The sequence below is a fragment of the Sinohyriopsis cumingii genome, chromosome 14 (genome assembly GCF_028554795.1).
Source record: "Sinohyriopsis cumingii isolate HCF-2022 chromosome 14, ASM2855479v2, whole genome shotgun sequence".
NCBI lineage: Eukaryota > Metazoa > Mollusca > Bivalvia > Unionida > Unionidae > Sinohyriopsis > Sinohyriopsis cumingii.
The window spans coordinates 104,477,971-104,550,059 of NC_142974.1; the positions used below are offsets into that span (position 1 = coordinate 104,477,971).

General features: G+C 34.3%; 1 protein-coding gene and 1 pseudogene across 3 annotated transcripts in view; one reads left to right on the forward strand and one right to left on the reverse strand.

Annotated features, from left to right (window-relative positions):
- Positions 1 to 39,720: 39,720 nt before the first annotated feature.
- Positions 39,721 to 55,422, reverse strand: LOC149784537 (uncharacterized). 2 transcript variants are annotated; one of them, XM_089932623.1, is made up of 8 exons: positions 55,153 to 55,422; positions 53,970 to 54,042; positions 50,851 to 51,248; positions 49,942 to 50,078; positions 48,571 to 48,766; positions 45,066 to 46,339; positions 44,349 to 44,573; positions 39,721 to 42,775 (listed from the first exon to the last, which is right to left on the reverse strand). In XM_089932623.1, exon 8 carries the CDS (start codon positions 42,461 to 42,463, stop codon positions 41,504 to 41,506), a length of 960 nt encoding a protein of 319 aa, XP_089788749.1. In that variant the 5' UTR covers positions 42,464 to 42,775; positions 44,349 to 44,573; positions 45,066 to 46,339; positions 48,571 to 48,766; positions 49,942 to 50,078; positions 50,851 to 51,248; positions 53,970 to 54,042; positions 55,153 to 55,422; the 3' UTR covers positions 39,721 to 41,503. Both variants share the same exon structure in this region, with proteins under 2 accessions (XP_089788749.1, XP_089788750.1).
- A 6,689-nt stretch (positions 55,423 to 62,111) lies between these two features.
- Positions 62,112 to 72,089, forward strand: part of LOC149784538 (glycolipid beta-1,4-mannosyltransferase egh pseudogene) — a 17,569-nt pseudogene continuing 7,591 nt past the window's right edge. The window contains exon 1 of the transcript XR_016414155.1: positions 62,112 to 62,165. The product of XR_016414155.1 is annotated as a glycolipid beta-1,4-mannosyltransferase egh pseudogene (transcript). The remainder of the gene's footprint in view (positions 62,166 to 72,089) is intronic.

Genomic DNA, 72,089 nt, shown 5'->3' on the forward strand with positions numbered 1-72,089 from the left:
AAATATGGAAGTACAAGATCATACATTTTCCATGTGGCAAATTTTATTTTCACTGTTAAAGTCATGGTATACCGTTACTGATATCCGACCAAAAGTATGTTTTCGAAGTTGCAAAATGCAATTGGTGCTATACAGACCACAAAGATAACTGGAATTATCGTTTCAGTAGTTCACGCAAATATGGAAGTACGAGTGACGTGAATTGTCAAAGTGGCAAATTTTATTTTCCCTGCGGTATTCCTGGTAAACCTTTACCAATATCGGTCCACAAGTGTGACACTTCAAGGCGCAAGATAGAAATGGTGCAATACAAACAACAAAGATAACTTGAATTAGGGTTGCAGTGGGACATTACTTATCCAAGTGGCAAATTTTCTTTTCACTGTGGTAGTCCTTGTATACCGTTACTAATATCCGACCCAACGTGTGATTTTCAAGGCGCAAGATATAAATGGTGTTATACAGACAACAAAGATAACTGGTATTATGGTTGTGGTAGTTCACGCAAATCTGGAAGTACAAGGGACGTGAATTATCCAAGTTGCAAATATTATTTTTACTGTGGTAATCCTTGTATACTTTTATTAATATCCGACCACAAGTGTCACTTTCAAGGTGCAAGATACAAGTCGTACTATAGAGACAGTAAACAAAATATTATGTCACCATGTTTCCAAATAGCATCAATGATAATACAGGTGGCAATCTGTATATACGAGCTGTCATAGGAAAACCTTGTCTTTCTTCACATCCACGTGACCTTTTGCATGGGAATGGCATTGTATAACTGTACTATTGATCCTGGTCGATAATGCAGCTGGGATTACTGTTGACAGCCAGAGTGCAAATACACTAATAGAGGAGATAGCTACAATTGGTTCGGTAAAGGTGTTGTGTGATATCCGGAATCATCAGATTATTGGGCACATCGAACACCTAAATAAAAGAAGATAAGTATTCAGCAATGAATTAATACCTCCTCGATGTAAATCTCATAAAATCTTTATTTAATTACACACACACACACACGCGCGTATATATATATATATATATATATATATATATATATATATATATATATATATATATATATATATATATATAAACGTTCGTTGTTGACCTCAGTCATAAACTGTCAGTGTTTCAGTTTAAAATTTTGCCCTTTCCAGCCGTTGTTGATACTTTTAACGAATTAAGTATTGGACCCACTTTGTCACTGTGCAAGAAATATAATATTTACGCTGCAGATAATATCGGAGTATGTTACAATATCGAGGAATCATTTTAAGCAATGAATCAAAATATTTCGATTTCTTTTTAGCAGGTTCTGGGCACGTATTTATAAAACCACACAAATTCCTATCAAAATTAAGTTAGTTCAATTTTACACTCTATTACCTTTTTCTTCAAAATACAATGCATCTCGTATTACAGTGAATTGTCTGAACGAATTTAAAATATATTTGTTTAAAATAAATGAATTCAAAACAAATTTATATTGTGTTTTACTGTACTTTATGACAAATGCATGACAAATTTATACTTCTCCTGCCGTACATAATGAAACTAAACTTAATAATTATCAATTATCACTCGTATTACAGATTAGTGAGAAGGAGAAATGAAAATGGTGAAAATATGTTAAAATATTCGTATGTATGTATGTATGTATGTATGTAAGGTCTGTATGCCGGCAGGCAGACAGGCATGTATCCATGCATGTATGTAAGTAGGTAGGTAAGTATGTGTGCATGCATGCATGCAGGCCGCCCAATATGTATGTATGTATGTATGTAAGGTCTGTATGCAGGCAGGGAGGCAGGCATGAATCCATGCATGTATGTAAGTAGGTAGGTACGTATCTGTGCAGGCATGCATGCATGCCGCCCAGTATGTATGCATGTATGTATGTATGTATGTACGTATATATGTATGTATGTATGCATGTTTGTTTTGTGGATTGACGGCTCTTAGACACAATATCTCCAAAATGTACCAAATAAAGTCATATTTTAAACATTTAAAAGCAACAAATATGCTTAAATGTGACAAATGGATTTTGCTTATAACTGAAACTTGAAAAATGTAATAATGGCCTCCGTTTTTTATCCCTCTCGTTCATAATCTTTTGGGAAATCAGATATACACTGAATTATGTGAAACATTAGTAATTATCTTTTAATATTTATTATGCATTTTGAGACTATATTCCTATACTCAATAGCCCATGTTGTTAAAAGGTATAATTCTATTTAAATATATTATTGTAGCGATAATAACTGTATCGTTTTGTTCAAGGAAAATTATGTTTAAAATGTATCATTAGAGATATCTTCTGAGATATAAAAGTAAAATTAAATTGGGAACAACCAATAGCACATCATCCATAAAACTTACAGCGCTTTATCCACCAGAATATATAGTTGTATACGTTTTCCAGGCAAGTTATTCGAAAAATTGGGGGATTTAAGTACTTTTTTAAACTGTATCAGAAAAGAAAGAGCTTTTTGGAAACAGTTTTCTTATCATGTTTTAAAAGTCAAAGAAGTGTCTTACATTTGTGTAATGGATACTGTGGAAAGTATTATTTCAATAGTGACTTTATTTTTATTGTCCATATGTGCACTATACCTTGGTGACGGTGACTTTGCGATCTTACATCCTGAAATTGGTTAACTGAAGGATATTATGATAGTAAGTGTGCATTTGATTTTATCATTATTTATAACAATTTGGAACAATGTCCAATCCTGGTTAGTGAAGCAGATGGGCCACTACAACTTCTTTCAAGTCTAATGTAACCAGAGTACACCTTATTAACCACAAATGAGTTGCCTCTATACTTTGATTGTTCCATCACGTCATTTTAAGAAACAGTGTATATGGTTGTGCCAGTCATCCCCCATTTGTGAAAGTATTGAACAGTTCTGTTTCGATATTTCTGTTAAGAGGACCATTGATAATTTAATTGAATGTATGTGTGTTCTTGCGCCTTCAAAATTCTCTGGTGAGAAGAGATTGGAACAATGGCTCAGATATTGCAATGAGATAGGAACCTGAAAATATCATGGCGGAAATGTGAACAAAATGAAACGTCACAAGCCTCAAAATGCTTGAGAGCAAGCTAAATATTGGTTTTGAGGCCATTTCCATCAGCAAATAATTTTATTTATTTGTTTGGACGTAAATCTTTACTCGGGCCTCACTAAATGAGATTTATTTTACATGAAATAATTCGATGAGAACTCGTGCAAGGTGATGTTTAGCATTCAGTGTTATTGTTTGGAAGAGTTATTGCCCTTTATCAACCATCTCAAAACTTCGATTTCTACAGCATCCACAGTAATACAGTAATATGTTTCAGCAGAAATGTAACTTTATCAACCATCTCACATACTTCAATTTCTACATCATAACTGTGCCACAAAATTCACCGCAACACAACACAATGCTGCTTTCCATGTGACAATTACAGGAATACCTCGTGATTACATTTTCAACGGAACTGTCGTTCTACTAATGTTTCTCTCGTTATATATTTCTGGAATTATGGAACATCTTTTAGCAATGTATCTACTGAATCTGTCAAAACTGGTCTTTGTTAACTCGATCAATAGTAGTGTTTAACTGTGCTTTAAGTCTAGTGTTTTGTGCACTCTGGCATTAATTTGTGAGAATATAGCCTGTATTCTAAGCTTTGTAAAGTGGTACCTATTCAGTAGGATAATTTGCTTTGCAGCATTAAATCGCTCAAAAAATTGTTCATTTAAGTATATAAACATTGTCTTTGGTATTGTGTTTGTTTATCTTTAACTAATGGATTACGTGAACTTTATCAGCTATTTTTCTATACTCTACTAGAATTGTGTGTACTATGATAGAGAATGAGAGCTGCATGTTAATACAAGATGTGATATTGTCTTAGTCGGGTACGACAAGTCCAAATGGGTTAAGCATTTTTCAGGCACATAGCTTGCAGCGTAGTAACGGCATGTGTGAGGAAATATCGACTGATATTTATAGTGGAATTATTATATTTCACATAACAATTTTCGTATCAGATTTATGATCTGCGAGAAATGAGGAAAAGATTTAAGCAACTATATAGCCTACGGAAGATTGTACACCGGCATCCGGGTAATGAACTTCATGTTTACGTGGTGATTGAGATGTTGCTTCATGCCAAACTTGTTAAACATTTCTAATGAAAGAAGATCAAGTATCATCAAACTGTTTTTTTCTGTGTTGTCCAAACTGCAAGTTTCTTCATTTTCTCATTTTCTCCGATATATTTACGAAACACCATAAATTAAGTAAATTAATATCGAATACTTACTTTCTTATTTTTTCAAGATCAGGACTGATGTCGCAGGTCGTTTTCCGCATCAATCCCTTCTGGAACGATGAGTGTTGATTGGTCCACACGAGTGTAGTCGAGTGACTGGGTTAGGTGTACACCTCTTTGATCCTTAACTTTGATCTTTAATTAGGAGTGAGCATATATCGTCTTCTCTATGCTGGTCGGCACTGTTTATATTCTAGAAACATTGTATTCGTCAGATTAACTCTCACACTCGGGGGTATTATTAAAAAAGTCCCTCTACTGATTTCGTCCGCTCTTAAATGTGTTAGAAAGTTCATGGCAATTACCTTCCCTGTTTCTGACCGACATGGTTAGTCAGAGATTTCTCGATTTTCATATAACAGTATTGGTGGATGGATTACTAGCTCCAGGGCATTCGCTGACCTGCTATACAGCGTGTCCATTGATGAGCGGATCGTATGATGTGTGAACACTCACTTCTATTCAATGATGTGACATCTGTAATACCATACGAAAGAGGTTTTACAAAATCTTGATTTAATCTGGTAAAATGCACAGGCAATTTCGTTTATTAAACCGAGTATTATTTTTTATTCTTCCTCCTTCTGTGGAAGAATATAGGATACGTAAAACAAAGTAATGAAGGAGAGTACCTCTTCAAATATATATATTTCCTAAAGTCCACAACCACATCGAAAATTATTTAGTCATCGATCTATCTTTGTATGTACTATATATGTGACCCTCGAAGGAACCATAGACTAATCGGATAAATATTAGAGTCTTTATGGACACTGGCTATATTAATACACTGCAGTCTTTGGACTAATTCTAGTCGTTATTCAACCCCTTTTTGAATGTCACTAGTCAGCGGTTACATTTTAATGTAACTCTTATTCCACGAATGTCTGTCAAAGTAGATATTTCTGATACTAAGTATTTTTTCAAACATATACAATGGAGAGTAAAATAGGCATGTGTGAGAAATGTCCATTTAAATTTATAGTGGAAATATTCAATTTCACATAACAATTTCCATATCTGATTTATGAGCTGCGACAGAAGTGGAAGAGATAGAAGTCGGATCATGCACTTGACGATTGAGGGATGATTGAGATTTGTCTTCCTGCCAAACCTGTAAGAAATCTCTCAGGTAGCCAGGTCAAATTTCATCAAATGATTACGTTTGAGTTGTCCTATATGCAAGTTTCTTTATTTTGTCATTTTCTCCGATATATTTACGAAACACCATAAATTAGGACATATCGTACACTTACTTTATCATTACTTGAAGTTCAGGATTGCCGTATCAGTCCTTTCTGGAATGATGACTGTTGATTGGTCTACATGAATATCGTCGAGTGAAAATTATTTCTCGAGACTTTTGACTGCATTGTCAAGAACTTTGTATTCTTATGGTCCCTTCATAACGCATGCAGATTTAGGCTTCCTTTAAATTTTATTTTGATATTTTTACGACTTTTACAGGTTGGTTGAAGTTATGTATGTCTGGATTAGGTTTTCGCCTCTTTGATCCTCCAACATTGGTCTCTGAATCCTCCTTGAATTGTTCTCTTATATGATCGTTAGCCTTACGACCTCTTTGTGCCAAAGATCAATCGTTCAATTGGTACTAGAATGCGTATTTTGCCTGGAGCGAACATATCTCCTCCTCTCTATTCTGGTCGGCACTATTTTAAATTGATAAAAATTGACATTTTTTTGTCAAATTACCCGTGAAACTCGGTCTTAAAATGAAAACTTCGGTTTGGATAATAACTCTACTGGTTTCGTCCGCTCTTGAATATGTTAGAAAGTTCATTGGATTTCTCTTCACTGTTTCTGACCGACTTGCATTTGGTTAGGCTGAGATTAGTCGGCTTTTATATAGCAGTACCAGTGGACAGGTTACTAACTCAAGGGGCATTCGCTGACCTTTATACAGATTGTCCATTGGCGGGTGGATCGTATGACGTATGAACTGTATCTTACGACAGACGATATCCTGTATCGTATGATCCGACATCTGTTACGCCTCTGTGAGAGTTTGCACAAAATCCTAGATTTAATCTGGAAAATACATAGGCAAGTTCATTTTATGCACCGATATTTAGAGTCGAATATTACTATTTATTGTTTTTTCTGTTTCGAATCTTTGTTTTATAAAAGGGCGTCTGTACAGAAGGGTCGTTTATTCACGTTCCTACACCCCGAAAAATAACATATTTAAAATGACATATTTTTGAGGGTCTCATGAAAATCTTTGAGAGTAAAAGTTGTAAGTATTAAGGTCAGAACGTTCGAAATAATAAATGCATATAGTTTGAACTTAATTCAGTTTGTTTCTTTATAAGATTAGTATGTAACTGTTCCCTTTCCAAACCCTTTGATTTTTGTGAAATAAATTACATGCAATAGTGTTTATGTGCATGCGATAACAAAACTTCAAAAGAAAGCGCCATTAATAAATGCCTAAAGCCAAGTTCCAAACAAGAAAAGTAGTCGTCAAGTATTAAGATTTTAATAATTAGTTTTTCACATGAATAACACAAAAGGTAAGTGACATAACGTAAACATCATATTCTGGGTTACTCATACAGTATGATCACTCAAATATCAAAGGAACCCTCTAACACAAAATGCACATCTTATGAGATAATGCAATTCCTGGTATGTGATTTTAACTCTCGTCACATTCATAATCATATTTGAAAATGACAGAGACATTGGGCTTTGGTGCCTTCGTTTGCAAACCGAAATTCGAGTGAAACGTGTGTTGTCGAAATGGACTGCAAGGTAAAAAAAATGTCACGTTTTAATTCTTAAATAAACGAAATCTTAAAACAAATTAGAAACAGAACCCAATGTCCTACAAGAAACCTAGCAATCATGAAAATAACAACAATCTCACTCAAAACAGAGCGCCTTCCAAAACATATGGACAACCTACCAGTAATATCTCTTGCAATGGCCGTGACATCACCTGATTTGCAGCCTCATTGACAGTTTGAAATAGTTTAGGCGTAATCTCAGACATCATCTCGGTCTGCCACTGTATATCACATACAAAGTCAAATAGTCAACAATTCAAGCTTTGACAACCATTCGTCATCACATGTTCCGTATGCACAAAGTAACTTTTTTTGTTGCGGTGGGGTTTAACGCATTTTTCAGCACACGATATGCTATACATGGCGGCCAGTATTAATGGTGGAGAAAGGACCCGGGAAAACCCCGGAAAGAACCACCGACCCACGAGAAGCTACTGGAAAGCTTTCTCACATACCCACATTGGCCGAATCCTAGACTCAAACCCACGGAGACAGAGGTGATATGGAAGTAACGGAGAGCGCTTTAGACCACTCGGCCACTCGGGGCCCCCACAAAGTAACACTAATTGGCACTGAGTAATAGTGAATATAATACACATTCATTTTAAATGTGCAAATATGATTTCCCTAATACTTTCAATTTAATTGCTTTGAAGATGGGCAAAGACTATATGATAACCAATAAAAAAACATCTAGTTTCAAATCAGATGACAATTATCTTCTTCTAATGTCGATGAATATTATTTTTATTCAACTGAGTGAGATAATGATTGTTATCTCAGCGCGAGCTTTGTTTTGGAAGATCTTTTATTAATATGACAACTTCATAATGTGTCCACACAGTCTATCGAAAAATTTCAAATTATTTACAAATACGTGATACTGGACATGAACACAAAATAATCTTGGAAAATATTTTTTAAAATTATTTCGTTTGGTCAGAACACGTTTATCTTGGCACGAAATCCGCAATCATCTCCACGCAATTTAACAATGTTAGTAATGTACCACAAGAGATTCAACATCAATGTCATCACCATCAGGCCAGATCCAGGTCAAATTTCAGGAACGATGTACTTTCGTCTCGTCTGTCAGCGGATTAAAGACATGACGGGTGCTATGATCGCAATTTCTGAGAAATTAAATCATATTCCTATCGATTTCATGCAGATATATTTTGGTGAAAGGTCGTTCAAGTTTGCTTTGCCGGCTAGTGAGTGATTACCCAATGAAGACACCAAATGGTGTCGGTGAATTCCAACGTTTCGATAGGTTGGGTCGGCATGACGTCACATATTTAGCGACCTACTTTGCACCATATTGCGGAGGTGAAAACAATTGCTTAATATCAGTACGGTAGCGTTAGTTATGTTCGATATTGCAACCCGTTTTAGTTTACCTATGACATCTGTTGACAGGTGCTGCAATGTCTACCGTACAAGCAGGATAAAAAACCACGAATGTGTGTCTGTCGAATATAGTCACGTACTGTGTACACGACCATATACGCTAATTGGTGTCAACGCTGTTTGAAGTCTGTGTTTGTTATATAGGTTGTATATTGTACACTTTTCATTTATAAAATGACGAATATTAATGAAAGGGTATTAAGATTTGTTGACCATTCATGCAATGTCTTATGTTTACAAAGAGACGATGGATAGCGATGCTAATGCACGATATTTACAGAAACAAGAGTTGTAGAAATTAATGAGTGTCCTTATAAATTTCCAGTGAATAATCTTACAAACACAATTGGTGAGTTTGTTTTTTAACAAAATATTTTGTTGAAGTAATTGAACAACTTTTCCTCAAACCTATTTTTCTTTAGTCAAACTATAACAAAATCTGGAGTTTTCAGTCGGTATTACCAGTGATCCTAATTATTTTATAAAGTTCTCATTAATTTATATTTTTCCATTATTATTATTCTTTAATTGTCCTATAAAACCTTGATAAATAAGCACTAAAAGTTGTGTATTTTTCAAACTATCTACATTTATCCACACATTCGTTTATAATAATAATAATTGCAAATCTTAGGCATATCTTAAGATGGTGTATAAATGTCACCCCCAGGTTACTGAAGTCACTAGAACAATGGCAGTCGTTAACTATGCATTGAAAATGCCCGGATGTGAAAAAGTGCCCGGATTCGTGACCCAACCTATAGGAAATGAACTCTGACCCTACACCCGAACATAATGTCTAAATATAAAAAATCGGGTGGCAAGGGTCAGAGATACCACGAACTATATGAATGGAAACCTGAAGACGCATCTTAGAAGCCATAGTGGAAATAAACTGTACAAATGCCAAATATGTGGTATGATGTTCAGTCAGCTATAATGAAGACGAAGAGATATTTATGTATCCGTAGCAGATAAAGACCTTACAAATGTAAAATATGTGGTGAAATAGTCAGAATCAGATCATGAATACACACATGATTAATACATAGTGGAGAAAAACCTTACAAATGTGATGTTTGTGGTAGAATGTTTCCTCAAATTCAGATCCTGAACACATTTAAAAATTCTTCAAATGTGCAGCATGTGGCCAACTGCTTAGTTTCGTAGGAAACCTGAAGACACATTTAACAATCCACATTTTGAAAGACTTTACATATGTACATATGTGTAGAATGTGGCAAAATGTTTAGAGGAACTCGGGGCCTTAAAGCACACTTGAGAATATACAGAGGTGAAAACCGTTCAAATGTGAAATATGTGGTAAAGTATTTAGACAGACAGAAAACCTGAAGATGCATTTAAGAGTCCACAGTGGAGACCAATCTTACAAATTTGATGTGTGTGGTACCATGTTTACGCAGATAGGGATCATGGAGTGACATTTTAGAATCCACACTGCGGAAAAAAACTTTAAAATGTCAAAATGGAAGGCAGTTTCCAAACAGTTTCATAACCTAAGTAGTTTTATGATTTTAAGTTATTTCTCTGTTGCTGCAGAAATCAAGATTTGTCAGTAAATTGGTTTACAAGCAGTTACATGTAATATCTTCTATAAATTGGTCGTAGTGAAAGATTTTGATATTTTGTCAATGGTTCTTGCTTTGTAACCCACGTTTGCTTTCTCATAATTATATTTACTTTATGAGTATGTATGCAGCAAAGCTGTATTATGCTCCATTGTTATGCAAAAATAATATAAAAAAACAGTTACTAGTTGAGAAAGTTGTAAAAAACGTTTGAAAATTGTTGTTTTTACCATTTTTGCCTATTTTCAGGTATTGTTTCTGTTCTAAACCTACTTTCTCACTAATGTTGAGAAACTTTGTATATTGCATGACTTCTTCGTATAAAATCCTGCATTTTGGTACAAGAATTATTAAAATATGTTAATAAATAAAAACAAAAGTCATGAGCTTTTGCAAATTGTCGTTTTTACATTTGTTTTCCCGACATTTCAACTTTATCCCTTTCTCCCAATTTCTATGATCTGCTACAGCTAAAGTTTCATACCCAACGGCCCATACAAAATTGGGCTTAGTTTTCAGAAGGTTTTCTCAGAGAAACATAACTTAATTTTTTGCATTTAAATGTCATAGTCTTATTTTAGCAAGGTTTCAAAGACATGGAAACGCTAAATTTCAGGCTTTTCGTCTGTAGATGGATTGTTTTAGATTAAACCTCATAAAGGTTTATTTTTGTTGTGTGTAATTGTAGTGCTTGTATTTCTTGAATAACAAAGAATCCTATCTAGTTTTGCAGTAAATGTCTCTGTTGTATAACTTACAATTTGTTTTCTTCTACTCATCTGAAGCTGATGGCAATTTCATTTTCGATGGTGAACTCAAATTTCCTGTGTCCCTCACAAACTTTGAAAAGTCATATCTTGAAAGGTATTTGACCGATTTACATGATTTTTTTCAACCTTTTATTTTCATATTAAGGTCTTAAGGATGGAAACAGCAACCTAGTACTTATAAGTGCATTTGCTGATATACTAAAAATGCTTGGAAAGTCTACTAAGAAGATTAGTATTGATTGAAGTGCAGATTCATTCAGCTTCAGATTGAACATGTTGCTTTTTTACCCATGTCTCACTGTAACTTGTAGTGTCTTTTGCATTGTTGCTGAAAAAGGAGTCATACTGTGTAAAAGATGAAGGTAAAGCTACAGCAATCCTGGCCATGGAACTGGTCTCCCATCATCTTTATTTAAACCATTTTACGGACTGTTAGCCTTTATTGATGCAGCACAACACAAAGCTAATATACCGAGAGAGTGAGTTAGGTTTTATGGCTGACTAACACCTCAGTTTCTATATCTGGACAAAGGACACATGATCTAACCAGTAGTTTGATTGTTCATCATGCAGCCAACTGAGCAAGTGAACAGAACATAGCATACATAAAATTCTATTAAAGTTCAATACATTTTAAGAAATAATAAGTAATATCTAGTAGGTATTATGACATTGATAAAGTTTGTTTATATCTGTGTACATGCACAATACAATATTTTTATAGTTGATCAGTGAGACTAGACATAAGGACAGTAAATATAATGCTGTGAATGAAAAACTGAATGTGTAACATTCTTCCAGTTCTTTAACATGTCAGTCTATCATTGCAACAGAGTCCCTGCACTCTGATGCCTATTTAGAGGTTGCCATTATAATCAGTACCTTTTTCAAATGTCAATGTAAGCTCATAATCACCTTGCAAAATTTACTAGTTAATGCGATGTTGGGGTAGGTCTCCGATGCCGTCTGGATGGGAAGTTGTTCAACCTAAGGAGGCTTCAAGCCAAAGCCAAAGTCCAAGTTGAGAACATTCACGACCTGCTGTTTGCAGGCGGCTGTGCCCTGAACTACAGCACGGAGGCAGGCATGCAACAGAGCATGGACCTTTTCTCCACAGCGTGCTCCAACTTCGGATTCACCATCTCTACCAGCAAGACCGAGGTGCTGCATCAGCCAGCTCCTGGAGAAGGACAATATTACCTGGAACATTTCATCACTGTCAATTGCCATAAGCTCAAAAATCTAGACAGGTTCACATATCTCGGCAGCACCTCTCACAAACAGTCCATATAGACGATGAGGTCAACACCAGGATTGCCAAAGCCAGCATATCAATTGGCAGACTCCCCTCAAATGTCTGGAATAGGCGAGGCATCAAGCGTGCCACCAAACTCAAAGTCTACGCAGCGGTTGTTCGCTATGCTTGCGAGACATGGACTGTGTATAGCCGCCATTTTAAAAATTAAACACTTTCATATGAGCTCCCTGAGAAAACTACTGCAAATCAGATGGCAGGACAAGGTACCAAACACAGAGGTGCCCACTAAGGCCGGCATGACAAGCATCCAAACCATGCTGTGCAAGGCACAACTCCGATAGGCTGGCCATGTTGTCCGCATGCTGGTAGAACTCCTACCTAAGAAGGTCTTCTATGGAGAGCTACACCAAGGCAAAAACTCTCACGGTGGTCAAAACAAGAGGTACAAGGACACCCTCAAGGCTTCGCTGAAGAACCTAGGCATTGATCCTGACAGCTGGGAGAGTGTCGCTGCTAACCGATCTGCTTGGCGCAGTCAAGTCAACGCTGATGCGGAAGCCTTTGAGCAGAAAAGACTAATGGACGCAGCTGAAAAACGTGATCTACACAAATCCAGGAACAGCAGTTCCGCAACTCCCGGTCAGTAACCTGAACATCCATGTCCCCACTGCAACAGACTCTTCCGGGCCCGGATCGGACTGATCAGACATCTCCGGACCCACCTCCAGTGAATCGATGACATTAAATGGTCCTCATCGACACCGATGGACGAACATCATCATCAGTACATGCATATCTGAAACAGGAAAATAAATGTATTTAACAATATCTAAAGTCTAATGCATAGCTGTCAGACACAGTGGAAAACTAAAAATAACACCAAAATGCAACTACAGTATATTAATTATAAAGTAATGGTACGTTTTTATAAAACCCAAACCAGTCGTCTGTAATAGCTGACAGGGAAATAGATTCAGGATGGACAGGACAAATAATGCTGAATGGACCATGACAACATTCAGAACTTAAAAGCAACAAATGTACTAAAAATCAGCATGTTAATCTCTGGCATCAGCAACACAACCTCCCCACATACACATATGATAATTGTAACATTCATCTCAGTCATAAATTCCTATTGCAGACGTATCTGTCAGTCACACTCAAAATATTGGCAATACCCACTCATCTTCCATAATTGATTGAAAACCGGGATTTTTTTGTGAACAAAGGTTTCCTTTATTGATAAAGGAAACAAATGCCAGTGTGATCTTAACCCATTAATGAAAGCATTCAAAATCTTTAATATTTCTTCTTGCAACACAGAATGATACAATTTAAAAGTGAAATTCATTTACACAAATGTATCATCTCACAATCGCTCAGATGTTTTGGCACATGAATACTTCTTGCAAAAGTCGGTTCAACGTGCTAAGATAGAAAGGTGATGCAGTTGAAACTGATGCAAGAAAATAGTGTTGCGTTTTCAATTTAACCGGATGCTGATTGATGCACAGATTTTGGAACAGTATTTGACATGAGAATTTCTGAGATAGAAACGGATGTTGCAGCTAAAGATTTGCAGAGTGTAGAGTATGCTATGATTGATCAAAACACTTTAGTATAGTGATTGTTAGTACTTTAATTGATACTGTACTGGAAATATTTAGCAAATTTTAAAAACAATTTTGAAAATGCAGAAGGATTTTACTGCAGATTCAGTTGCCATTTACAGTGCACTGTACATGTACATTGCATTGTTGATGATGGTGTCAATCTACCAATATGAAAATTCGAAGGTTGCAGATATTATGTTGTTCTAATAAGCAAGAGAAGTAGTAGTTTCATAATAGACCTGTAGCAAATGAACTACTGAATGTTGTCATCGATATTATTTAATCTATATTTTGAAGAACACTTAAACACGTCGAATTAATTTGCTATTCATAAAATAAGTGTTATATAAAAAGCAACAATTTAAAAAATAATTATAACTAAATCTTACTGAGAAGAATTGTCTAGAAAGTTTTATTGTTGCTGTAATTACTACAATAGTTCTTAACAAAGTAATGCTGATACCAAGGTTGATCTCCCCGAATGTTCTCATATTTTGATAAATCCATTGATAATTAATAAATTAATCTGGAGTAGATTGAATTGCTGCAATTTGTGATAACTGGGAGTGTATAAATCAAGGCGAAACTTAACTGTCACCAATGCTCTAGATATCCGTTCACCACCAAAACACTAGACAATGCATAATACTGTACCATTTACTTCCTGCAAAGTAAATACCAATAAGCACAAAAACCACCCTTTATAATTAAGCATCAAGATTCTACATTTGCATACATAATTGAGTATGCATTAAAAAAAAACTGTTTCAGTGGTATACTTTGCATGGAATTTTCTTCTGCTTTTTGCAGGACAGATCTTCAGTGAACTCATAATAGAGAAAAGAATCAAGAAAAAGAACGTGGAAGGAAATTCTAGTGCCATAAATAAACCTTAAACTTAGATCAGTTTGAAATGGAAAATATAAGCTTAAATGAAAATACGGTAAAATGTATAACAAACTGAAAATCAATTATATTCAAATTGAATAAATGCCCAATTTTTCTAAACTGAACTATTGTGTCTTGCTGATATATTTTTGGATGAAATTTCAGTGAAATTCCAATCGGAAAACCTCACTGCAATTCTTAGATAATTTGGCACAAACTTGGTAGACAGAGAACAGTTCAGTCGTTTTGTCACTTGGTATAAATGCCACAGTGTAGGACTACATCAAATGGCCAATAAAATGATGTTCATAAAATAAGTGTTATATAAAAAGCAACAATTTAAAAAATAAATAATTGTACCTAAAATGTTGTTAGTATAAATCTTACTAAGAAGAATTGCCGAGAAAGTTGTATTGTTGCTGTAATTACTAAAATAGTTCTTAACAAAGTAATGCTGATACCAAGGTTGATCTCCCCAAATGTTCTCATATTTTGTTAAATCCATTGATAATTAATAAATTAATCTGGAGCAGATGGAATTGCTGCAATTTGCGATAACTGGGAGTGTATAAATCAAGGCGAAACTTAACTGTCACCAATGCTCTAGACAATGCATAATACTGTACCATTTACTTCCTGCAAAGTAAATACCAATAAGCACAAAACCACCCTTTACAATTAAGCATCAAGATTCTACATTTGCATACATAATTGAGTATGCATTAAAAAAGGCTGTTTCAGTGGTATACTTTGCCAGGACGTTTCTTCATTTTTTTTTCTAGGCCAGATCTTCATTGAATTCATAACAGAAAAAGTATCTGGAAAAAGAACATGGAAGGCAATTCTAGTGCCAGATATAAATATTAAACTTAGATCAGTTTGAAATGGAAAATATAAGCTTGAATGAAAATAAGGTAAAATGTATAAGAAACTAAAAAGAAATTATATCCAAATTGAATAAATGCCCAATTTTTGTCAACTGAACTATTTGTTCTTGTTGATAATTTTGGATGAAATTTCAGAGAAATTCCAATCGGAAAACCACACTGCAATTCTTAGATAATTTTGCACACACTCGGTAGAAGGAGGATATTTCAGTCGTATTGTTACTTGAGATGGGTGTAAAAATGTTGGACTACATCAAATGACCAATTAGATTATGCAAAGAAATTCCTTTTAAAGTCCGTGGAGAAATTATCAAGCCTGTATGTAGCAAGACATCGGACAATGAACATGCATCATATTTGTCTCTTGGAGTATATGGAAGTACACTTCAGTAATTTGGGATATCCACTATATGGCTTAAATACAAAAGCCTTGTAAAATAGAATACAAGCATAGTCAAGTTCCTTAAATCGAATCAAGAAATTACAATTGGATGCAAGTATTTTTTTAAAATAAAGTTTGAAGATCAAATGCATTTGTTGCAAAAAACTGGCTCAATTTATCATTTTAAACGCAGACAATATTTAACTCATCAGTCCTTCTCTATTATTCAACCACATTAATCAAAAAGAGCTTAAAGGCCAGCGGGGCCTGCCCAATATAAATCAACAGGCCCAACAGAAAATAAAGGCACCCCCATACAAATAATTTTTTAACTTGTTTCATTGTAGTATTCTCAAAATATTTTTGACAAAACAGTGAAACATGATGGGTAATGGAAAATATTGCCAGGTCAACTTAACAATTTAATAGAATTTATTTAGAAATAACTTTCTGCCTTTGTAAGAAATTTCTGGTTGGAACACTGAATGGGCTTTTAGATTCAAAACTCTTGGTGAATTTATCTTTTGTTTCAGATATAAATTAATGCACACAGTGCTGCAAATGATTGTAGTCCATTCTATATTTGTTTGGAAATTCTGTTATAAAGTAAATATTTTCAGAATGAAGAATATTGCATACTTTTACAAGTTATCTTACTGGCTGGTGGCAAAACTTTTAGGTTGACCGCTGAATTTATTATATTTATGAGGGAACAAATTAAATATTGTAGTTTTTTAATTCCTACAAGCAACAAGGTACATCGTCACTTAATACAACTTCCACATCACACTGTAAATTATCATATTTTGACTAAATAGGCATAACCATTTTATGCAAAGCTCCTATCCCACATCCCATCCTTTTGTTTAAAAATATTTTGGTGAAAATATGCAGGCAGCTGACTTTTTATAACTCTTAAATTACATATTTACCTGTACAATATTGTCAAAATTACGTTTTATTAGTATATTTCTTCAGGTTCTGGACTCCGTTGATTTATCATATAGTATTTATGCTTTCTGATATACATCGTAATACTGGCTATCTAGCACTACTCATATGCTGCAGCTGAAATAGCCAAGCTAAGCTAAACATAGAAAATATCAACCCAATGTCTCTTATACGTGAACTGTAAACACTGTTTGAACCATGTGCATGTTTCATTTTGTTATATGAATTAGATGTACAGATGGAAGGGTAGCTTTTTTATAAAGACACTTTACCGCAAGGATTTACCCCAAAACAAAATAGGATTGTACAACCAGTGAAAATCAGAAGAGAATCAAACGAAGGTTAGGTGCTGCACTATTATTGGTGACTAAGTAGGGAACATTGTACAATATCATAATAGTAATTTACATTTGCATGATCCTGAAAGTGTCTTAATTTGAAAATAAAATATAGACTTTTCAAAATAATAATATACCATGATCATAATGAGGTTTTTTTACTGAGTAAATGACATGCTTTTCTTCGTATGGGTTTAATTTATCTTCAGATTTACAGCAACTTTTTCTGCATATTTATCAATATGTTATACTTACCAAATAAATACATAGTCATGAATTATGTATTCCACATCAAATCAATGCTGACAAGATCGTCATTTAAGGAAACAACTATTTAATTTTCTGGGTAGGGAATACTGGGAGTTTCTTTTGAGTCAAGATATTTTTTCTTTTCCCTTAAGACATTTTTTCAGCATATTCATTTTTCAATAAATTAGATTATAACAAATTCTTTTTAAACTATTTGGTGTCCAGAATTTTTTTTAAAAAAAGTTCTGAAACAGTGATTAAATACATCATGATTTGGGGCAGTATTATATCCTGATATTATCAGTAATGTTAGTGAAAAGTGCAAATAAATAGACAGCAAGTTAATCCTAGATCTGAGAACGGGCAAATTTGCTCTTAACAGTTACTGGTTAATTAGTTATGGAATTAGTCCTGGAACTACTGCCAAGGGTAAGACGCTGGTTGAGAATGCAAAAATACTGGATTAAAATGAAGACCTGGCTAGCTACTGCGTAATTAAACAGCTCACTTTGTCTTGGAACCTCACATATTGTAAAGCATAGGATACAATGTTTCGTCTGACAAGTTTGTTTGTTTGTATTTTTACGGCACACCATCACTGTTAGGCTTTTTGGCGCCATACAAAAGGTCATATGTATGATCATTTAAAATGATAACAGGTTTCATAGCGACCAGCAATATCAAAACCAAATAGTTAAACATGAAACGATAAGATGGTAAGGGTAATATATAAAGCTTCTGACAAGTAACCTGAAGACACCATGAGCAATAAACAAGTACAGACTATGTGGTAATATGGAGTGTCAAACTCAGTGGTTAATGTGTATGATTTATCAATAGTTAGCTGCAGTCATATATCTTGTGGTCCTTCTAGGGTTAACGTTAATATTTTCTCTGGCCCATGTTAATATTTTCTCTGGCAATATTTATTTAGATTCAAAATCAAACACTCTTAAATATAATCTTCTTAAAGGTGAAATATAAATTGACCGTTGAAACCACCCTGATGTACCAATATCAACTCGAGGACAGCTTGGAATCATCGCAAATGCAAACACCCAAGCATACAATTGCATCATTTTGAAATCGAAGGAACAGGTATGTTATTTTGAAATCGAAGGAACAGGTATGTTATTATGAGCACAGTGCCAAAATTAACATTTGTCTTACAGAAAGTGATCGTATAAAGGACAGCAGTGCATTTGTTTATAACTAAACGTTTCAATAGTATGTCCTTGCCTCCGATTTATGTCAATATATTTGGCATTGCTGAAATCCTGAGCTATGTTAGTGGATTAAACTTTTATGGGAGATCTTTTATTGAATGTTACCGTATTATTAAATTAGATATTAAATTATTAAATCATTACCTACTTGCGTCTTTTTGTTAGAATTGTTACACACGACACATTTTACAGTAGTAACATATCAACTATTTACCCTGCAATGTATTGGTGGCCGGGGGAGGCTCGTAGACTTTATGAAATTACGATGGTTCCATGTAAAATCACACTGTTGAACCATTTAAGGATAAAACTTGATATGCTAATTGGTACAATTTTGATACTAGTTTTTTAATGCGAAAAACGGAACAAATAATAAACTCAAATGTACATGTAGTGAATGTAGGTCTTAAAGCATTCATTGCTAAAATGCATACATTTAGGCTTAGTTATGGTCAATCTCTATATCTGTCTGTCTTCCTTTACATCTGGACTAAATGGACCAAAGATGGAAAAAAGCAGCAACCAAATTTGTATACAAGGAAACGTTCGTTTTCTCTATGTTTTATGTTTTGCTGTACTTCTTACTTTTAAGGCAAAGAAAGAATACCTAAGTCTCATTACTCTGTCATTCCCCCCAAACGAAATGGATAGTTCCTTTGAATTTCGCCGCACAATTTGCAATCTTTCAAATACAGCGTATGGCTATATACATGACAGACTGGTCGATGCATAAACATGCTGATAAATTTAAGGTGCGACATTTGGAACTTTAATGTCTTTACTGCAGTGGATGACTGTATCTTAGTACACCCTTATCAGCAAACGTAAAAGCAAAAGGAAAACTTCAGCACATTTACAGTCATCTATCAGATCCAGCAAAATATAATCCATTGTTATTATTGTGTTCTAATTAAATTAGTTCGAATCCTATTCCTAATTACATACGCGAAACAGACTGGTGCTTTAGAAATGTACCAAGATTGGAAGCAAGCGCAATGGCATGTAATGAAGTTACAACCTATGTGAAGATGCAGGAAATGTGCGAGAAGGAAGGAATTTAGTTTGTTTGTTGAATATACCATTTTGTCGCATGGCTTGTTTCGAAGGTTGTTTTAAGGCATTATTTTGTGTATGATGTGTGCGTGTGTGATTTTGATTATTTTAACGTAGCTTTAGCAATGTTTCAGTTACATCGCTACGATGTCTGCAGTGTGGCAGTTTATAGTGATGTCTAGCACTGGGGCATCATGCCGCAGACATGTAGCATGATGTCCCACCCAGTCACATTATCCATACACCAGGCCAACCAGTCCTTACACTAACCTCTTAATGCTGAGCGCCAAGCGGGACAGGTGTTAGTACAATTTTTGTAAGTCGTTGGCATGACTCGGCCGGGGATCAAACCCACGACCTCCAGCATCCGAGGCGGTCGCTCTAACCCCTGGGCCACCAGAGCGGTCAATTTCTAAAGAATTAAAAGGGTCGCCTAGCTAGAAGTATAATGCATTGAAATAACAGTTACTGTAATTAGACCAGAAGAAATTTTAGATACACTTAAAAAAATTCTAAAACGTATCTAAAAAAGATCTGTTCACACCAGCAAGGGAATAAATTCAACATTTGTCAGATTTACCGATACGATCCTGTATGGTAAGACTGAAATTTTTATTGCAAAATATAAAGCCATCATACCCCTGGGATTTATTTTTCAGTAACTCTAGTTCAGCAATGCATGGATAAGTGAGGCCCAGATTGTTAATCGTTTGGACATGGAAGCAAAATAGCCATAAAAGAGCAGATAACTCTGATTTTACTTTTCAAACCAGGAACAAGATACAGATTATTAATTGGACATTGTCGACACGCAAAAGAGCCAATAGTAATAGCAGCACTATTGACAACGATAACTTGAATAGCAATACTAGCACTAGTGGTGGTAGTAAGAACAAAAACATGTTATTGGATGGCGATTATGGAAAATCTTTACACGATATTACATAAAACACAGATGACTTTTTACCATACAGTTTTTATTGCTGGAACACCAGGTATGGACAAGACAATTAGACTAATGTATTTCTTAAATACAAGCGATTGTTGCTTTATAACCCCAATTAGTAGAGGGGATAAACGTCAAGATAAACAAATTAAAAAGGTATAGCAAATGTTAAACATTTCACTGTTGTTTAATATTATTGGCAGGGTTTTTTTCTTCTTCTTGGTACTGCTATTCCTCTGTGAAGATCATTTCTTTTTCTTCCTCGACATGATTATTAATCTTTTCTAAAATAGTTTGAATAGTAAACTAATAAAGTTTTTTATTTTCATGAATTTCAAAGAACAAGCAAACCTATATGTTTAGAACGAAACGGTAAATAAGTGATCGGGAAACCAGAGGTCAGGGAAGCAAAAATGGGCCAATCTTGGGGACCGAAGAAAGAAAGGTCCAAACTGATCAACCTAAATAGTTTAGGGTTTCATATAGGATATTTTGTAAATTCTAAATTAAATGGACACTGTATTTCTTTGTTGTGAGATACATGAGCAGACGTTACAATTTTTAGTAGCAAAGTATTAAAATCTTGGTCATTAAACTCTCAACTTGAGATGACTCCAGAATAATACATGCTTTTAACTATAACAAGAGAAAGCTAACCTTTTGACGGGTAACGCAGAAGTAGAAATCATGTTATGGTCACGTATATTCAAACATAATGTACATACAACAAGATGGCTTATTTAGTATTGACGTTTCAAGAAATACGAATGTGACTGTGACCCTATCATCTACAAAGGTTATTGAAAAAGAGAAAAAGGACCACGCTATATGAAATTAGATGTAGTGAAACCTGTAGATGTGCATTCGCTGAAAATGTTGGTTTTAAATGGCAAAGCAATCGACCAGTATGATAAAGAAGCAATGGGTTTAACTGATACATTCTTATAATTTGCAGTGAAAACTGGTCAAGCTTTACTGCATCCCAAAATGAAGACATTCCTTAAAACTAACAAATTTAAGAGAAAAACCAGTTAGTTGGATAAACATACTGTTACTGCAGAATGACAGTCCGCGCATTTCGTACAGTAAAAAAGTTGGTGCAATCAACACTAAATATTACTAGAATATCTGACAGAAATGTTTGAAAAGTCTTCTAAAATTCCGGATAAAGAACAAACTGAAAAGTTAAAGGAATGCTTGATAAAACTTCAGAATATATTTTCTGCATCATCAAGTGATATAGATCATTCAACCTTGGTAACACCTCAAATTGATACAAGAGATACAAACCTGTAAAACTTATCCCAACAGAATGCAACTTGCTAAACGACAAGTTGCTGATAATGAAATTTAAAAGATGGCAGAAGATGGAACTATAGCAAAATGTTCAGAAAGTCAATGGAGTATTCCGATTGTAATAGTGACTAAACCTAATTGTTCAATAATGTTCTGTTGTGATTTTCGAGAATTGAATGACGTCACTGTCGAAAAGCCTCGACCATTGCGTTGAATATATGATAGTCTTGATGCTTTTTGGGGGGATTGAAATGATGGTCTATTTTGGATATGAAATGGGGCGACTGGGAAGCTGAGGACAAAAATAAGCATAAAACTACATTAGCCATACCAAGAGGGGACTAATGACAATGGCGCCGAGTAGTATTTGGACTCGGCAATGCAAGTACGACTTTTACCCGTCCAGACTGCATTTTCAAGTCTCTTGTAGGAAATGGTCACTTTGTACCCTGAAGATATAGTTTGCTATTCAAAAATCTTCAAAGAGCACTTCACTAATTTCGAGATAGTTTTACAAAGATTAAAAATGCTAGCTTGAACCGAATCCTAAGAAATGCAACCAGTTTCAAATAGTGGTCACCTTTCTAGGACATGCTATAAGCGAATTTGGTGTGGGCACAAGCACAGATAAAATCACAGCAAGAAGAGACTAATCGACTCATACCAAAGTAGAAAGACGCTAGAAGATTCCACTTAATTGACAAGTTTGTACAGATCATATTTTTATCAGATCCTACGTTGGCTAAACCTGCAGATCAACATTCTTAAAAAGGCAGACGATTTGAAAAGACTTAGGAATGTGAGCTGTCCTTCAGAAAATAAAACATGAGCTGATACATGCGAGAATCATGACATTCCCAACAGAAAATGATGCGTTTATTTTTCATTGAGATGCCTCAAATATTGGTCAGGGATCAGTATTCTCCCAAATCCAATATGGACGAAAAAACTTAATGAGCTTATTTTGTCAATGTTCCCTCAAAACTGAAAGAAAATATTACGTCACAAGACGAGAATTTCTTGCATTGGTAAATGTTGTCATTCATTTTCACCAGACTCTTTATGGAGGAATGATTGTGTCAGTTTGAAATGGTTGATAAATTTTAAAATGGTAGAAGATGCGAGGGCTGTGGTGCTAGAATAAAACAAACGGTCCTTGTCAGGACTACAAAGTTCTCTAGAAAGAGAGATATTTTTGGATTTTATATATGCTTTCATCTATGTTGTTGACAACAAAAGGTTTAAATCCACTCCTACTCCTTTTCTTGTGATAACACGTGCTTTGTTTAAAAGGGTATAGTATTTCCTATCAACATTGCCTTACCCTTGTGTGTGACAGTTTGTATAAGAATGTATGAACCATTACACACTTTTGACCCCTTAAATCCTTTGGTTCTCAAGTACCATCCCAATGTTAATCCTGTGAACCAAAATTGAAAAAGATTTTCCAGTATGACGCCAAGTACATTCACCATAAATGTCTATGTTAATGTTTATTCCCGTATAACCCCGAATACCCACGCTCATGGCTTCGTTTACAATCCTGTCAAAAATCATATATTCCGCAAATCCTGTGTGAACCCGCTGATACTTATAATTTGTATCACTATATTTTATTTTCATTTCCAATGCTAGATTTAATTTTGCCAAAACCGATACCTATTGTGCCTAATACCCCCACATTTGTTGTTGTTTCTGTGGTTGCTGTTGTTGTTTTCCCCCAATATATCCTTACAAATGGACGAAAAAACTTAATTAGCTTATTTTGTCTTACAATTTGTACAAAACTGGTTGTATTAATTAGAGATCGCTCACATGCGAAATCGTTGGAACCAATAGTATACTAGTATTCAGTAAAATAATTGTAAGATTCACTCTCATTGGTTGTTTCTCGAAATGCTGCGGGATGCTGAATCTTTAGTACTGAAGAGTACAAAAATGTACAAAAGTCATGGCGGGCAAGAGGTTTAGTATTTTTCGTAGACCTAGTAATTCACCTAGACTGCGTTGTTTTACAGCCGAAACTGCTGTACAAGAGACTTTAAATGCATCGAGGAAGGTAGATTTATATTATATTTATAGTATTCGCATATCCTCCCGTTTGTTTTTAAGCCCTCTGTCCATTTCTGATTTCTAGAATAGTCTATTTCAGTAGTAGCCTCGTCCTACATGTAAGACCTCGACGCTGGTATTTATGTTGTGGGCATCATATCACTAAAACAAAAATAACATGTGCTATGTCTTACATTGCAGGACTAAGTAGAAGTCGTGCCATCTGCGTCCAATATGTGCAATGTTTTGTTCTAATATTTCAAGAACAATTTGAACAACTAAATAGAAGGAATTCTTGTATACACGTGTTCAAAGAGATGTAAATCCCAAATGTATGGAATTACTGAGAGTTTCAAAGACAGTAATTTCAATCACAACTGTGCTTGAAAACAAGCTGGCCCAAGCAAAAATGGCGACCATGTTGCTAAAGAAGCTCCCTTTTGATTAAAAAAAGTCAGCAGTGTTGGAGACCCACCTGGAGGCAATCAGTTTAGAACTCATAAATCAGTGAATGCAATGGCTAAGTTTTGTGCATTTTTGATATCTTTTATTCTTTCTGTTTTTCAAATCAGTAGGGTGGTACAATCAAAGGGTATGGTGTGAGAATACTTTAGTAGTTCATAACCAATCAGCAGCATAACAGGTAGTCATTTGTATAATGTAATGCGCAGGTCAGGGTTATTGTTGCTTACAATTTACTCTTCAAATTATTTATTCATTATTATTATATAGTACATTTAATATTTACAGGAAAATTTAGTCTCAGGCTCTGCTCCGTTTTGAGAGAGCATGCCACTAGCTTCCCATCAGCCCGTGGTTTTTTCCAGTGGTTTTCCAGATTCTTCCTCCACCAGATATATTTACTGTTGTGTAGCATGAAAAATGGCCTTAAGCTAATCATAACAGTGTAAGACATCAACCCTGATATTTATGTTTTGGGGATTTAGGTTTTACTGACTAAATAACGGTATGTGTAGTGAGTTCCAATGTTGACTAACATCAGAACAAGAAGTCAGATTGTCAGGAATATTTCACACTCTTGGCGGCCTGTCTCCACATTTTTCTACAAATTAAAGTAATAAAGTTTATTAGACCTTACTAACTCTGATGTCTTTTTTCTAATTAATTCAAATTCTCACATAAGACATGTTTTTAAGTTCGTTGGCCTACATTTCAGTTGGCATTAATGCAATGGAAGTCAGAAATGCCAAAATTGGTTAAAAGGATGAGAAGTATCTTGAAGGAAATGAAGCTATCTAAGCACTTTCTTAAGTATTAATATATTTTTTATTCATTTCATTAGCTAAGTATACTTCAACTTTATCTGATTTCAGCATTCCCAAAATGAAGTACATACTGTAAGTACAGCAAGAGTAGTATATGCTTAAATACTGTGTTCTCAACGCATTGAACAATTTGTCTCCAAAACATTAGTCAGTTTGATTGTGTAAAATACAAAAATTCACTGCTTATCTATAAATCTGCAGTAGCATGGAATAAATTGATTCAAGTTGTACTCTTTAGATTAACCAGCCATGCTGTAAGAGTAGAGTGTATGACTAAAATTTGTATGAAGTTGTTCTGGTGGCAAAATTAAATTATTTTTTATTTTCAGCACTGTATACCTCTATTTTGCTTGAGACGACCTGTCAGAGAAACCACCTGGTGTCACAGCAGATAGGTAAATACCACACCCAGACAGGAATACAGAGCTGAAACCACAATGACCTCAAACCATAGTAGGAGGTATGGCGTGACCACTCTTTATTGTATGCATAATGACGCATTAGAATTTTATTTTACATGTATCAGTTAGTTGCTACCATGGGTTAAAAGTTGATTGCATAATCATTGACCTAGTAGTAAACTGAACACCCAGTTGTTTCCAACCTATCAATTTTGGCCATTATTTCTTTTTAATTTTGGTTACAATTATTCACAATGCCACTTTTAACCGATGTGATGATATAGAGATTTTGTGATTTAGGGTTTTGTTAGCTTAGCCACCAATGTATTGTTTTCATTATTTGAAAATATGTTTGAAAATTTCTGAGAACATAAAAGTTACTTTAAGATCTTTTAAAGCCCACATTACCCATCCATTGATAATTGTTAAGTTTGGAAACAATTTATTATCCAGTAGTTGTTTTTTATCTTTAGATTCATTACAAAGCAGATACAGAGATGCTTCCAGGGCATCAATCATGCAAAATTTGTATGAATTTCCCAAATATTGATGCACAGGAACTCCAACAATTTAAAGTCACTCATAGGAAAATGTACTCTGCACTGTAAAATGTTAAAGTACTTCGGGTAAGTCACACCAGTAAAGGTATCGTCGTGTTTTTTGCAACATAAGTCTTTTTTCAGGTAGGCAACTGTTTACATGTGGATTCTTCAACTTGACATATATGGTTCTTAAACTAGATTTTATTGGCACATTGTGCCCTGTAGCAAGCATTATGTCATAGTATAAGCCATGTAAAAGGGAAGTTTTACAAGTGCATTTTAAAAATACAGCCTACCTAGAAAAAACAAAAAGGCTAATTCCCTGCTTGGTTCATCTTCTTTTGTTCCGCAAATACTGGCCGCTGACACTGATGAAGACAATGATTTCTGTTATTATGAAATATATCTGATTATTGGAGCTGGGAAAGTTTTAATGGAGATACCAGTGACTGATTGGTGTTAAATACGTGTCCGATGTACACTCTGAATGGACAAAATAGTTTTTCCAGTCCCCCTCCCCTTGAGCAGTAAATCAAAATTTAATGTAAAGCAGACATGATACAAAACCTAATTAAATTACATACAATTTAAAATTAGAGTGCACTTTTCATTTCTTTTCTCAAACAATTTAGCCCTGCTGGATCATGTGCTTCAAAACTATACAGACTTTAAGGGTTAAGATCTGTTGAATAAATAAGACTAACAAATGACAATAAGAAATACAGTTATTTATTTGGTTAAAACACCTCTGTCGGAGCAAGCAAGCTATGGCATTTATGGACCTAAAACTCTAATACAGCATTAAAGAACAGATAAGAAATCTGTCAGTAGTGTTTGTGTGTGATTGGGATTTTTAATGTAGCTTTAAAAAAAATTGAGTCATATTGCTATGATGCCTGCAGTGTGGCTGTTTATAGTGATGGCTAGCAATTGGGCATCATGCTGCAGAGATGTAAGATAATGTCCTAGCCAGTCACATTAACCTGACACCAGGCCAGCCAGTCCTAAAAATAACATCTTAATGTTGAGCGCCAAGTGAGGCAGCTGTTAGTACCATTTTTGCAAGAATTTGGTATGACTCAGCCGAAGTTCTAACCTGCGACCTCCCACATCCATGGTGATGCTATAACCACTTAGGCCAACCAGAACAGTCTAATCATAGTATTCAGTAAAGCACTAATTTGAGAAAGTTTCAAAAGATCATGTTTTGTCTTTCTTATTACAGATTATTGTACTGAATAAACTGGAAACTTCCCATGATAATGAAAAGATAAAGTCAATAAAGTGATGTAGATAACTTACCAATTATGGTAAATGCAAATAGATCTAATTATGTTACTAAAATAGGCATGATAATAAATGTAAGACTGAATAAAATGCCAATATGATCTGGTTGATATACTGTACCTACTCAAAGATACAAAGAGCAGTCAGCAAGGAACAGTGATCTGAATATGGCAGATGCTGTAAACATTAACAAAATATTCGGTATTTATGTTAATTTTTTAATCATCAAGTACTGTTTCAGTTTGTCTGGCCATCCATCTGTTCATCTGCAACTACATTTCCTCTTAATCCACTGGATAGAAATTGAAACTGTATGAAAATGATATACAATATAGCGATTATTGACCAAACTGTATATAAAAATATACTGAGTTTTACATGGCAAGCGATGAAAGTAATTCTGTTTCAGTTTGTAAAGTAATTTATTACTTGTCTTTTCTTCCTTACAGCAATTTTTCAGTTTCATAAATGTTTTATGCAATTTTTACGCTCAGCTTTTTACATAATCCCTGTTAGCACAATCACCCCACCCCCACAGGTAAAAATAAGGTTAACAATTGGATTTGCATACATAGATGACATTTTTGGATTGTCCTGCCAGTATCGCAGTGTTTTAAATGTTTAAAATGTTCATCAAATATTACATTGTATCTGTTTTTCAAAGGGGCTATCATGTTTTATAAACACATCTCTTTGTTCTTGTTATTTCTATTCCATCTTATGATTATTTAAATATAAGCAAATGTAAACTTTGTCTAGCTAAGACTTTAATATGAACAATATAATATTTTTAAAAAAATTATATATCTAAAAGTTCTGTAATTAAGCTTTTCTTTTGCATTATATTTTTTCGTATAATGTATGCAATAGTAGATTGCAAATATGCAATTTTTACCTTTTATAGGCTTCTTTATAACATAATAAATACATGCTGTCCCAATTTTGTTACGCTTATTTTATCCTTCAGATGTGTTGATTGTATTTCACTGTATGCAAGAAACAATCTTCTTGTTTTATCTTTGCAGCCTGAGTGAGTAAAGAATGTATTATTGGGGGCCGTCCATTTAGTACATGCGCATGGAGGGTGGATGTGGATGTGTTTACTGATGATGTATGTACACATATGAAAGGGGGTGGTGGGGGTGAAACCTCAATAATAATTTGTCTAATACGTAACCTGTTTGTCTGAGTTCAGTTGGCATTTGAATTTTATTGGACACTAGATCAACTTTTTAAAGTTACGCAGCTTATTTCTTTGGTGCAGCAAGACATTCTACATTGGTGGTATATCTGTGTTATTAAACACATTAATATTATTAATCCTTGATCATTTCTGAGTATTAAATATGGGCCTTTCTTTAGAATTCTGGGTGTGTGTGCATCAAGCATACGTACACAGGGGTGAGATGTAAAAAAGCATGTGTAATGGGGGGGTCAAGCTTTGCCAGATTTTTGTGTATGTATTAAATGGATGGCCACTTGACAGTTAAAGTGGTATACTATCTAATTTAGTATGTTTCCTTTGTCAATTTTAGGTCCATTGCCCAGCGGATCTTGTGATCTGTGCTCTGACCAGTGAAAGCATGTGAATTTGCTAAAGTCACCCAAATTGTGTAGGTATTTCTCATATGGGTCTCCAGATTTGATTGTGCTTTATAAAGTTTTGAACCATAAGAAACATGGAAGAGAAGAGAAAGAAATTACCACTCTTAGCTTGCAAACACATTTGCATATGTGATTAGCAGCATATTTTATACCCAGATATTAATGTGAAATTCTATGCTAAATCATAATATTGTAAAATCATCACGATTTTTCAGTTGCTTTAAAATCAACTTAATTTTCAAGAAAAAGTAAGTGAATAATTGATATCATGTATGTGTATTTCTAGCATGTAATATTTTCCTCATTTTATTTTCCCTCACGAAATTCTCTAAAATGTTCAACTTGTTAAAATTATGTTCAGTTTAGCTTTTATGACAGTTTGGAAATCATGTATTTCTATGTTTATCTGGTAAAAATGGAAAAACCTGTCCATCATTCATCTGCTAAACAACCAGAAAAATGAAAACAAAATATAGCACACTGCATCCATGCAGAGTTTAACATTTTTAAGGATAACACCAAAATCTGTCAAAAAGTATAGATACTTAAATGCAACATATGAAACTTTGAACAACTTCTTTTAAAAAATCACAGAATATATTTTCATACATTTATCAGAAAGTATCAAGGCATTATGCTGATCCACTCTCCTTATATCACGACTTTTACTCCACATAGAAAAATTGGTAAGCAACTCTCTCACAAACATCTGTGCAACAAAAATTTCACATTAAGCACGAGTGTATTAAGTGCTTTATAAATTTTTCAAATGAATTTGATTAATCATCAGATTTGGCCATCAGTACTCAAAGGGATAATCTTTAAAATGACTTAAAATGGCAGGGATCTTTGCATAATCTCTAGCTTTGAGGGACTTCCCATAATAGATTTCAGCATAATAAAAGTTTGCTTGTAAGAATGATGTCATCCATTTATAATAGTGGTTGATGACATTTCCCTGTTAGTGTGTCTGTTTTATTCTGTAGTAAAATCCACATGAGATGGAACAAATTACAGAATTATCACATGAATTATTTCTCACTTTTTTCAGAACCTCTTTTCAGAAGATCCTAGATACTTTGACATGTGAACAGTGCTGCAGTAACCAGTTTCCAAGAAGGAAATAATTGTGAACAATATAGACAGAAAAGAGCATCATACATGATTTCATACAGATGTTCACCTGAAATAAGCTTTGCAGTCCTTGCTGATTGACATGTGCAAAAAATACTACAATTTAATTCATTTGAGCATTAATATATAATGAGATCAAAACAAAGCATCATCACATTGTTACATCTTAAATGTTGCCAGCATGACAGTCTCGTTGGAGCATCGGTGGTTATTATATTGGTTATTTGCAGCATAATTGATGATAGAAGCCAAATGATCCTTTGGAGTAATAACTACCCATTGTGTATTTAATGATTTTATAAGCTTCAGCTCATAAGCTTCTAATGAGATAATATTGGACATGATTACAGCAGATTGTACACCATTTTAAATGTTTTGAGACATCAACTATCATTCTTCAATAAATGTTTCATTTTGAGAAAGTTAAGTCTCTATTGTGTTTTTGTCTCACTTGCTCATACTATTGAAAATAACATGATTAATTGTTATTGTGCATTAGCTGAAAGATGAGAAAAAATTCTGTAATGGAACAACATCCTGCTTTCTGTTACCATTTTTTTAATTTTTTGGTTCCACCTTAAGCCAGACATTCATTAAAGTTCAGCTTGTATGCTTCTCTGATTCAGAAAGAAATGTTTCTTTGAGAATCAGACAGAATTTACCTCTCTCCTAGTGTCTGCTATTAAAGGGCATGGTGATTTTTATTATATTTTTGTCAGCAATATAAAATTTTAATTCAATACATAATTCCTCCAAAGTGTTTCTCAGAGGTTTAGAATAATGTATTTTTTGTGCTAGTAACTTGTAACATTATAACCATTTATTGTAAAAACAGTCAATTTTAGTGACCTAAATGTCACTGACTACTAGAGCAACAGTCATAAGGTTCATACTAGGGTTATCCTACCATTTTAGTGTCGCTATCTTGTCTGGGTTCATGTTAGGGTTGGCTTACCATTTTAGTGTTGCTCACTAGTCATGGTTCACGGTAGGGTTATCCTACCATTTTAGTGTCGCTCACTAGTCATGGTTGATGGTTGGGTTATCCTACCATTTTAGTGTCGCTCACTAATCAGGGTTCATGTTAGGGTTATCTTACCATTTTAGTGTGGCTCACTAGTCATGGTTCACGGTAGGGTTATCCTACCATTTTAGTGTCGCTCGCTAGTCATGGTTGATGGTTGGGTTATCCTACCATTTTAGTGTCGCTCACTAATCAGGGTTCATGTTAGGGTTATCTTACCATTTTAGTGTCTTTAGTGTCCCTCACTAATCAGGGTTCATGTTAGGGTTATCTTATCATTTTAGTGTGGCTCACTAGTCATGGTTGATGGTTGGGTTATCCTACCATTTTAGTGTCGCTCACTAGTCTGGGTTCATGTTAGGGTTATCTTACCATTTTAGTGTCTTTAGTGTCCCTCACTAATCAGGGTTCATGTTAGAATCATAGGAATATCAAACAGTACTCTGCTTCCTTACATTAAGAAGGTAACCATGACTGCATGGGTACCTCATTGACATTTTAGTTATAAATATTGATTGATTCATTGATTGAAAGAAGCAAGTGTAAAGATTTAGTCATTCAAAAGTCATAAAAGATTATACACTCAACAAATGCTGTAAATATGGTTTAAGTGCAACGACCCACTTATAAATGTGTAAGAGATCTTGATGGTTTCATGGGAGCAAGTAGTGAGTTATCGTTACGATCTAGGTGCCACCACTGCTACTGGTCAATTAATCGGATTACGTCTGTACTTTACCTTCAATAGATAAACAAATCACTTCCTAGATTGAATTTTGAGGTTAATATTTCTTTAAATGTCAAGTACTTCTATGGCACTGAGAGCGGTGAACAAAATTTAATCCGCAGACATCTATGTACATATGACTTACACAATGAATTTTATTTACAAAACCATCTGAAGACGCAGCCAGAAATGGAAAATGGAAACTCTTAGGAAGCTACAAGTCCATGTGGCTGTACTGAATTCCCAAAGTCCTCCATGTAGCTTCTGTACAGTGACTGTTGCCTGACATTTGTGACAACATTGATGTTTTTGCTGACTTAGCGCTATCTGATTTGACCCTGCCTTACATGTTCACCCGAACACTTCATAGTTTGAATCATGAGGTTAAATGTTCTTCATTTATGTCAGGTATGTGTTATTGTGTGCCTATTTTGTAAGAAATGAGAGAAAAATAAGTAGGCAAATAATAATTGAACTAATGATAGTTTTAGCCAAAACATTTACAATTTTAACAATGAAGTAATTTTTTAAATATCGGATCAATATTTTTATTTGTCTTTGATTGCTAGTATAATGTGTACATCCATATATAAAAAATATGTAAATGCATAGTTGGGGAGAAAATAAATTCAATCACTTCCATGTAACATGTTCAGCTGGCATAACTTTTAAGTCCAAATGAATTATACATGACACATTGACACCAAAGAGTAAACTGTTCATGAAAGAACTATCCTACATGTGATCCATTTTTAAAGAATTTCTACTTATGCTTCATTAATGATGTCATGTAATATGCTGAGAAACACGTTTTAACTTACAAGCCTTCAACCAGATCGTCTTCCTGAAATCCTCACATTTCTTGAACTTAATTCTTCTCAGCTGGATAATCATTAATAGACCAAATTTTGATTCCATGATCAATACCTAAACATACTTTGGAGCATACATTGAGATATAAGTGTACATCAGTTGCTGGACTGGTAACAATGGAGCTGCCTATACAGTTTCAAATAGCTGACCACTATTTCTCATTTTATATCAACAACTCAGAAAATATAAATGATATTGCTTCTATGTCACTTAGACCGTAAAAAGTATTTTAGTGAGTAGTGTTTTCTGCTACATGTTATCTGCCATTTAATACTATATCTATAACATACTGGTAAGTCTTAAGATTAATGGCAATAGGATGCAAACAATAATTTGATATGAAAAAATTGCATCACAGATCAGAATAATCTTCATGAAATGAATATGAGGATTCGGATTAATTAATCATATGCTGTCCCACAATGGATCTTCCCTATTGGTAATCATTCATATGCTGTCCCACAACTGTCCCACAAGGATCTTCCCTATTGGTAATCATATGCTGTCCCACAAGGATCTTCCCTATCAGTAATCATATGCTGCCCCACAAGGATCTTCCCTATCAGTAATCATATGCTGTCCCACAAGGATCTTCTCTATTTGGTAATCATATGCTGTCCCACAACTGTCCCACAAGGATCTTATCTATTGGTAATCATATGCTGTCACACAAGGATCTTCCATCTCAGTAATCATATGCTGTCCCACAAGGATCTTCCCTATCGGTAATCACATGATGTCACACAAGGATCTTCCCTATTGGTAATCATATGCTGTCCCACAAGGATCTTCCCTATCGGTAATCACATGATGTCACACAAGGATCTTCCCTATTGGTAATCATATGCTGTCCCACAAGGGATCTTCCCTATCAGCAATCATATGCTGTCCCACAAGGATCTTCCCTATTTGGTAATCATATGTTGTCCCACAACTGTCCCACAAGGATCTTCCCTATTGGTAATCATATGCTGTCACACAAGGATCTTCCCTCTCAGTAATCATATGCTGTCCCACAAGGATCTTCCCTATCGGTAATCATATGCTGTCCCACAAGGATCTTCCCTATTGGTAATCATATGCTGTCCCACAAGGGATCTTCCCTATCAGTAATCATATGCTGTCCCACAATGATCTTCCCTATCGATCATCATATGATGTCCCACAAGGATCTTCCCTATCGGTAATCATATGCTGTCCCACAAGGATCTTCCCTATTGGTGAAGTGTATAATTAAATCAGACCTTATAGTCTGATTTAAGAAAAGGAAAAATCCATCAAAGGGGCAAATGCTTGACTGTCAGGTTATTTGTTAAGCATTTTGTTAAATCATCATTGATACATTATAAAACTTCACCAAACCAAATTTTTATTAAAATAGTATTTTTCCTACATGTCCAAGTTGACATGTTTGCACGATTCCTGTCAGTGCAGTACATAATTCTTTGTGATGGACATGGACCTTGAACCTGATACAATGGATAGAACATCTTTAAACTTGTCTCAATGTCCAGATTTACCAACATGCTATATTTGGTTAATCCATAATTTAGATTTTTCGTCTCTACTGGTCATAGACCAAGAGAGTTTATAGTATGGTGTGTTAATTTCTTTGTCTATCCATTGGCAAGAGTTCGTTACTGCCATCCTAAACTACATAGAATATTGCCATGAAGCTTTATACATTCGTCACATGGTCTAGTTCCTCCAACTTGAAAATGTGGCTGTTTGGATATCCAGTATGGCCACCAGTGACCATCTTGAAAATCTTTACTTCTTCCTTTGAATGGATTGTCATATCAGCTTTGACTTTTCACTTTAAGACTGAATGGGATGGCTAGTTGGTCCTAAATCAAATATAGCCACCACATCAACCATCTTGAAAATCTTGTTATTGCTACTTCTTGTGGACAAGTCATATTGATATGAGGTTTTCATCTGGAGACTTTGTATATGGTGCATCCAATGTGGCTGCTATGATGAATGTCTTGACAATCTTGTTGTCACTATTCACCCTGAATGGATGCTGACATGAGGTTTTCACCAAAAGACCTCCGCTGATATCTACTTTATCCAAAATGAAATCGGTGCCAATCTGATATCAATATGACTTCCACAGCAGTTAATCTGTAAATCTTATTGCTTAAGAATATCAGATACTTTCAACACTTAGTAGTTAAAAGGAATAAATGTCTTATCTAGAATTTCTTTAAATTCTTTTTAGCCAGCATAATCTGTTTATTTTAGTGATTCTTGTTTTCAAAGCAAAATCATTTTCAAACGTATTCAGCAGGCATATGCACAAACTGGGATTCATTAAAACAAAAAATTATTGTTTGTGTTATCATGCTCATAAACCGGAGTACACAGCTGTAAGCCTGAGAAAAACCCATTGACCGTAAAACCAATAAATGTGTATTATCAGTTTGTTCACTGAATGCAAGTAAATAAAAACTATACTCAGATTTCACTTGTACATGTACGTGTTGCTGTGTTCATAACCTTTGATTCTCATACGTGATAGACCAGAAGACGTGCATTATTAAGACGAATCCAGTCATACCTTGAAATGAAAGTTGGTTCAGCCGTTTCGAAGAAAGGTGAATTTACGTGGCTTTTAGGGTTAGCGATTAGGGTTAGGGTTAAGCTTTTCTGGAGAAAACGTATGAACGGACAGGCCAGATTTAACAGGATTTTACTGCAATACGTGTATCATCAACACCGATAAAATGGTACCTGGATGATGCAAATCGGTTTAGCGGTTTGCGAGCAAAATAAGTTTTGGTGACTTTTAGGGTTAGGGTTAGGGTTACAGTTGTCTGGAGATAACGTACGAACTGAAATGACAGTCTTGACAGGATTTTCTCTGCAATATTTGTCTCATCTAATCCGACAAACAGGTACTCGCTCATGAGAATCTGTCAAGCCGTCTGGGAGAAAAGTGGATTTTTGTCTTTTATGGTTAGGTTTAGCGATGAGGGTTAGGCTTCTCTGGAAATGAAGTACGGACGAATATTATAGTTTTCACAAAGCTTTCATTGTTTGAATACCGGGTTCGGAAAAACTGGTCTGATTCCCCACAACATCCGGCCAATGTCAGTGTCATCGACTGTCTTTATTTATACAGAATTATACACCATCCCAAAGCTCTATAATTCATAATGAATACCGAAATTTAAGTGTGATTCAAACTAAAAATGTTAAGTTGTCCTTTTAATGGATTGACTTATTTCATCAAAATTTTAACTGAAAGCTGCTCTCGGTTTAGTCACTTTTTTTTCTAACATAATCCCGCATAGAGGAAAATCTTTTTCCATTCTAATAGCTTTTAAATTTAAACATTTGCGTGATTGAAGTGTTCACAAATCTGCAATCGTTGCTGGTATACCGAAAACCTTCAGAATGCCAAAACGTATTAAAATTTTGAAGAATATTTTTTAAAAACATTTTATTTAAGATAATATTTTATTTCATATCAAAGCAATTTAATAGATCTAATATATTATGCTTAACTTTGCAGCATTGTGTAAGAGGTCAACAGAGATAAATTAGATATTATACAAGACCATCCTTGAATAAGCATAAACGTTGCACAGTTCATTACATTTCACATACATACATCTTTCCTTATACACGAGGATCATATTGAATATGTCGAAAAATTAGTATTTGATATGATCTGTTAAGCAAGAAGAACAATCCAGCTAATGACTTTTGCATTCTTTGTTCTACTTGCATACTATTACCTTTATGCAAAGTTTCAGTAATCTTTGCCAAGTTTTTCGAATTGTAATTAGTGTTTAATTTAGAGTTACGGTTAGGTGTAAGTGTACGGTAACTTTAATTTGCACTGACCTAGGGATAATTAATAGTGTTCTTTAAAATGTTTTTAATAAGAAAAGAAACCTAAAGTTTTATTTTTGCAGTAGGCCCTGGCTAATTTATATGGAACATTTTTGGTCAAATTTGAGTAACTTTTTTTATAGATTTTCTCTAAATCAAATAGTTGTGTTAACGTCGTGTCATATGTAGTGATGTTCATTTATTCGTGAAAATTAAAGCCCAAAGATTTTAAAGGTTTTAATTTTATAATCTCATTGCCCTACAAATCTATTAGATTGTCTTGGTCTATTAGTAATTATGTTGGAAGGACCAATCACTTGTTTGACAAATGACTCTGTGACATTAAAATGGTTACGGGCCGGTTCATTTATATTGTGCTTGATATCAAATATGAGCCTCGCAAATTTGCCATTATGTGTTGGGTTTGCATGTCATACATAGTTTTCCGCATTTTCAAGATCTAGTAAGGTAAGTGATACTTTAATGATTGCATACATGTCATTTGAGATAGTATCTACATTAATCTATGAGAGTTTTGTTCTACAAAACATGGACAAGTGTTGCAGCTACATCCATTGCTAGGTGTATATAGGCTACACGAACATGCCTGCTTTGTAGTATCATTTGTTATTTTTCCAAGAAAACGTTTATAATAACTAAGTGCACTACAAGCACTAAATAAATATATTGTTGACCGTTGCAAATATTTTACAAAGTCTATTAAACATAATGTGTTTGGAATTAAAATTTCTGCTAAAACTTTTATCCTCCAGTCGAGGTTATTGAATATCTGCTTGGTAACAATGATTGTTCCATGGAGCATTCGTCAGGCACCATAGATTAAAATAACAGTCACAAAAGCTAGGATTGTCCTTAAAAGGTTATTGTTTTATAAATAAGCACATCTTGGGGATTATCTCGTATTTGAGGACTTCATTCTCTCTTTTATCAAGCGTAACAAGATCTATGCAGATTGGCATTGACTTTTGTACGTTTGACCCCAAAATCGCTTGGTTTCTTCCTTAACCGAAGTGCAAGTAATACTCAAAGTTTGCGCCACGTTGCTATGTACAACTATTGTTATTGTGCGGAAACCAATTTTCTTCTTTTAGCAAGTGATCTCAACCTTTGACATAAAATTCCACAACCTTCTTCCTCGCCTCTTGTGCAAGCAATAGCAGAGTTTGGGTGAGGTATGTCGTTTTCAACTTTTGTTTTTGCGCGGAAACCATGTTTTTAAGTCTTTCAGTCACCGTGCGTGCGTGCGTGTGTGTGTGTGGATTATGTCGCAAACATGTAGCATCATGTCCCTACCCCGGTATCTTTATCCTGAAGCCAGGCGTACCAGTTCTAACACTAACCTCTAAATGCTGAGCGCCAAGCTAGACAGTCTTTGTACCATTTTTATACCGCATCCGAGGCGGACATTCTAACCACTTAGGCCACCAGAGTGGTTTCTTTCAGACAGTGATCTTGATATTTGTGTTTTTGACCCTGAAATCAATCGGCTTCTTCCTCAACATATGTAACGTATCCAAGTAGTCTGGAAGTTAAGAGTCCCTAAAATGGAATGCCACTCTAGCGCAAACTAGATGTCACTGGAATTCAAGACAGTTTCTTCCCTTTGAAATACTGAGTGTTTAATATTCTTCAGTGATAACACAATTTCCAAATTACCTCCTGTGGTGGACATACTGTATGTCAGCTTGGCACAATTTTCATTTAGGACCAAGAAGGAATCATAAAGAGTGGTCATGTGGAAATCCCGTTTTGATATTTTCTATTTGTCATAACAATGGTAAGATACCAAGATGGATGCCATAGTGGTCACATCCAATATCACATTGGCAACATTTCTACCTATTACCAACTATACATAATAAGTCTTTTGATGAGAGACACAATGTTTATAAGACCAGCTGTCTGAAGTACTGACCAAAATGGCACCACAAACTAGTCTTCTGGCTAAAACCAAATGACAATATTTCCCTTCATTTTGTAAGCAACATTTCAAGATGGCCAGATACACCTATTCACTAAGAAATATCCAAAAGGTAATAGTGATGGATTGGTCATAAACTAAAAATGCTGCAAATCCACAACACTAGCGTGGCCCTACAATTGTTAATAATGGACCAACCATACATCATAAGAAGTCTTTTTGTGAAAAACGCATGTTTATTTTACCATTCATTGAAATATAGTAATAACAATATTTTCCAGAACGCTGTCTGCTGTGGTGGCTGTATTGGATGTTTGAATGGCACCATTTTCATTTAGGACCAATTAGACCCGAGAATGAATGTTTGTGTGTGTGTGTGTGTGTGTGTGTGGTAACAGAAGTACTAACAATCTTAGCGTAAACAGTTAGATGACAGAAAACACAGATCATCCCATAAACGCTTCTGTGCTGTGACCAGTATAGCTAAATAAACTCTTTAGTAGGTCACAGGAACATGATCTCAATGTACAACACACCACCATCCAAAGATGTACCTACAGTGCAAGTTTTCATTGCACTCCTGAAATCTGTGTTAATCATAGACAGGGAAGATGGCCAGATGGACTCAAGGAGTATGGCAACAAGAACATAACAGGAATACTGTGCATGGTACATTATAGTGGTTATAAATAACTTTGGTCATTGGTCAAGGTATACTACCCTGAACTAAACATAATGTACAGAAGACACTATTTTCACATCTTGATCCCAAATTCGATAGGGTTTATCTTACCCAAAGTGTAAGAATCTGCATAGTTCTTTAACTTAAGATGAAGGACAGTTAGTACCACTTTGCCAAAATGAATACAGTCAAAGATCAACTGACATCATAATATGTCAGCCTTATGACCAGAGCATAAATCATATATGTAAATACAAATTTAATCCAATGAATGAGAAATCAATTTATTCATATTTTGCATGGTAAAATATCAACACATTCACAACAAGCAAATCATTTATTTTTGCTCTTTTTCAAATACATTACAATTCTTAAATACAAACAATAATCATTCACTGAACAAAATAATACAGATCTCAAATATAAATGCATGTCAAAGCCTAAACAATGCATGGATCCATGTACTGTTATGGCAAACATATAAATGCATTATTTTCCAGAGATGACCAGCCTTGTAAATGCAACAAAATGATTTAAGTACAGTTCACGAAAAAAAAAATGTCTATTTACAAGTTTTCAGTCTAACATGTTATCAAGTATATTCTATTCCTTTTTAACTGTATAATGGCTATGAACCTTTCTTACCCAGAATTGTAACTGAGGTACATAAATCTTAAGCACACACACACACACACGCACACACACACACACACACACACTGGAAATACCACGCATTAGGCAAAGTAATATAAGACATAATTTCCAATCATGTAAAGTCCAAAATTTCCTTAAGCAAAACACACGCTTTCATAAAATTCCATTCTTCTCACAGCAACTGATACATGTACAGGAAATATTTTTCTATCAAAAACATATGCCCATTACTTCCTGTTTAAAAATCTCTGAACTTAGCATTCATATTTTACAAAAAATGTGTAAAAAAGTCCACTTTAAATCCATGACAGAAGACTCATTGGTATTTGATAAGTGACATAATCAGCATTACATTGGTAGTTACAGAAAAAACATTTTGGGTATTTTCATGAAGTAAATAAGTCTACAAAATCCTTAAGCATCAAATCATCTTAGAAAATGACCACAATAAAACAACTGGGAATGAAAATGATACAAAGAGGTTTCATATGAATTAATTTCTTTTAATTTATGAAAAGATAATGTATACGACTTTACACTTTTCCACATAACTGTAAAAGAAATGCTGTACGAAAATCTGTCGCATGATAAAGGAGGACTGACTTTTACATGTAACAAATATGTGGGGACAATGTGTCACATTATAATTAAGAACAGACACTTTTGTACAGGTTACAAATACATGGGGACAACATGTTCAATGTATACTCAATTTAAGAGTCTTGGAAAATAGATGAAATACTAATCACTGCAGTTTTACCACTGGTCTGTTTAATTAACTTAAGAACAGATTTGGTATATCATGTGCTAACCACAACACTATCTGAAATTCGTACCAAACATATCAAAATATTTATAGATTATCCAAAACCGGCAAACTTGAAGGATCTACATATTTTATTCTACTGTCAACATATTTTATTCTCAAACAACTTGCAATATAAATATATCCATTTTGTAAGAGAACTGCCTTAAAATAGTCTTAAGATGCATATTATGGACAGGGACAATAATTTGCTCAAAAATGGTACATCCATGTGCACAGTAAATCATGCATATTAAATTTGTTGTACTAGACTGATATAAGTACAGTGTGGTTAGTGTATCATCCAACATAACTGAAAGCTAATGTACATTTTTTGCAGAAGTTCTTTTTCTTCCGGCTCCAATGGTGCATAAAAAACTGCAAGTAGTGATTGAATTTACCCATTCCCATAGCTCTTGCTGAATATTTGATGTGCTTAAGAAAAGTATTTCTTTGCTCACATATTTCAGTGTTAATTATTTTTAACAACATGAGACGTAATGACGTGTATACTGGTGGACACTTATGGGAAAAGCCATGAAATGTATCATGAAAAAACGAGTGTTTTTCCAAAAACCAGGTTCTCGATTCAAACAGTAATCCTCAAGCTGGCAACTAAAATCATAAAATATTTATTCTGGGGCATTTTCCATGTCTGCATAAGCAGAACAAGTAGGATCTTTTCTCCCTTCATGTCCTGGTATCATATGATACACATAACAATGCCCATAATGCTGTGGGTCAAGCCAGAGAAATAAGTATGTTGTACCCTTCCTTCCCACTTCAGGGTATTTTTTATGGCATTTTTCTTCAGCTCTTGCAGGTTCATCATCATAAGTACTATTATGAGATATTTTATCCATTGTGTATTTTGGAGTTTCTCTTAACTGCTTACCATGGGGGGTGAAGTAATATGCTCTCCCAAATTTAGCAGGAGTATAACTACCTGGTTTAGGATTAATCTGGTCTGGTTCTTTACAGTTTGAAAAAAGCTGTTTCACTTTTGACACCAGATGGTCCAAAAATTCTAAAGTTGCTGAACATATACAAGTATACGTGACTGCAAATAATACATCTCTAATTTCAGGAGAAAACTTGGCAACTCTGTTTATAACATTTGTGTCTAAATTTGAATTTTTCCTAAGTAAATTCAAAATAGATTGGAAGTCGTCAATAAATAGATAGGGAATAATGCTTGAAATGGAATGATTTGAAGATAATATCGTAAGAAGAACTGCTAACTTTCTCAATACTCGGTTGCTACAACCATTTTGCAGAAAGATATTTAACAGTGACTGAAAGTTTCTATCAACATGTTGTAACAGAATATCATTTCGGTTTTTTTCCTCTTCTAAAGGTAGCTCATTAGCACTGCCCAAAGTACCAATCACTTTCTTAGAACGGTAGAGTAAGTGATTTCTACTCTGAACTTTATCCTTTAAATCATGATCACCCTGGACAAAGCTAATGAAAACCCTCTTATTCCTTCGATGACAAGGATCTATTGTAAAATCATTCGTTGGAGTCTCTATTGGTACAACTGTTGAATGTCGAATGTTGATGCCTATCTTAGTTCCATCAGCATCTAACATTTTGGACTAAATTTGCAAATGGAACATGGCTGTCTATAATCTAAATTGAACTTACTTATCCAGGAAAAAAACATGCAATAAAAGTATTATTAGACATAAAAAAGCAGAATTATGACTGACACGTTTGTAGAAGCTATTCATGATTGTACAATAGGAGCCAAAAGAAATATATGAGTTCAGAACATGGTCCACAAAGTCCCAGCCAATTTCATCGCCAGCTCCAGTATCTCTGGTAAGAAAGTGGATGACCTCTCTCTCTCCTGGACCTATGTCACAATCCCTAGTGCCATTTAAACAACGGCGATACCAAATCTAAATACAAAATAAGAAATATCAGAATCCTGATTAACACTTTAACAACTGTGATAACAAATCTAGATATAAAATCACACACACACACACACACACAAAATGTATCATTTATCAAATAAATAAAACATTATACAAACAACACAAATGTAAAAACAGATTCCTCACTGATAAAAAGTTAAGACTATTATCTTTTATACTGCTGGAAACACTAAGGCAAGTACACTGTCTTGACCATTGACCTGAAATCAATCAATTAAACAAAACTTTAAGTAATTCAAATATGACTGAGGAAAAGTATGAACAGACAGTGAATGTTCAAGGACCAAAATTTAACCAAATTTCTTGTTGCAATGTGACAAATATTTCCTGAAGATGCAGCATAACCAAAGTAAATGTACTTTTATTTATTGTGTACAGGATGTGATATTAACTGTCTAGTCCTGGTCCATCTGAACCTGTACTGAATCCCATTAACATATGCAGAAAAATCTGACACTAATACAATTTTTTTAGAATGAAATTTCATTTAAATTATGGATATTCAATTAGTACATACATTGTATAATTTTCCATAATAAGTAATATGCATATGACAACTTTGTATGATAGTCAAATAAATGAAAGTACATCAATCCTCGGTCCATACAAATACTGGAAGTCACAAAGACAATGATTATTCTGTAGTCCAGATGTTTTCTTTAGGCAATAACTTTTTATTCTCCAAGCAATTTATCCTTTCTTTATTACACACTAGTTGATAATGCACTAACTCTTCCATACAAAACTGATAGATAACCTCAGTTTTTTCATGTAAACATCATAGATTTTTCTCAAACAGTGTGTTCATGCTCCCAATCATAATAAGTAAAAGAGCTGATGAAAGATACACTAGAAAAATAATGTATGGTGACTATCTAATTAAAACTGTAACCAATAGTAAATGGTAATTACAGGTAATTTACTTCTGTTACATGCATATAGTTTGTATAATTGTTGTAATGATTTATGTCAGCTGTTGATGTGATCACGAGCATAATATTGAGCTACCTGAATGCATTTTACCATAGACCGTTATTTAATATTGGTTATTTTCATTCTCTTTTAAATACTTTCTCACAAATTAAGTTTGGTTTGGCATTTTACAGTACATCAACACAATGTAGTTTATTGGGGCAAAGTACCTTGCCAAGAATACACCACTGTAATTGTATCTGGGCTGATCCAATACTAATATTTGAACCTGAACCATCATGGTCATGAGACTGGCATTTAGCAACTGCAGCTCCAAACCTTGAACCATGTAAAAGTGAAAGCAGAGCTAAGTAAGCTAGAGCCACACTGATTTTAGTTCACATGCATGAGGTACACAGGTTAGGCCTCACTTTCAGTCAGTGAGATAATGCAATAACCAGCAATACCCTGATTATCAGCAATTGTTAAAAACATACACTACAAGCCTACAGAGTTTTATATAATAGCTTAGGAGAAAAAAAGAGACAAATGGATAAACAAAGTATTTGGAAGTGGTTGGTTATAGAAATGGGTTGTTAAGCTGAACACAGCATTTACTTACACCACATTTGCACATGTCTGGAACATTCGGCGGAGGCAACTCATGGTATCCACCATCAGGGGCAGTGTGAAGGTATCCATCAATGTCGCGGCCAAAACTGGCATCACAAAAGGTATGTCTCAACTGTATGGCCTGCTGAAGTAACAATGAACCATCTTGCAATGGTATGTGTCTGCTGAGGCTTTGATACTCCCACAGACCAGTATCTTCATTAAACTGATGCCCCTGTTAAAAGGATACATTAAATATACTCATTCTCTGAAAGGACTGTGTCCTGATAAAGCGAAACAAGAGAAATTGGTATTAAGTTTGGCACCTATTTGCATCCTCGTCATCAAAGGTAATATCCAACCAGTCAGAAGTTTCTCAGTGGATGAACCAAACATTATGATTCTGAATGTACAGGTTAACACCAAACCATGGGACTATCAGTTATCTATAAGTATATCCAACGTTAAATAATTTAAGCATTTATAGAAAATATTAATGTAATTCAGACTTCTTCTGAATATAATATTCTAATATCAAATTTCTGGGGACAATTTTCTATATAATTCTTCTGAGCTATTCATCAATTCAGATTTCATTTGAAAGAGTATGCTCGGAGTATGACTATAAGTGTCTGGTTTAATGGAATTTCAAAACTCATGGTAATAGAAAATTCCACGTCATAAAGAGTTGGAATATATAAGACGGGATATCAGCTATTGATAGTACCTTTATATCCTCAGCAACTGTAGCTGCTAATGCTGGTGGAATCACATCCTCTTCATCCTCATCACCACTAAAATATACAGAATCACTGGAATCAGCAGTTTGTATCAGTAGATCCATCCATGTGTCAGCATGGACTTTCAATTGATTGAGGTGAGGACAAAGGGTCTCAGCGTTGTCAAGATGGAGAACTTTACGTTTTGAAGATGAATAAAGTGCATTATAAAATCCAGACTGACAAGATAGACTATTGTCAGTGATATGAACAAACGTACATGTTTTGTCATCATCAGAATACACTGAGAACTTCAAAGTTTTATCAGATGAGGTTGGCATCTGGCAAATAGGCTCATTAATTTGATCTTTGGCAGCTTCAAGTTTTTAAATTATCTTATTTTCTGACCTGGAAGAATTATTTAATAGAGAAGGTATATGGTCGCTGATCAATTCATTATAAAGTCTCATATGGCAGCATTTCACGTCACTCAGATCTACCTCATCAAGATTTTCCTGAGGTATACTTATTGTGGCTAACTGCAGTAATATGCCATACATTCCACAGCTACAAGACAATTCAGTTGTGTTATCTATATCTGTTTTGGTCAAATGAACATAACAGTCTTCCTGAAACAGTCCAGTTGTCATACTAATTTCATTCATTGTAAAAATATTCACATTAGCTGCACTACGTCGCCAAATTACATGACCATTTTCAATCATTGCATATTTGAATTTATCATAACAAGATCTTTCTTCAGCTATATTTTCTGAAGAAAACTGAGGGTCTACAGTGTGTATGTTTGTCATCAATTCTTCAATTGTCAAACGTCTAGTAGGTTCATGACGTTTGCGTTTGGATGCAGGTGGAACTATGTCACCATAATCAGATGACTCGGGTAAACTTTCAAATGTGGAAGTAGACTGAGCTGGATCTAAGGCAATGTTTTTATATTTGGAGCAAATGGAATAGACCTTATCCATGTTACCCTCTCTAAAATTGTACAACACATGATTCCGTAGTAAAGCAGGTTTATACTTTTCTTTCATATCTGGAATTGATAGCCACTGGGAATAAGAAACTGTCTTGTGCTGCCATTTATGCCAATTTGGAAACATGGAGATATATTGAAGCTGCTGATCCCATGAAACTGGATATTCAAGTGGAACAAAGACATCTGAGAATGTAACTTGTTGGCACATACAACCTTCAGTTCTGTGAGTTTCAAAAGCGGCCTGAAAGGCAGTCCCATCAAAACATTTACTGGCAGAAAAAAAAACTGAAATGTAGGAAAAGAAAACATATTATTCTTTTATAGCATGCTAGTTGAAACAAATCTGTGATTAATATTTCTCGATGGAGATTTTATGCAAAACGTAAGACCCTGCAAAATGACTACACTACTAAAGCAATTGAAAATCTCAAGTACCAATTTTTTCTGTTTAGTGTATTTGTTGCAGATTGCAAATAGTAAAGCCAAACCCATCATGAGATCTCAATCAATTTCGTACCTTGCAAAAATGATCATAAGTCAATTACTCATGTCACATTTCAACAATATCATGCACATACTTGAATGGCAGCAAGTAACAGTGATCACTCACAAACACAATATTGAATCTTTCTTCCAGTAATTAGGCTATCAAACGGGTATTGTACAGATTCAGTTCTTATTAAAAAAGACCAATAACTAAGTCAGCAATTGAGCTGCAAAGACACAATCATTAAAAGAATCCAGTTCACATACAATGCAGTTAACCTAACGAATTGTATTTGTTTTTTTGAAAAGGCTACTAACAATGATGCTCACAGCTAGAGGAAATGTGAGCGATTTGGTCATATAAATATATACCAATGCCTCCTCAACATCACACCCTTAGCCCATGATGAAGACGTGTAGAACTTAACAGTACACAACTGTTTTAAAAAATGTGCAAGTGAAATGCCTGTAAAGGAACTTATCTTCTCATGATGAGCTGAACAAGTACCAAGTTTCAGGGCAATCCACTAAATACTTTGAGTAACTGCATTAACAAAATTTGGTCATACACTGTATCCAACTGTAATCCAAAAATGTCCACAACTCTTACAAATATCATGGGAGCACAAAGATTTGTATATGCAGTTTTAGATGAATATTGTCACATGTGCCAATTTTCATGATCCTTTCAAAAAGGCACCACAATCGGTAGCACTGACAAGATTTTAACAATGCATTCTGCTGCACGACAATACATGAGACTAAAATTGCAAAAGCAAAGTGAATTGTTTATATGAACATTTTCAAATGATGACTGTAACATGCAGTTACATGGCAATCCAATGAAAAATGTGAGACAAGCTGACTCCATAAAATCCTATCAAACTTTAATCTAAGAAAGTATCTAGCTCTAACTGAAATAGCAGCATATGCAACTTCCGATAATGATGAAAACATTTTTCCAAATGTCATGGCAATCCAATGAAATCTGGAAGATTAGATGATTCCTTAGATTATATTATGCACTGTCTTTAGATTGAAGTCAATAAAGGACAATAATTCTAAACTTAATTAGCGGAACAGTGATTTGATATATGCATTATTTTTTAATGAACATAATAGTTTACTGAATTTTTTTCATTACAATCCATAAAGAAAATGTACAATTTGCACTCACAAGTTTGTATCGTGCACTGCATTAATCTACAAAAGAAAAATGAACAAAAAATTGCAGAAGCACACTGATTCATTGATATATGTATCTTCTGATAATGACATTAGGATTTACCAAGTTCCTAGTCCAATAAGAAACAAAAGGACTAGTTCAGGGGGCAATTTTGTTGCTGGCTTGCCAGACCAATACCTGTGGGTTCTGAGGAAGGTCATTTAAAATTGATGGCCATCGGCCCAATTAAATTTTCCTCCATCATTATTTTCCCCTGATTGGGAGAGCCAGTTGATTTTCTGCAGGGCCAATTGATTTTCACACAAGATGGTCACACCAGCCAATGGAAAAAGTCTGTGTCACATCAACCCATGCTAACTGTACTAACAAGATTGTGACATTCAATGACTGAAAGAGCAATACATATAATAAAAATTGCAGGGGCAAAGGAGTCTCGGATTCGGATAATGTGGTTATGTGAGAAAGCTTGCCGGTAGCTTATCGTCGGTCGGTGGTTCTTTCTGGGGGTTTTCCGGGTTCTTCCTCCACCATTAATACTGGCCGCCATGTATAGCCTATCGTGTGCTAAAAAATGGCGTTACACCCTACAACAACAGCAGGGGCAAAGTGACTGGACAGTTGGTGCATATTTAGGTAATGACCAGTACATATAACATGTTTTATGGCAACTCATATAAATATATGAGAGACTAATTGTCTTAACAGTGTGCTGAATGGAAGGAAGGATAGACACATATGAATTAATATATGGGCATGGTTATAACAAATGGAAAATGAAAGATGGATATAGAAAGACTGATGGAAAAGGTAATAATGATTTCCTGCATTTCTTCTTAATACTTACTTCGCACTCTGCTTGTCTTTGTAGCTCTTTTTCTTCTCTATGTACTCCATCACCCCTATACACTCAAAATTATTTTCTTTGAAAATATTTGTTTGTACGTGATGAAGAAGATGATCTAACGACTTCCTAATACTGTTTTTATTTTGGAACAGTATTTCGGAATACCGTCTTCCTGTGGATGGTAATTTATTTGACTCTGTAATGAAACAAAAAAACAACACTATAAGCATAATATTACTGTGTTTAACTTGCCCACCACAGACAATCAAATGTAGGTTATGGCATGCATCTACTTGCCAGCATGCACAAGAAAAGATCCATACCCTCTGTCAAAAGAACTAAACGTGACTATTTCGATGCAAGTTATATACATGGTAAAATATACAAGGTATAGATGTTAAATTTCTGAAAATGTATAAAATGTACATAAAGTATAAAGGTTTTACGGGGATGAATGGTGCAATTTTATTTGCGGGTTTAGTGCTCTTTGTGGATGTCATTCACTTTATCTTACTTGTTTCCTTACTGTAGCTGCTTAATATTTAACAATTTGAAGGTCTGGTTAAATTGCTTTGATGTTGTTGCCATTTTGGTTTCTGGCAACTTTTCTCTTATAAAATGACCTATTTTCCATTTTTATCGCTCATAAGATCATGTGTTCTACTTTGTTTCCTCATGCACCTCTTGAAATAAAAATTACTTGACATCCAAATGATGTACTTGTCTTATGGAAACTACAAGACATTCTTCTGTTTAAGCTGTATTCTCAAACTTGAAGTAGGAGTTGGTAAGTGTATATTACTATGGCACCAACACTACAAAGTATAAAATTAAATGCACTATTAAACATTAAAGACAATCTTCTGTTCACATTTCACATCAACAATGCCTATCATGTTCTGACTTCACCGCTCCGGTGGCCTAGTGGTTAGAGCGTCCGCCTTGGATGCGGGAGGTCGTGGGTTCGATCCCCGGCCGAGTCATACCAGAGACTTACAAAAAGGGTACTAACAGCTTCCTCGCTTGGCGTTGAGCATTAAAAGGTTAGTGTTAGGACTGGTCGGCCTGGTGTCAGGATAATGTGACTGGGTGGGACATCATGCTACATGTCTGCGGCATGATGCCCCAGTGCTAGACATCACTATAAACTGGCACACTGCAGACATCGTAGCGATATGACTGAAACATTGTTAAAGCTACGTTAAAAATCAAAATCACATCACATCACATGTTCTCACTTCATTTTTGTTCAAAGTTAGGTTTTCAGATTTTGTGGCTTCTAAACACTTCAGTATTAACTAGAAAGCTTGCAAGCTACAGGTATATTTGGTCACGTAATAGTAAGAAGAAAGCCTTGAATAATGCACAAACCTGGCTCTGGCAACTTTTTGCGTTTCTTGGTTAGCAAATTAAAGTATTCTCCTTCAGCTGCTTTGATATCATCCAATGTAAATATGTTTTCCCAAAAAAAATCCTCGTTTCTATCGCATTCAAGCGCCTGTTTGATACTATCCAAACCATGAAAGAGAAAGATTTATAGGCAAAATGTTGTGCCTCGATTCTGGAGATAACAAATCATGCAGACAAAGACTCATCCGCTATACTGCTTCAGAATGAAAAGTTACCAATGTTTATCAGATGCAATACAATTATATATATATATATATATATATATATATATATATATATATATATATATATATATATATATATATATATATATATATATATATATATATATATATATATATATATATATATATATATATATATATATATATATATATATATATATATATATATATATATATATATATATATATATATATATATATATATATATATATATATACAATCAATAGATTGTCTTTAACAAGGAGAAAAGAACATTAAATATTTGTATAAACTGATATCCTGATAAAAAAGCTATATCTGTTAAAGATAACATTACTGTAAGCCTAATGTGATTTCATTAACCACACATATCAGAAGATTAATAACTGTTCTCTGACAGTCCTAATTTCAGTTTAATGCTAAATGAAATAAAACTACAAATTCAACTTCTAAAAACTTTCCTATCAGTGGGATAAACAAGGTTTTAAACTACACTGTTCTAACTTAACTGATATTTCAACATATGTTTTTATACTTTTATAGCTGCAACTAGGGTATGATAGTTTTTATCCCTCCCCTGTGGTTTATTTAAGGTGGTCATAGGTCAGATATAGAATCATGCAATTACAAAGAGATGTCGTAGAATAGAATTTGACAAATGCTTACAAACATAAGCACAATGTACCCTGTGCTTTGATCAACAGTTAACCATCCAGTAATTTGGAGCCAGTTTGAATGTTCCAAAAGCATGAGCATTTGCTTTCACGAGTCTCAAATGTAGCTATAATGTTGTGATGATGTGATTATCTTTGCTTTCAAAGAATCCACTGAAAATGCCGCTTTCAAAAAATCGTAAATAGTGCAGACGTCCCTGGCGAAATACAACACCATATGCACAGCCTTCTGACAATCCTGCTATTGCCATGTCCATCATACTCTTCTCCAAAAGGAACATGTAAATGTTTCTGGTAAAGTTGTCCTTTGGAGAAGATGGCAAAAAGCTGACTGCCGAGTCACTGCTGCATGACATAATTCCATGTTACGTCTGAGGTTGGAAGTCCACTCTGTAAACACACAAAATAAAAAGATCATATATAATTAAAACCAGTTTGTGGTAGTTTACAGACACTGCACACAACTGTTTACTTCATCATTATCTATAGAAATATTCACACCACCAATATATTATTAGTTCTACATATCTACATCTTATCCACCACCTTAACAAAACTGACTGAAGATAAAAGGATCTTTCAAATGTATAAGAAATGTATGTATATACATATATATATACACACATACACACACTGGTCCTGTTCTTATTATGTGGCCTTTTCAATTGAGGACTAAATGTTTTGTGCATAAGTGTATAGAATGTACATAGTACGGAAGTAAGAAAGTTACATACAACTTCAAAGCATTTAACATCTTCATTTAAAAGCAGCATTAATTATTAAAATGTTCTTGTCTTAAGAACAGACTTATTTCAATTGAACAACTGAATAATTCTTTTTCTCGACTTAAGAATGAAATGCAAGTGAGGTATATTTATCATGCAAATTGCAGAAACATTCAAAAATGTCATTTAAATCTTGGTACATATACCATGCTCTTTCCATTTACTCCATTTTCCAATGCTGATGAATATCCTCCTTATCTGTTACAAAAAATGTATTGGATTGGAGCCTTTCCAACATGAAGCGATTTGGGCCCCACACACCACCGCCAAGGATGTTGATTCGAATGACTTTAACTTTTCTTTTAAAGTAATAGGTCTCCATTTTCGTGATGAATTGTTAAAGTTTTCTAATGATTTTTTCCTTTTTTGCTAAGTACTGCAATTGATTATGAAGATGAAACTTTTGTGGACAAAATGCCTAGTTTATAAAGGAAGTGATGCATGAGTTGTCTCATGATTTTCTGGTCTTTGTCTGGTACTCAGTGCTGTTCAATGTTAATTTCTTCCTGTGTGCTAATCCACAAATCTATTTTTAGCCCATGAAGACCATTTTGTAATCCTGACATTTATTGATAATGATATATTAACCTTAGTGGTACACTCAAACCTGACACTGGGAAATATACATCAGTAGAGATAATCATGTTACTTACTGTACCAATCAAATATTGGTTTCGGACACATATTAAAATAAAATGTTGCCACTTGTGAAGTGAAAATCTTACATTTGTGCACAATTATAATTGCTGCTGTTTGCATTTGAGGGGTGGACTTTCTTGGGGATACTTTTAAACAGGAACTCTTCAGTGCCATGGAATTCTGGCCATAAAAAGTGGGTGGACACTGGTCAGTGAGACATTCAAGAGGGGGGGCCACTGTATATAAAGGCTTCTAATGTTTTTTGTTGGACCCGATTGTTTTAACAGGGCAAGGGAATTATAAAAGCATGAAAAAGACAATAGTACTGGCCATGAATAATACAGAATATTGATATATGTATTTCTTGAACTAATGTGTGAGAATATATGTAGGTTCCTTTCTGGATGTGCTGTTGCATGGTTATCATTATCAATTTATAACGTATTTCCCTTTCAACTTTTTTTATTGTAAAAAATATATTTTCTTACATTAACATTTAGTTCGGAATATTAACCTGAAACAGTAGTTTCTTGTGATTTAAACAAAATCAAATTTAATATTAATTACCAGGCTCAAGTCCATGAAAATGTATAATGCTTACATAGCAGACAAATTTAGTGAGTTTGATGGTGAACTAGCTCAAAAATAATATTCTGTTATGGATAATAAAGGTTATTTATGTTGCTTAAATCTTATCTAATTAATGCAAGCCATACAGGTTAACAACCCTGACAGTCTGTATTAAAACACATTATGATTTGTGGTGAGACAAATAAATGTGAGGATAATGGATGGATAGACAAGGACATGGAAAAATTATTCTACAAATATTCAAAAAGAAAAATTGTGAATAGCAAAAGGCACATCAGAATCAACAGCTTAATAAGGCTAACAAGTTTTATAAAAGATATTTTGAATTGTTTGGGAATGATGCCCTTAAACTGAAAATGTGCTTGACAGTCTAATACACAGATGGCAAGATGGAATCCATTTATACCTCTTTTGCCAACTTTTGTTATGTTGGGGGTGAAAACAAAATGTCACCAAAGAACTATTGTGAAGTAATCAATCCATAACAGGCCTGCACAGGGTTAAACTACTGGCATTAAACAGATAATATTCCAACGATTTGATAAGTTTTGACTACAAAACACTGCATTTGCATCATTTTTTAAATCAGTAACAGCTCCTTAAATGATTATATTTATTGTCACAATAAGATGTCATATCCTCTCAAGTTTTGATTTTCACTATGAGTTTCCAGTGTTTCACCATTCACTGAATGTCTCTTATACATTCTTAACTTTAAAACTGTTGGAAACACCTGGAGATTTGAAGGATAGATCCTTGCATACCAATTTTAAGTTAGTTTATATAACCATACAATAATCTAGCATTTATATTAATTTTAGAAACATTTTCTTGAACACCGTATGCATTAATGGACATTTCACCATAGCAACAACTCATTCACCTCTCCACTTTGAACAATATTTGAAGTGTCTTTTGTGAAGATAGAACAACAGAAACAAAACTATTTCAGCCTTTAGAAACCAAAACCTAATGAAAGCACTATATGTATCAGAACTGTTATGGAGGACAATCTGCAAATATAGTTGCTTAGTAATTTAAAACTTTTCTGTTAGTCATATGGAAATGGATAATGAATGCACACTTAGAGAACTACCTTTGTTTTGCTGCATTGTTGCTGTGTATATACCAAGTTCTGGACGGTCTGATGGAACACCCATGACAAGCACCTGCAAGAAAATAATATCCTTCATAAAATGCTGGGCGGAGATGGAAGTTTACATGCAGTGATTTAACCTAACCAATTAATAAATAAAAAAAAAAACACAATATGGCCACATGTATATGACATTGTATATGGGTGTTTATTATTTTTTTAACAATAGCTTTTACAAGTTTTCAGTCATATCGCTATGTCTGAATCCAGGCCAACCACTAACCTCTTAATGCTGAACGCCAAGCAAGGCAGCTGTTAGTACCATTTTTATAAGTCTTTTGTATGACTCGACTGGGGTTCAAACCTACAACTTCACGCATCCAAGGCAGATGCTCTAACCACTAGGCTATTGACACTGTATACAATCATTGAGCATATTTATGGATGTATGTATGTGGGGGGGGGGGGGTATTCAACATAACACCAGTACATGCCTTAAAAAGCCAACCTAATTTGGTCAAAAATAATTGAAAAAACTAACAAATTTCATATCCCTACTTGAACTCTGGAAGCTAATGCTAAATTCAACTAAAACAAGATGAAGAAGATGGAACAAACATTAAATCTTGTTTTAGATATAAATATGACATTTAAAATGATGTCTCATTATTACCTAACTATGTTGAGTGGTTGGCAGAGTTCTGTATTCAAATCGTTTGAAATAATGTATGACTATTTATCTCGGAATGCCAATTTAAAAAAGGAAATGTTATCAGAGCAACTCATTGATCTGCAAAAATTAGTTTACCTTCTTTTATTGGGAACTAAAGTGATTACTATCACCGGAAAAGATCATAAAACAGGGCAATATAGTAACATTTTCATATACTGGTCTGAGTATATTATTCCTTTTCTTAGTTTTACGTAGAATTTACCTTTATACCATATGCTGTATTATATACCGCTTATACTAAATAAACCTTATAAAATAAACTAAGAAGCTGGAGTCTTGTTTAATTCATTAATTTAATTTGATATGTCATACAACTGAGTTAATTATTAATAAAGTGCAATTATTGGGCGACAATACTGAACTTTCCATCAATGAGATTCACTCAATATTCATTTAAACATCTATAATACACACATTGGTGTAATCTTTTCAAGAAATTGAACTACAAACCTGTTCACTGCTCTCACTGCGTAACTTCTGATAATGTGTACTTCCAGAAGTACTGGACACGCCAGTGTTCATTCTTGATGGTCGATTTTCATCTTTTGACGCCATATTTACAGCTGCTGAGTTTGGTTTTGTGTGTGATGTCATGACCACGTGACACACTTTTTGGAAGAAATTACGCGATTGGTTCCAACGATTTCGCATGTTCATAGTCTGATTAAGAGCCGATCCTGCCCTCCCCCCTCAAAAAAAAAAATATTGGTGCTTACCCTCTTGATCCAGGAAAAGAAAGATGTTCTTTTGTGATAGTTTTCCTTAATTTCGTAGCATCACCCACGCGCACGCGCGAGCACCCACACGCACATTAACAAAGTTCAACCATTCAAAACTTCAAATCATGTTTAATCATGTGGGCTTATTTTGTCTTCCGTGTCCAAAACGGTACCTCCTCCTGTCAAGTTTTATCGCTAAATTTACTGTTTATTGATTTGATAAGTGGCGCTTCCTTGTTCACCTCGCAATGTTAACTTGTACTGAAAGACCTCGGTGCACCGTAAATCATCCTTACCCCTATAAAGGTGCTCGCAAAAGAAGGTATGGCTCCACGGTTATTTAGTTTCACATCTAGCATTGAAATGAATTCTTTTGTTTGAAGTTTTACTTAAACCTGCCAGTTTGGTGCGATTTAAGGAACATGTCAAACGTAGTTGCAGGATTTGTTTTGGAATAATATAACGAGACTGATCAACAATCTGTAATTAATATTTGTAGCCTTTCGAACTATGAATTACGATGATTTCATCGACGTGTAATATATGAGGGTTTGTTTTGATCTTATACGCGATTATCTTGGTTAGCAAGTTTTTTGCTTATCTGTAGTCTTTTTCTTATCAGAATTTTTTTAAATTTTGATTTAGTTTAAAGTAGAGCATAGTAATTACTCTAAGATGTAGTTTTATCAAACCTAGATTGGCGTACTTGCCATGCGACAATTGAATGCACAGTTATAAAATCTATCAATGTTTTACTTCAGAACAAGGGGTCCCGAGTAGTCGAGTGGTCTAAAGCGCTCTCCGTTACGGGTCACTACCATCTCACATCTTTTTACGTGGGTTCGAGTCTCCGATTCGGCAAATGTGGTTATGTGAGAAAGCGTGCCAGTAGCTTCTCGTGGGTCGGTGGTTCTTTCCGGGAATTTCCCTGGTTCTTCCTCCACCATTAATACTGGCCGCCATGTATAGCCTATCGTGTGCTGAAAATGGCATTAAACCCCATAACAAAAACAACAACAATTACTTCAGAATAAAATATGTAATCTATATTACTTGAAAAGATAAATAACTGAAATCAAGTATCCATTTTATGTGCGAGTACTGTTGGCTTGCAGGAAGAAGGTGCACTTGGGGTCTATGTCACGGAATTATATAAATCCCTTTGTCATTTATTAAATACATCTATCGGGTTTAATTTTGTGTGTACATCGATACCCGAGGGTGATATATGTATGCTGTACAATATTTCGAAACGGTGATTTCGGTTCATCCTATGCTGCACGTGGAAAGTGCTTTCGATGGGAAAAGCCGATATTCATCAAGCGCACCAACGACGTAGGGCTACATTGTCTGTCTATAAATGCTTCACCGTAGGACTAAATATGCACATTATGGAACGTCTTGTCAGTGAGCAGTCTACTTGCAAATCTTCATATGTAGAGGTATGTGAGTTATTTATTAAGTTCTTATGTATATTGTAGGTTATAACTATTGTACTACAACGTTTTTTTGTATATTCTCTATGGAGCTACGGCTTGCGTTGTATAAAGCAAATATTTTCTATTCTTGTTTGTGACTTAACAGGAAATGTATATTAGCAATAAAGTTGTTGTAGCATATGATTCTATCGGACACAGGTAATTTTACTTCTGAACCTATTTATTGCTTTGTAATGTTGTGCCGATAATGTAATTTGTATAGCTTACCGTATATAACGTCATTACGTGTTGTCGTATATGCCCGTGTCATTCTTAGTACATGGTATTAGATTTAGTTTCAGCTGGTCAGAGTCGACGGGGTACCAGCCTAAGCAGACCATAGAAGTTGGTTGACCATAGCAGCTGTAAGCTGACCGTAGCAGCCGTAGAGATGATTGAACAGTGTGTTGTTGGTTGAGTAACAGGTGATCGGGCGTTGCTGACTGATTGGTGGGCACTGATCGCTTGATTGATCAAGGAATTGTATGGTGATCGGTGAATACCTGTAATGCTTACTGCTTGATTGACCAGTGTAACTGGAAGCCAAGTGTTCTGGTGACGGAGTGTTCTGTGTAACTCCATACATGTGATCTCGTAGCCGAAGGCTGATTTCGGGGTTTGTTATACATAGTGCTTTGGGACTGTAAAGATATTTTGTATGTTATTTGTCCAATCGTATCATCATTTTACTATTTGAGTAAAGTACCTCATTTCTCACTATTTGAGTGAATACATTATTTTTCTATATGAGCAAAAGGCATCATTTTTACTATTTGAGTAAAACACGCCATTCTTTCTGTCGTGTGAAATTACCGTGAATCATTTTCACTATTTAAGTAAAACATATTCTTTTCGTCGTGTGAAATTACTGTGAATCATTAACCTTTGTCCTTGTACTGTGTAAGGTTATTTACTTGTATTCACATTTATGTTACATTATTAGGTTCGTGCGGATTGTGTTAATTTGTCTAGTCGACACTAGCAAAACATTTTTAATTGTATGGACATAGCTCTAGAACTTGTGCAGGAAAAATCTAAGTCTTCGTTTTCTAGAGCATGACTCTACCTTTGAACTTAAAACCATCGCAAAATGATGTGTTAAAAAGTTCATATCACCTTTGTTTATTACTACTGAGAGAGATACATAGACAGGGAGTCATTCAATGGACATACATAATGTGCTTCTATGCTTGGTTGGTCATGAAATTCACTTATGATTATGTACTGTAACAAGTACCAGAACTTTTCCATGCCATATGGAAAGCTAAATTACGGACATTAACTAAAGATATATATTTTATTAAAATAGTGTTACATTCATTTAATTTTTGTAACTGCAAGTAATTATTATCATAGATAATGCGGGTTAATGTAACGTTTGTCGAATATATATATCAATTATTAGATACAGCGGCGCCATGCCGTGTAAAGGATTAGAGTTGAAATAAAGATGGCATTGTTTTTGTTTGCTGTTGTTGCTGTTAACGATGCCTTTAACTCATTATTGGCTTTATCATGACGGGAAAGTGGGAGCTAAATGTCTTTTCCAAAGGTGCACAGAGGCTGGTGCGGTCAGGTATCACGGGTTCGATATAAACAATAATGTGCTAAAAGTGTTAGAAAGACAAAACATCTTCACCACATATGCATTACAATTATCCAGTATTTGTCGAATTCAGAATGTCAGTACAATAAACAAGATTAAATGCCCTTCGAATATGGTTCTACCGTGTGGCTGCCGACCGCTTTACCAAAGTCTTGGTTCAACTGATACATTGGTTTACTTTGCCTAACTTAAAGTTGGCATGTAGTTTTGTACAACAATCCTTTTCCTAAATAATATCATAGTACTATTATCCCTAAATTAAATATTTTGTTTGATAGTTTTAGGCAAAATGAAGTAGCGTATACACATTTCCTGTAAGGTAGAGACAATATGTACGTTACAGTTAATTTGAAAACAATCCTTTTACTCTACGAAAGTACCGTACAGTGAATGCCCATTCTTTGTAACGAAATTTCAGTTAAACCTTGAATAAAGATCGACTAAATTAGATCCTTTTGCAACATTTAATTTGCAAGCTGCAACAATCTACGTTCCTATTAGTTACTGCATCCATTATGTGATAAACTGTCAAAGAACAGGTACGTCATACAATAAAATGTCGTGTTCTTCTGAATATTTCGAGTTCAATACTGGTAGGAATAGAATAAATGCTGTGGAAACTGCAGCACAAATTATATCCGCGTAGTGAAGACGGATGTATCAACAGGTCGACAGCAAGAAATGTCTAACATTGTGTAAACTCGTGAATGTTTTTTTCTACGCATCCTCGCTCCACGATGACACTGTGATAAGAAATTTGTTCGTAGAAAATGCAGTCTGCTAAAATTTCTATCTTGGAGCAAGGCTGTGCTCATATGTTTTAGATTATACATTTGCCAACCGCAGTATTTATTTTGCTATTCCTATTTCCAACACCAGTCCATGTTCGATGGTCCGTTTTCAGCACATAATATAGCTATACACATAATGAATCTGTACTTTGTATAACACTATTACAGAAAGAATCATGAAATATAACATTTACTTTTTATAACAACGGGGGAGGAAACTGTCTTTAGTCAATATAGTCCTTTGAGGACTAAATCCAGTCATTAATTTTTTAATCAAATTCATGATTTAATTTATTGATCTTTCCTCGGATGACAACTCTTTTATGTCTTCCTTACGCTGTGAAACTTGGTGTTCGTTGGCGGAGTTAGGTGTGCTACACTGTCAAAGTAAGAAATTAACTCAAAGCTGTTTCTTGTAAGGTTTTAATGTTCTCTACTCAAATTATAAAACTTAAAAGCTTCCTAAAATGCCTGGAAGTTATGAATCGTACATAGAGTGTTTGTACTAATTAAGAAAATAATCTTTTCTGTCTGTTAAAGTGCAGATTGACTCTTGTCCTCAGGAGAAGAAACAAATTGTACGTAAAATTTCGCAGAGCAAAGGTTGTCGCATTTTGATCGTTACGTTAAACTTTGGATGTAAATTTTGATATATGCCAAAGATATTGTGGGGGGGGGGGGGAATGAGAGAGAGAGAGAGTTAATGTTAAATAGAGTCAAATGAATCTTCGAGAAAAGACAGCGCTATTTCCCCTTTCAAATTCAACATTTTTATAACCTTCGAAAACTTAAATGCGAACCAAGAATGAAAAGGGAGGATTAGGGAAAAATCTTCTCTTTTCATGCACAACTGACAAATATCCTTAAGAAACAAAACTAAAAGACACTAATGAAGATATAAAGACACTTCAGTTTCTTAGTATATTTCCATGAATGTGATTCACAAAGAGACATCAAAAATATATTAAAATGTCCGTATTATTTTCCCCTACTTTTCAACCGTTTTGAGCCTCTTCACCTGTATATGGTTCATTTTCTGATTGTGTTTCCTTATTCAATTTCATTACCGACATTGGTTCTCCTTTTTTCTGATCATCAGTAAATTCTTCGGGTTGTTGTGTCATATAGTGGAATATAACACTTATCATCCAACTTGACGACTTAGTCACAAGATTAACATCGTTACTTTCCTCACTAAAAACTATTGACATTGCTACGAATCTGCTGCTGTAGCGTAGGTATAGTCTACTACCATTATACCATAAATACTACTTAAAAATTTGCAGCTCATAAAATCACTAAATCTGACTTAGTCAAGTCATTGTGCATAGCAGGTGTACCAAAGTATAAATTCCTAGTGCAACACACTAACCTACTCAATACATAACACTCAAAGTTATACATTGCATATATTAATCAGGAAAGAGTGAGGATAAAACACATCAATGACCATAATGTGAAATGCAATGTTTAGAATGTCCATATTTTAACAGTATGGGTCTCTGTGGCACCTAACGTGCGATGTAATGTTAACAAGTGTACAGGTTTTATATGATGGGTCTCCATGTCCTCTTACCTGGGGCCCTACTATTAAAACTTCATCTATAACCAATACGCCGTTTGGAGTGTTCAACATAAAGTTATATTTTATCCAAAAGATTAAGTCATCTACTATCCAACCCACCGTGATATAGAATCAAACAGGCCGTTTTTAGTGATAACTATCCAGTTATATACTATCAGGCCCCCACACTAAACAACCAACATACAGTTGGAGTGACCAATACCACACATTTTATATGCAACAAGAAGTTTAGAGTGACCACACCCAAAGAGATAGAGAGAGAAAATGTTAGTCAAATGGGGGTGTGCGAAGAGCTGGGTAGAGGTGTTGAGGAATAAGAGAGAAGGAATGAATGAAAAGCTGAAATGTCATTCACTTTCACTGATTAGATAAAAATTAACTGTAAAGATATATTTTAATTTAGCATTGCTTAATAGATGTATAACGAAAACGTCAGAGAAGCGCACATCGAGTGGACCATTACAATTTGAATTATACACGTGCAAGTGTCACCTGAAGTTTCAATAAAATTGTGCTGCTATGCACCAAAAGTCAAACAAATTTCTCTGTCGCGTTTTGTTTTATTTATCTTACATCAAAGCCAGGACCATTGAGCGCACGCTCAAGCTCAACCCTGCCTCTATTTAGGGACCAACGAGCACCAGCTCAGTCTCAATTCCTGACTGTTCTTGGAACCATGGAGAATCAACTCATTTACAGTCCTTGTCTGTGGTTGGGGTGGGCGTGAGCATATTCTGACATACAGTTTTATATACGAAACTGTTCCTGATGGAGAATCCATACTGGTTATCAAGCAGACATAACTATGTGTACCTATCAGCAATAAAAATACATAATATAACCATGACGTGTATGGCATTGATCCGTTTATAGTTTACTTCCGGTGTGTTCTTGGTTATGGTATCCTTTAAATTTTGTTTTGGTTTTTATGAATGCTGTCTCTTTATTTACTAAATTTGTATCATACAGTATTCTATCTGTTGGCTTTTTAAGTGAAAGAGAAATCAATTATTCGGAATATTGTGTTTAGCAAACTTCACAAATACATATTTGAATAGTATTATCAGAGAATGCAATATAACTTTTTGAATCGATAGTTCTAATATTAGTTTTACCATAGCTACGTTTGACAACAGCTCACTCATGGATCTTGTGATGAATCATGCATATTGCATAATGACCGGAAATTACGACCTAGTCATGCGCAAACATCAACCACAGCGAATTTGCACAAGGAAGAGTTGTAGTGGATTAACACGGTCAACATTCACATTTGGGACAAAGGTACCTTGTCTTTGCTATAATATTTTTAAAAACTATTATAATATATAAATAATGGAAGTGTTATACTGTCTAACTAACGAAAGTATCTTACTTTTGATTGGTTTTTTCACATTCAAACAAATCGTGCTAAAAATTTTAATGTGAGTCATGCAAGTTTGAGAACACGGCAGGCTTACTAAAATACATGAATGTTCACCAGAACAATATGAATATGTATATGCTCTTAGGCTACAAAAAGTTACATGTAAAAATCCCATTTTAAATATTTTGGAGCAAACTAACATGTTGGATCATTCTACTCTTCCATTAACTCCGTTTTTCTCCATAAATCCTACAAGAAGTACAGGTGGGACCTTCTTTACCTTTTGACTGGGCATAATTCGACATAAATGTCGTTTGCGTTGTGTGCTGGCATGGGTGGGGGCTTAAGAAATAATACAAAAATCAGGAAAAGAGGCTGAAATATTTCGAAAAGGCAAACGACAGGTGACATTAAGTCTTCTTCCAACAACAAATAGTGTTTGAAAGAAGGAATGTAACCTAGACATAGTACTGTAACATAGCCAGACTTAGATTAGAAACAGAGTGTAAAATAAGCAATGCCATCTAGGTCTTTTATTATGATTACCTTGCAACAATTGCGCTCTTGTGAATGAAATGATGAATGAATGAATTAATGAATTAACTAATGAATGAATGAATGGTACACACCGCAAAGACGCGCAAAGACATGGCCGATGAGTGTTAAGACTGGCAGAGAATGGCAAACAAAGACGAGGCAAAAACGGGCAAAGACGCGCAAAGACAGGGCAAAGACGGCAAATAAACATTTTAAACTGACAATAGTGAAACTTACTGAATGTTGATTCCAGTTATGTAAACTTTGAAATGTTTCTATTGTCCATATGTTGTTCGTTATTTCGGGGGGGGGGGGGATTTGTCTGATTGAAATGATAGTTATAATGAATTATTTTACATATCCAAAATTTGTTTGGTCAAAAAAGTGGAATCCTTTTATTACTATTATTTGTAATGTATTTGATCTCATTCAGTGACAATAATGCAATAAATTCGCTGGGGAGTATATTATGAGATATTTTCACATAATGTATGCGTCTTTAGTTGTAGATTTAATTTTAGACAACACCGCAAACACGGGCAAATACAGGACAAATACGGGCAAAGACAAGCAAAGAGAATTCAGAAAAGTTCTTGGATAGCATTATTCTTTAGCATTTGCTACCCAGTTTTTTATCTGTACGGAGCACCACAGATGTGTACCCGGAACTTGGGGCATGCACCCAGCTTCTTAAGTCCCGTAATTATTAATTTTGTATATGCTAATTGCATGCTTCTCAATTTATCAAGCCAATATTGTCCAAAGCATTAGCATTTGAATTATTATTTTCTTGTTTGAATTCAAAAGTTAACATGTCAGTGAATTGGATTAAATTTATAAAATATCGTATATAAGGAATTTAATAATTACCTATCGATTTAACGTGTATGAAATTTTTAATTAGTATTGAAAATTTCAGTTTTATTTCCCCAAACATATTATTTAAATGTTAATAAAATAATACGCAGTTTAAGATGTCTATGTATAAACAGATGCTTCATTAATAAATTGATTGACGATGGTGGAAAGATAAATGCAAATCTCTAAACGAACATTAAAGGTGAGCAAATGGCGTAGTACATGCACCAAAAAATGTAGATGAATTTGTACAAATATACATGTGAAGCTCAATACTAAAATCATTTTTTCTTTTGTTTTATTCCGGTACATGTTTATTGCAGAGCTGAAATTAAACGACTTGTATATTTGTACACAATCAAGATTGACATGTTTCAAATTATATGTATCTCTTTGGTGTGTGTTTTTTTTTAAAAGGTTGCTTTATTGTTATGATTTAATTGTTATTTCTTTTATCATTTATACATAGAAATAAAATGAACAAATATTAAAGAGATTAAAATCTATATTTTTTAAATTTTCATTTCTTTTTCTCAAAGTTTAATACATATGCAATGTAAATACGAACTAGTTCACAAATGTGCGTTGCACCGTCCAAACTGACTTCATTTTAATAGTTGACCTCGTTCCCTTCAGGACTTTCTCGCAAAGGACTGAGACCTTGTTACTGTGAAGGCCCCATCTTAAGACATTACACTCGGTAATTTTTATTTTTTTACCTGCCTTTAAAAACTTTTTAAAAGTGGCCGTGTTTTCTTCTGATGATTTTGCGGAACAAACAAAATGAGACAAGTTAAACTTAATGTATCTACAGTTGAGGCTAAAATTTCCGGAAATAGTTCGTGTAATATCTACTATTTGCATATTCACAAGTTCGTGCAACTTGTTGACAATTTCAACAATTTTTAGTGGTTTCCAATCACATGCAACTTTAAGTATATGGTTTGGTGACAATGTGCTGTTATTTGCCCACAGTTTGTCATCGCGATTAATGCAGTTTGTGGAACTTTGTCCTTCACATATTTGTCATAATAATTAAAAAATGTTGGCTGGTCTTAAAGTTTGAATTTTAATTCTGTTATGTGTATTTAACTTTATTGTTTGTCTTTTAGTTTAAAAAAATATATAATTCATTCCATGCTATTGTAATGTAACATTGTATGCTGGACTTGACCTTATCCAAAACGGAGTCCATTTCTGCTTGACTTGATTGACTTTTTATATTTTATTAATACATAGCTAAATTATTCTCTATGTTTATTAGCTTAATATCAGGATCTTTATTAATAGAAGAAACAACTATGTTTATTTGCGACAGGGTTTTGGAATTTCCTAAGTGAATTTTACAGATTATGGCTTTGATTTTGTAAACATCAGTATCATGCTAGAAGGTTGTTTTCCATTAGGTAATATTTTTGTTTTCGAAAATGACAGTTGTGACCTGAAGTCAAGTTGAGAACAATATATACATGTGATTCTGAGGACTTGGTCATTTCTGCTTTAACATCTAGCACTTTGTATTATGTTGTATTATGTTGTGACCAGTTGGGCTGGATTTTATTTTCTTCAAATTTTTGAATAAAAGTGATTGTCTTCTCTGGAAATACAAAAGTGCTCTGATAAAATTGTTGGATAGAGACATTTACGGGAATTTATACTGAATGAAACTTGGAATCATATTGCTATGATTCAACAAAAGACTGTTGACACATTCAGCACTCTATAACCTATAATAGACACGTCATAGCCTTCAGTTTTGGATTTCTTCGGGACTTGCACCGAGTTTTATTTAGAACTTTAAATCATTATGGCTTGTGTCTGTAATTCTTGGAATTTAATTCGCAATACCGTAAGTTCATTTTTCTCAATTTCACTTTGCATTTTAAGGAAATAAATTATTTGTTAAATTTTACAAGGCTTGTTGTCTTTCACTCTTTTCTGTTACTTATTTTAAATGCATAGGCTAGGAACAATTCTCTATTTCTTTCATCACATCTAGGCTAGACATTTGCACTTGCAACACCTTTGATACCGAAAATTGTATCTAAAAGTGTAGCCCTGTTATTCTAACTTGTAGGCATCTCATCTGTAAGTTACCTAGTTATATTATGATTCATGTGTTTGGTTTATTGTCTTCTTTAGAGTCCGAGACACGTTGTCTAAGGAGGTTTTGTCAGCGCCTTTTCATCATCTGTTCCCATCAAACATTCAGTTTCTTCAGATTTAGGCTTAGGATTCCTTTTAAATGGGAAAATAATCTGAAGTGTCAAGATGCTTGTGCATCTCAATGAGTGACTTCATTATAATGCAGGTCCTGCAACTGATCGTATTTTGGCACTGTTTGAGGTCTCTTGGAAACAAATATGACTCATCAAGGTTTATCATTTTGTCGTTGACGTCACTTGACTTCTAATATTTTACATTTTCTCAAACTTGCCTATTCGAGAGTTATTCAACACGATGAAAAATGTATCCTTTTCCCAATTATGTATTTTATCTTCAAAAGGAATCTTTTCAACGGTAATAAGTAGTATGTCTGCTTGCAAGAATGGCTTTCCACAGTCAGGTGCATACATTTTTAAATATACAAAATCATTTTATAAACGTATTTTCTTCTCTAATACAGCGTAAATTTGCTTTTACCTGTTCTTTGTGATATGCCGTGTAATGTTTAATATTGACCCCTGCAGAATTGTTCTACCCTGAGTACTCTAATTCTAATTCGCCAATTCTAAAGTGTTTTTTCCAAGTCTGGCTATTAATATTAAAAATATGTTCCAATGTGGGAAATTATGTTAGGTATAATCACTATTAATAATATATAATTATCACAGATGAGAAATTCTAATCACTAATGGATAGATTCATTCATGTCATTAAAAGAATGGGTAGAATGCAAAAGAAAAATCAGGAGTACTGTCCAATAAACTATTAAGTATTGGAATAGAATCCGTCTGTTGGCAGCACCAAACGATGACTCACCGGAACTGGTTGAAAATTTCCAAAACAAGTACATATGTCAAAGATTAAAATTATTTCATTGTTGTTGTAAGCTGATTTTGCAAACTGGTTTACATCCTTATATGAGTGTTTAGAACCAAATAAGTTGCTATCAGCGGTACAGTGTTATGATATTCCACATACCGATAGATTTTCTAAATTAAAGAAGAAAAGTCTTTTGCAGTTACTGGCAAATGTTTTAAAGTTTTATATACGCTTTATCAAAACATTAAATCAAGTGTTAATGGTAACTATTCCGAATTTAGCTCATGTGATACTGTTTTTCGGCATCGACAAGTTTACAATTTAAACTTATGTAAACGTATTGCTGCTTTATGCAAATAACACTGACCATTGCTTGCGGACTCGGCCAGGGTTAATTATCGTACACAGATTTATATTACCCATTTTATCTTTACAGGCAGGAAAAACTGTCTAAAAATTATATTCAAAATTATATCAAAATATATAATCCAGATATCGATAAAAAAATGAGCTCAAAACAATAAAAACGATTGACAAATATTATTTCTAGAACATGTATGTCACTATAGAGGACAAATTAGTGAATGTCTGATCACCGTTATCAAACGATTCCGAAGTTTTTGATGAAAAGTATTCGATCATCGAGTATTGCTGACGTAATTAGCAAAGGATTAACAAAGTCTTAACCTTGTTAGTATTTGATCAATTGTTCACCGATTTAGTCACAACTCCTTAGTCATTTTATATTAAATTATGGTTATCCTAAAGTGTGAATTCCTGCATACAATTAATTGAATAATTATTTATTTCATGTATTTGTTCATTGCCAAGAAGTTTTAAACTGTTAAACATTATATAAAACACAATTGGGAACTCAACAGAAATTAAGGGGGGACAATTCTAATCAAAGATAAATAAACTTAAATATTGTATAATCAACATTTTAAAATTGTCCCTGTACAGCCGCGATGTTAATTGAGTCAAAAGAAGCGCGTGTCTACTTGCTATTAGTGATTGTAACACGTGTTCACACGTGTTAATCTATTTAAAACTGGCGTTGTCTTTGTACTGCCTCTACGTTAATTGAGTTATATAAATGTTTTATCGTCTGTGAATAATTTCTAATATTGTATGTATTTGTACTGCCATTGCTCGTTTTCCGTGTCTTTAACTGTCTTTGCGTGACTCATTCCATCTCTCTATACTAAGCGTAATTAAATATTTTTAGAAACTGACACGAGGACATTTCATGGTCAACACGAAAGAGACAGAGAGAGTTGTTGTCGTTGTAGGGTTTAACTCCATTTTACAGCACGAGAGGAGGAAAAGCCCGGAAAAAAACCGTAAAGAACCACTGACCCACGAGAAGCTATTGGCAAGCTTTCTTACATAGACACATTGGCCGAACCCGAAACTCTAACCCACGCAGACAGAGGTGAGATAGCAGTGATCCGTAACTGTGAGCGCTTTAGACCACTCGGCCACTTGGAGCCCCCCGAGTTAGAGAAAGAGAGAGACAGTAGAAGTAACAATTAAAGATGAAGAAAATGCAACTTCCATGTGTCAGAATATGTAATCATATAAGTAAGAACGATCGACACATAGACAAAGCATAAAAGTAATTATGTTCACATATACAAAGCATAAATGTTTTATCAGCAGTAAATATTTTCTCATAGAAAGAGTATAAATGTTTAATCAATAGTAAATATTTTCACATGGACTAAGTATAAATGTTTATCAACCGTAAATAGTTTCATATAAACAAGGTATAACTGTTTAACCAATAGTAAATATTGTCTAGTATTTTAGGTATATATCGTTTATGTGCCTTCTGTATCCGTTTTTTCCTTATGTTTGCTATGTCTTGCATGTCTTAATCCTACTCTGAACACCTACCGTAATTAAATATTTTTAGAAAGTTACACGGTGATATTTTATGGTCAGTAAGACAAAAGAAGAGTAGAAGCATCTTTCTCATGTGAAAATATTTAATTATCTAAAGAAAAGAACGATCAACATATAGCCAAAATAAACATTTATAATTCTTATATATTTATTTATATAATTTTGTATCAACTGTAAATATACTCCAGCACTGTAAGTATATAACGTTTCTGCGTCGTCCTTGCGCTCTTCTTTTTTTTTAGTACTTATTATATGTACAAATAATATATATATACTCAGATATGGAAAATAGAAACATTTCTATTTTATGCAATTGAAATCAACATTCAATATTTTCCACTCTTTTGTCCGTTTAAACTGTCTTTGTGTCGTCTTTGCCATGTCTTTGTGTCGTCTTTGCAAGTCTTTGTGTCGTCATTGCCATGTCTTTGCTCGTCTTTGCCATGTCTTTGTGTCGTCATTGCCATGTCTTTGTGTCGTCTTTGTTTGTCTTTGCCATGTCTTTGCTCGTCTTTTCCATGTCTTTGTGTCGTGTTTGCCATGTCTGTGCTGGTCTTTGAGCGTCTTTTCGTCACTTATTAACACTACATCTATATTCCTTCGATATCTAGTACAATACATTATGACGTAATAATTAGTCGGAATTTTTCATATAGCCATCCTTATGTTGAAACAATAATTAGACATCAGATAGCCCAAATAAACAAGGCAAAGTAAATGACCATTTATTACTCCCCCCAAAATACAAAAAGACATCGAATTATATAGCTTATTTACAACATTAATGAAGAAATCTAATATGCCATTTTATCTTATATAATTTATAACATTTACGTTTATGAGATATCTTGTATAATTGATGAAATATCTTAATTAAATTTATAAGATATTTTATATAGTTTTAAATACGATATCGCATAATGTTTATGTGATATCCTATATTTGAATTTAATAAAATGATATATCTGAATTGGCATTGCTTAAACTATCACATTTATTTCATCGTAGTATATTTAACATAGAATTTCTGTATAATTAATAGGTTGAAAGTGTGCATATGCTTTCTTTTTCATGAAACGAAAACAAAACAAAACAAATTCCTTTGTTTGTTGTGCTCAGATTTCGGGTAAAGGCTCCAGAGACTTTCATATTTCTAAACCAGTGTGCTCACAAATGTTAGAATGATTCAGTGTTGTAAACACAATAAATACAATTTTTATTCAAATATTTTAGATGTCCCATGAATTTAAACACCCCGAAAATTCTTTTAAATATAAAGGTTGAAAACAACCAAATTTTATATCATCTAGATTAGTAATATTGTCTCAGAACGGAATACGTAACCTATATAATTCCCGGTTTCTGCCCAAGTTTTTATGAAAAAGTAAATATTGTTAAAATTCTTGACACTTTGTCTAATTGTGTTATTCAAGAAACAAACGAAACTCTCCTAAATTCATTATGCATATGGAGTTCTATTTTATGTTGAAAACGGACCCTCGAAAATAGGCTAGTGTTGCAAAATTGTAAACTTAATGTTATTTTGGCAAAATATATTTGAGCGCAATCTTGTTCCAGGAAAGAAATTTCAGCAGACTGTACACATTCTACAACCAAACTAGTTACCGCAATAACTTCGTAGAGCAAGAATGCCCTGATACCAAAATCTAACATTCACGAGTTTTACGGTCCAAAGAGCGTTAATAAACCTTACTGCAGTTTAAAGAGCATTTCATACTATTTCTAACAGTATTGAACTCAAACTGAAAACAACAGATATATATTTTAAACAATGTTGTTCATTCTGTCTTAAATTTTGATCCTTTTCAAACTGTAGCTTGCCTTTGTGCACAAGGCTCAAAGTTTTGGAAAGACACCATTGGGTATTCGGAAAAACATACACAGAAACTGAGCGGAGTCTATAATGCTTAATATTTTAATATATAAATTACATGGCATTGCCAGGTTATCACATATAACAAATATCAATAAGGTTGCTTACAAAATGAAATTTAACAAAAGGATTTAACGTTTCATATTCAGTTATTTTATTAGACAAACCATTGTTGGGGAGGGGAATTAATTAACATGGGTGACTCTGCTGCAATGCAAATCTTCACACACATACACGTCCGAAAATACAGTTTACTATTTTCCATAGAAATGGGTCAAAGCTGAAATGTCTAGAAGACAATTTAGTCGATATTTGTTTAACTTTGAACAGTATTAACGTTACAACCAATGTGTTTGCAAGGTACTGTACTTCCGTAGAGTTAAAAAATCGTTTTTAAATGAAAATAAAGTATATATTGTGCCTGCCTCATAGGAAAAGAGCATATAGTGCTTCACTGTCCCCAAAACTATGAAAACAAATTTTAAAATTAAGGTGAAAATATTACAATGGTCAGATTATAAAGCGTCTGGAAGCCACACGGCAGAACTGGGTTTGAATTTCGGAAGGGCATTCGTGTTCATTCTACTAATGTTCTGAATCTGACAAATACTAGGTAATAATAATAAATGCGGGGATTGGGGTTGGGTTTTGTTTCATTTCTTTAAAACAGTTTTTACTTATTATTGGCTATATCAAACATCCGATTCCCGATCAAACAAGCTTCATGTTCCTTTGGGAATGACATTTAGCTCCCATTTTCTCATTATGATATAGCAATAATGTATTAAAATGTTACAAAGAACCAACAACAAAAGCAACCCCACCTTTCATACAATACTAATCCTTTACATGGCTTGATGCCCCTGTATCTAATAAGGTATCTCTCTCTCTCTCTCTCTCTCTCTCTCTCTCTCTCTCTCTCTCTCTCTATATATATATATATATATATATATATATATATATATATATATATATATATATATATATATTCGACAAACGGTAAATTGAGCAAGCATTATGTGTCATAATATTTATGTGCAGATTAATGAATAGATAAATATAACCCAGAATATGTAAACTTTATGTCTTTAATAAATATGGGTATTTCACCTTTCCATCATGAAAAGGTTCTGATACTTGTTACAGTACATAATTATATGTGAATTGCACGCCCATCTAAATATAGAAGCGCAGTTTCTATCTCCAACAAGTGACTCAGTCTATGTATCTGTCACAGTAGTAATAAAACAAAGGTGACATAACCTATTTAGCACCTCATTTTGCAACGGTTTTAAATTCAAAGGATGAATCATGCTGTCAAAAATGAAGACTTTGATTTTTTCTTGGACAAGTTCTACAGCTTTGTCCATATAAGTAAGAATGCTTTAATAGCGTCGATTCGACGCTAAGAAATCGTCGTCGCGTCGGATATCGGTAATGTTATACACTCAGCAGATTAGAATGGAATGGTGGTTTAGATACGTTTAGTCATAATCAGACCCCAAATGGACCTTCTACATGCACACGAACAGTGCTCGCACGTGAAAGATTATAAATGCATACTGAGTGTCACGTATTTAATTTCCAGGTAGTGTTTCGGTTCTGAAGTATTTTATACCTGTCGAATTACTTTGTCAAATGGCAAGTATGTCAAACTGGT

Coding starts and splice junctions, on each gene's coding strand:
- LOC149784537 (XM_089932623.1), bottom strand. CDS start 42,463: ATGTTAGATGCTGATGGAACTAAGATAGGCATCAACATTCGACATTCA.